This window comes from Spea bombifrons, chromosome 3 (genome assembly GCF_027358695.1).
Source record: "Spea bombifrons isolate aSpeBom1 chromosome 3, aSpeBom1.2.pri, whole genome shotgun sequence".
Classification (NCBI taxonomy): domain Eukaryota; kingdom Metazoa; phylum Chordata; class Amphibia; order Anura; family Pelobatidae; genus Spea; species Spea bombifrons.
In genome coordinates, this window is record NC_071089.1 from 78,243,604 (window position 1) to 78,315,692 (window position 72,089).

Genomic DNA, 72,089 nt, shown 5'->3' on the forward strand with positions numbered 1-72,089 from the left:
TAACACATCATGCATTGCCAGATCATGTGTGGGATTTGTTGCTGGGCAAGTGGACCATAGGAAGCCAAAATATTATTGAAGAAAAAAGACTTCCAGTACCTCTATTGTCAGCTACAACAGAGAAGCCACACTGCAGTTAGTGAGCATCACTTTGCTTTTTATTGAACCTCTTTAGATAATGATTGCATCAAATTTGTCAGAATATTGGCTAAAGCAAATTAAATAGAAAAGCAAATTACTATAAAATCTCAAACAGCTTCAGAATTTTCCCTAATTTGTAGCAATCTAAAAGTTAGTGTGCATTACTCAATAAACCAAACTTTTTGAGTGGTTAAAGAGTCCTGCAATAAGCCTGCATACCTCTTCATATACAGATAGAATGGGGATTTGAAAAAATCTACACCAACATAGTGTCGTATATGCTTTATGTACACTGTTCATCCATAACATTATGATCACTGACAGGTGAAGTGAATAACACTTATAATCTTGTTATAGTGGCACCTGTCAGTGGGTGGCATATATAAGGCAGCAAGCGAACATTTACTCAAAGCCGATGTGTTAGAAGCGGGAATAGTGGGCAAGCGTAAGGATCTGAGCGACTTTGACAAGTGACAAACTGTGATGGCTAGACAGTGCAACTCCAAAACTGCAGCTCTTGGGGGTCCCGGTCTGCGATCAGTACCTTTTTTAGAAAGTGCTCCAAGGAAGGAAAAGCCGCGAACTGGCGACAGGGTCATGGTCGGTCAAGGCTCATTGATGCACGTGTGGGGCGAAGGCTAACTGTCACAGCAGGAAATAGTGAAGGAACCAAAGCAGAAATAAACGGGAGCAGGCAGGAGAATAGTCAGTCGAGCAAATAAGTCGGTGCAGTCGGCAATCAGGCAAGGTGAGGATCAGGCACGAGTCAGGAACCAGGAAATATGGATAGGTAACGCAGGAATGCTAGTAAAGGCTTAGAGGCACTATTACAGGCAAAGTACAATGAGTACTGAGGGTTTAAATATCCCTCCAGTAATTGATGAGTCAATAGCAGCATAGGGAGGAGAAAGAAAGGTTTTAAGTATGTCTCTTTAAGATTCTATAAGAGCAAGAAGCCAGAAATGATACTATGCATGTGCAGTGAACCAGCTATGTGCGCTCCGTTCTGCTGGAGGAATGCGGAAAGGGATGCACGGCTAGCAAGCACACAGCGCGGCTGGAGCTGCGTGTGGGGCGGGGACTCCCACTGGAGTCCAGGAAGTCTGCCGACCCTGGATGGGTCCGGAGAGAGTAAGGTGAGGGGTCCTGGTTGTGAGGGATAGGTATGCGCGATGGCGCCAACGTGACACTGGCCCATGTGGTCAAATCCAACAGACGAGCTACTGCTGGAAAAGTTAGCCCTTTGCGGTCTTATGTTGGACTATATCCGACAAAATATTTAACTGTTTGTGGTCCAATGTCGGAATAAATTTTACTGTTTGAGGTCCAATGGTGTCGCTATTATAGAACAATATTTCACAGCTTGTGGCTCAATGTTGGATTTCCTAGTGACCACTAGATATCGCTATTATAAGGAAGAATTAGCCATATTAGTACAGAGTGATTCTGAATGTGATATTAGTGAAGATGATTATAAAAAAAAGTTCAATACAATGAAAAAATATAGAGACTTACATAATATTTGTTTTTAGAATAGTATTTATTAATTGCTTTGTAGTTATAAGAATTAAAATAATAAGTATAAAAATTAAAAAAACACAGTGCATCTGGCCCCTGTCCAGTGCTGACCCCTGTCCATGGTCGAAAGCACCCACAATGGTCAACTAAGCCTAAGGACTGGACCACGGAACACATGGCAAAAGGATGCATCGATGGAGGCCCCACCTCGTAACTTACAGGACTTAAAGGGTCTGCTGCCGACGTCTTGGTACCAGATACCACACCTTCAGAGGTCTAGTGGACCATGCCTTTTCAGGGCTGTTTTGGTGGCAAAAGGGGGACGTACGCAATATTAGGCAGGTGGTTATAATGTTATGACTGATCTTTATATATTCCAATGTTAGAACTGCCCCTTCGGTCTTGTTATGGTGTATGTTTCAAATCCTAAAATAAAATTGTGTCTGATGTTATTGAAAGTATGACTGGGTATGTCAGTATGTGTGAACATGCACTTTAGCGCAGGGCTTGACAAATTTGTTGTGAATCTAGGCGCCAGGTAAAAAAGTTAGGAGCCAGTATTTTTTTCAACTAACAGTTGGTCAGGAGTGATCTGATCATCATCAGCCCACTTACTAAACTCACAGCATTTGACCTGGAAGCACACTGGACTTTCAGGTCAGTGCTGTTTTTTTTTTTTAATTAACTCTTTCAATGCTGATGTTCCATTGGAGCACAGCATTGACTGATATTTAGTCCCCACAAGCTTGTGGACAAATGTTAACCCCTGCAATGCCACGAATGTGTCATACACAATTGTGGCATTGAAGGGGTTAACGCTGCACTGTCGCTCTCAGGGAGCGATCAGGCAGCAGGGGGGTGTTGGGGCTGGTCTCCACACTCATGTGGAGACCGAAGAAGCCTCTCACCTGTCCCTGAAGCTGCCTCTGGCAGCTGGGACTCAATTGCTGGTCTATAGACCAGCCATTGCAGGGGGGAGTCTTTGATGACTGCTGTAGGCTTCCATGCCTACAGGAATCATCAAAGGGCTTGTGGGGGCTCGTTTTTGCTGTTGCTGGTCTGCCTGGGCTTCCAGGCAGACCACCAGCAGCAGAGCCCCGTACAAAACGGGAATTAACATTGAAGGGGTTAACACTGCACTGTCGCTCTCATGGAGCGATTAGGCAGCTGGGGGGTGTTGGGTCAGGTCCCCACACTTGTGTGGGGACCCAATCAACACACAAACCCCCTCCCTGAAGCTGCCTGTGGCAGCTGAAAACACGATTGCTGGTTTTGCAGCAACCGCGTTTTCAGCCTACAGGCTCACTCCGTGGGAGTGATCTCAGGCTCTGGGGCGGGCTCTGAGTGGCTGTGCTGTCTGCCCAGACTCCTGGGCAGACAGCAGCAGCAGCGCCCCCGTGTGGTGACTCAGCCTCTTACATCCACAATTTTTTCTGGATGTAAGAGGCTGACAAAACCTAGGCGCCAGGAGAAAATTCTCTGTCGCCATGGTGACTTGGCGCCTGGGATTTGTCGAGCCCTGCTTTAGCGTGTGTCTGGGTATTTTATTGTGTGAACAATGGGTATGGTAGTGTGTGTCCAGTTATATTAGTGTGTGAACATGTGTTTTTGTGTGGGTAGGTTAGTCACTGGACCACACTGAGTGCCACTCCTGTCAGCTAAGAACAGGAAACTGAGGCTCACCAAAGTTGGACAATGGAAGACTGGAAGAACGTTGCCTGGTCTGATGAGTCTCAACTCCAGCTGTGACATTCAGATGGCAGCGTCAGACTTTGGCGTAAACAGCATGAAAGCATGGATCCATCCTGCCATGTATCAACAGTTCAGGCTGGTGGTGGTGTAATGGTGTGGGGGGGGGGGTTGGTTTCTCCATAGTACAAATTAAGTATCGTTTAAATGCGACAGCCTACCTGAGTATTGTTTTTGGCCGTCTACATCCCTTTATGACCACAGTATACGTATCTTCTGATGGCTACTTCCAGCAGGATAATGCATGGTGCATTATCCTGGAAGTAGCCATCAGAAGACAGTTGGACAGTTTTTTTCCCTCTATACATGAAATCATCATTTAAAAACTGCATTTTGTATTTACTCGGGTTATCTTTATCTAATATTAAAATGAGTTTGATGATCCAAAATATTTAAGTGCAACAAATATGCAAAACAGAAGAAAACAGCAGAGGGGGAATACTTTTTTCTGCGCACTGTATAAGTTCCAAGATTTATTGTTAGTTTGAAGAAATTCCACTTAACTCCAGTATTGCCCAGATGCTGGTTAGTTCTTATCACATTCAGGCAATTGTCTTTTCTAGGTGGCATCTATGCTGCCCCTCTTACCGCATGCTTAAATTTCTTTATAAGGTCCCAACATTATCAACAGCATGAAAATAAACTCCTTAAGAATGTATAACCATTTAACTTTACCCTTAAATGATGCCTATATTACCACATTTCCATGATCCCAATTACACCATACTGTTCATTGCTTGTCAGTAACTCGAGATCCCCTATGTTTTTTGTGAAGCATTTTACATGTCCAAGCAGGAACGTAAGGTTTTTTCATACCCCATTGCTGCATAATTGTATAAACTACAATCCATATTTTATTTCAAAGTTCATTAACTTTATAGTGACCTAATGTTTATCTTAAATACAAATGATTTCAAATAACATCAGAATCTTACTTTGAAATAAAATAACTGCAAATGTCCGCTCTGCTGTGGAACCTTGCCCTCCTCAAGTAGAAATTGTACACCGATCCAAATCGTTTAAGGTAAAGTCTGATTTAACTGTGCTGCCAATAGCTTAAACAAGGACACTTTACATGACGTGAATATCAGAACACTCAGTTGCTGTACAGTTTATTTTTTCCTTATGTATAAGAGAGGCCAAAAATGTATTTACATAGATTCCAAAGAAACCCAAAGCAAGTCTGCGTGAAAGCAGAAGGTAAACCTCCACCCAAGGCTTTGGTTTCAGCATGTTGCCCATGAAAGGTTTGAGGCCATCATATAATGGGGCAAAGAATGGAAGCTATTTGGTGGGAACCAAACCGCATGCACTGTTCCAACTACATGCATCAGGCAGACCATCCCTCATATAATAAACAGATCTGATGCAGGGAAACATTTGAATGACTTGTCCCTTAACTTAAAAAGTCGGGGCTTGTAGGTGCACTAATGTTCTATGCCGGTAAAATTAACTTATAAAAAAAGTATTCTAATATGTTGATGGAAGATTGCACCAGAAGAGCCACGCTGCACTGCTTGGACTTACACCTTGTGCCGTCTGACTAGACACTACTTTACTTACGCTCCAAGGGAATGTCAATATATACTGCGTTATCCAACCCACTTCGTGCATCCAACAGGTATACATAGAACTACATGCATGACCTGAATCACTCATTCTGCATTGCCAAGCATACAGTCTGCTGAATGACAACCACACAACCTGCATCGCCAGATCGACCCAGTCAAACTATTTAATAGCATTCAAAATGTCATCATGACATCTTAAACCAGATCCATGGCAAAGTAAATGACTCATTCATCAGCAGTCTGGCTTTCCTTTTCCAAATACACCATCCTCTCCTAACGTCATAACTACAATCTGTATGTGGAGCCAAGCCCTTACTGGCACATTTTATTTTACAGTAGCATAACAACTGCAGGGGGTAGTGCTGGTGCCAAGGTGGAGAGAGAAATCCATATGCTTTAGCCAGTGCCCTGGAAATTTGTATGGGAAGGGCTGCAATGGAAATATTGACGAGTCAACAGGGGGAGAGTGTAAACCTTAGAGTAAAACACTGCTGCATACATTGGTTTGTGTATTACCTACACTCTAGCATCAAACCACTGTGACGTCTCCAGCCATCTGTAACCCAGAATAAGCACCCACACCATGCAGGGTTTACCAGACGCAAGCTATACATTCCTAAAGTGTAATAATGGAGCATGTTTTGTATAGTATTTGCTAAACTGCACAATCTGACAAGATACAAGGATATAGTGAGTCAAGTTATTTTTTGTTGTCCGCGGATAGAGTTACTCTTAACAACTTAAAATATCACTGAGGTTGGTATAGTGATTGTGACAGAATGACCTGTCATACAGGGGCCCAAGGTACTCAGGGATGGCTCCAGCCTGACTGCCAAACAGGCAAGAACTCCATTGTGTAAAGTAATCCCATTAACAGGATGGCTACCAGGGGGATATTCAGTAGCTAAAGGGGATTAAAGGTTGGGTTGAATACATGTATCTGTTAATTTATGTTAATGAAGTTCTGTGGCTATATCAGTCTATGTTTTACAACAATAAACGGTTCATTCCTGCTGTACTCAATTTAAGGTAGTTGTGTCTACTTATTGGGTACACATAGCAGGGTTCCAAGGTGCGCATGCTGGCTGGTGCTGGAAGTGATTCCGGGGACAACAGGAGGATACATGTGGGTGATCTCTGGGAGTTACTACAGCTCTCTTGGTGAACCCGTTACATTGGTGGCAAGCGGCGGGATCCTCCTGGCAAACGTCCCAGCGGAGTACCAGCGAGTATACCAGCAGGAAGCCAAAGATGGTTCCAGCACTACAGGACGTGTTGGTGCACAGCAGAGTCGCAAGTTATATAAATGCCTGGATGGAGGCTCTCAGAGTGGACCAGGGTGTCCGGGAAATAGTCCTCCCATCCTCCAAGGAATGGTACGAGCTACAACTAGATTGGTGAATGCAGTACCTGGGAGAGCAGCCTCAAGAGAACTTGGTGGCTGAGTTGGAGAAGTTGCTTCCACTTGAAATGACTGTGGATTGTGGATACCGGGCCCTGTATTGGCAGGCCGTGCAGTGGTGTCCAGAGCTGAAGGATGATTACATGCCAGAGGGCGATGACTTTGGCGGCCCAGGATTGATAATGGAAAGCCTACAAGAGGACCAAGAATTTGGGAGCCCATCGAAATATCGGTGCGAGGAGATTCGGGAGTTCAGGGAAGGGATTCTCGCAGATGTTCCCTGTTACCTGCCCGACTTGTGGGCTGATTTCGATTATTTGGTTTACCAAGAATGGTTCCTGGAGCAGGCCTACCGAGAACTCTTTGACCGTGCTCAGCAGTGTGCTCCAGTGGATCCTGTGAGTATTGTGCCCCCACCAGAAGCACAAACATCCGAGCAGAGCGCAACTGGCCTCTGCCTACTCCCTTCCCTCACCCCAGACACTTTGCCCAATTCCCCGCAATATGGCACAGAAACTGACCAAGACCCCCCCTGCATGTCCCAGCCAGATCCCCCAGCTGAACTGCTGGCTTTGAGGCAGAGCGCTGCTGGCCTCTGCTCAACCCTTCCACTTGTTCCCAAGCCTGACCGCAGTAACCAAGGAGGGTCCAGTCAGGCAGCCACAGAGTTGGTGGTGCCCGTGGACTTTACAAATGCAGCTGAAGCGCTGCCTTCGGGGCAGAGTGCCGCTGGCCTCTGCCCGCTCCCCACTGTGACCCCAGCTCCGTTGGCTTTACCCCCCCAATGTTGCCCAGAGGCAGTGATTTTTATGGATCCTGTATCCCCAGCAGAAGTGTTGGCAATGGGAGAGAGGCAGATCAACATCTCTCCCCAGCAGATGGAGTATACAGGAGTTGATGCATGTGGCTTTCCTCCCCTCGCTGAGGATCATACAAACATTTGTACCATGCAGGTGGATTGGACTACGGTCGCCACCTGCAGTCCCCAGAGGTGCCGCGCAGTCAGCCCAGAACCCCATATGGAAGGGACCCCAGCCGCTCTGTTTTCTCCCCAGCGGCTGAGAGGACTCCAGGGAGAAGGCACATTTGGCCCTTCTCCCCAGCGGCAGTTACACTATTTGAGAGAAGCAGAGTGCGGCTGGGTGAGTACTGGTCCTTTGTTAAATTGTTTTGGGGAGTACCAATTTGTGGCTGGCAGTGTTGGTCCGGATATACAGACTGACTTTGGAGTCAAGCCGTGTGGGGTCTTATCAGACGTCACTCTCCCCCAGAAAAAGGAGATATGTGATGGAGTGTGTGACGGAACTGTCCATCACTGGGGCCCCTGGAGAGGACTGAAAGCAGGCCTGCTACCTACAGATTATGGACCCTGTCTCCCTGCCCTGACGAGTGGGACTGTTGTCCTCGTCTGGGACCCGAACTCCCCAGTCTCTGAGTGCACCCCGGGACTGGTTGGTGGGACAGGTGCCCTTTGCCAGCCCCCTGCATCCACGGCTCTAGGAGCGACGGAGCTGTGCTCCCCGACTGAACTGGATGCAGACCCGGTTGGGGTCTGGCCCCAGTTCAGTCTTCTTTTTAAAAGGGGAGATTTGTGACAGAATGACCTGTCATACAGGGGCCCAAGGTACTCAGGGATGGCTCCAGCCTGACTGCCAAACAGGCAAGAACTCCATTGTGTAAAGTAATCCCATTAACAGGATGGCTACCAGGGGGATATTCAGTAGCTAAAGGCTATATCAGTCTATGTTTTACAACAATAAACGGTTCATTCCTGCTGTACTCAATTTAAGGTAGTTGTGTCTACTTATTGGGTACACATAGCAGGGTTCCAAGGTGCGCATGCTGGCTGGTGCTGGAAGTGATTCCGGGGACAACAGGAGGATACATGTGGGTGATCTCTGGGAGTTACTACAGCTCTCTTGGTGAACCCGTTACAGTGATCAATGTCTGTTTCTGCATGAGTTGAGAGTGTGGTATACTCCGCACCACTTTATGAAGAAGCACTTTCAGATGAATATATGCTGTGTCCAGCCTCCCACCAATGCTATACGATTCTGCTCTTTTTCAAATCCATCATAAACACCTGCTAAAATAATAACAAGCACACACCATCAAATAAACCAAGAAAGCAGTTGAAAGGCATATATATAAGGAATATGCGCTTATCTTTACAGAAAACTCCTCCAATTCACACTTAAAAATACACATCAACCCCAGAATCTTCCACTGCTCTTCCTCCATGCGGGCCGCATTGCTCCTCTTTATTTCAGATAAAAGCACTGCACTGTTGCATTTTATTGATTGTTTCGGTTTGAAATCAAGGCATATTGTTGTCTTAAAACTACCAGCTATGCACGAATCAGGTTTTGTGCTCGATTTCTCTTACAAGTTCATGTGCAAATATGCTGATGGAAACCAGATTTTCATTTTTCTGCAAGCATGCAATGCCTTGCATAAAAAAAGGGGAAACAAGTACAAGTATGCCTTCTTATCCAAAACCCAGACTAATAACTATACACTCACTTGAGATACTACGATCTCTATTTTACTTCCCCCAAATACATTGATAATGAAAGTCTCAATCCCATGCCGATGCAACAAGGAGAAAAGATGGGGAAAATAATTACATCTGGTGTTATAAATGTGCAAGACAGGAAAACAAGTTAGAAAAGGTAGTTAACCCCTTAAGGACCGGGCTCATTTTTCGTTTTCTACCCTGTGGGACCGAGGCTGTTTTGACACTTTTGTGGTGCTTGTGTTCAGGTGTAATTTTCTCCTCACCCATTTAGTGTACCCACATAAGTTATATATTGTTTTTTTTCAGGACAAGATGGGCTTTCTTCAGATACCATTATTTTGATCGTATCATCTTATTTACTATAAAAAAAATAAAAAAAACATGGTGAAAAATTGAAAAAAAAGACATTTTATGACTTTTATTTGAAAAATCTTTTACTCTCCTATAAAAGCAAGTAAAAAAACTAGCTAAATAGATTCTACTACTTGTCCTGAGTTTAGAGATACCCAATGTTTTTATGTTTTTTTGCTGTTTTTTGTACGTTATAGGGCAATAAGTACAAGCAGCGTTTTATGATTTCCAAATCTTTTTTAACAAATCTGGTCATTCTGCCTCCATCTCCTCTTTGGAACATCTTTGAAGCCGGTTAACTCAAATTAACCCATTCAAACCATATATTTTTGAAAACTAGACACCCCAGGGTATTCCAAATGCTGTTATTTTAACCCTTTCCATGCACCAATTATACAACTACACTTTGTCAAACTTTGTAATAGTAATTTTTTTTATTTTTTTTCCACACAAATTGTACTTTAGTTATAGATATACAGGTTCTGGTATATGTCACTATCAAACAACACCCCAATGTGTGTTCAGGAACATCTCCTGAGTACGGCGATACCCCACATGCATGGGTTTGTCAGATTGTTTGGCTGGTAAAAGGCTACTTTTGGGGCATGCGTAATTCAGGTGGTCATTTGGTCATTCTGCCTCCATCTCCTCTTTGGAATATCTTTGAAGCCGGTTAACTCAATTTAACCCATTCAAACCATATATTTTGGAAAACTAGACACCCCAGGGTATTCCGAATGCTGTTATTTTAACCCTTTCCATGCACCAATTATAGAACTACACTTTGTCAAACTTTGTAATAGTAATTTTTTTCACACAAATTGTACTTTAGTTATAGATATACAGGTTCTGGTATATGTCACTGTCAAACAACCCCCCAATATGTGTTCAGGAACATCTCCTGAGTGCAGTGATACCCGACATGCATGGGTTTGTCGGGTTGTTTCAGATTTAAAATGCCACATTTGGGAAGTGCGCTTTTTTTCTCCATTTTGGTCAGTCTGTACCAATGCCCTATCTGTGAGCTAGGCCACTCCAATTTACCCCATCAGCCATTTTTTTTATATATTCGACACCCCTTGGGTATTTGAAGTGCTTTTATTTTAACTCTTTGAGATTTTTGAGAAATTTTAGCACTTGCTCAAAATAATAAACTTTATTTTTTTATTTTTTTTATTTTTTTAATACTTTTTTTATATTTTTTTTACACATTTTGCTGGTACTGGATGGTTCATCTAGTGACATCACTGCATAATTATTTTTAAATGTTAGCACATTTTTTTTTTTTTCCATTTTTTTATTTTTATTTTTTTTTGAATATTTTACTAATCACATAGTGATTAGAAAGCTGGGCTCCATTGACTTGCATGGTTGAATGCAGTACCTGTATTCAACCAGCAAGTGGAGCCAGTTCTCTAGAGGGTCTGGAGACCCTCTAGCAAACTTTTTCGTCTCTATTGTTTTATTTCCCGGGCCGCCGCCATCTTACTTGATGGCGAAGATCACCGGCAGCTGCGGCTGTGACCGCTCTCCGGAGCGGTCACAGCCCACCTAAAGGTAAGTGTTTGGTGTCGCTGGATGCCTCCTGATCGAGGCATTCCAGCGACACCATTTAAGTTTAGGAGGCGATCGTTGATCGCCTCCTAAACGCTTTTAAAACGGGCGTCCGCCGCCATACAATGTATGGCGGCTGTTGACGCCCCGGGGAGGGGCCAGACATGGCCCCTGATGCCGATCTCGGCCTTGCTGAATGCCTCGACATCGAGGCATTGCAGCAAGGCCGTTTAAGTGAAGAAAGTGATCATTGATCACTTTCTAAGCTTATTTAACTTTTTGACGGTTCAGGACCGTCAAAGGTCATTTAGTGACCTTCTTGTCATGACGGTCCTGAACCGGCAAAGGTTGCGAAGGGGTTAATGCACTCTATTAACCCCTGAGCTGCTGGAGGATAGTGCAGCACCTGGGTTCTTCCAGCAGGCAAGGGGTTACACTCTGATTAAAACCTCAAACACAAATGTAATTAAGGACAATAATGGGAAACCGTTCTGGTTGCAAGTGAGTGCGTTGCTCGCAAAGTCCATGGGATGGTGAATAGTCTCGCAGTAAGCGCTGGGTTTGGGTTTCCCCTCTGCTCCCCCATCCACCTCAGGCCTCTTGCTGTGCGGGTCTCTTCAGGTCCCGGATCTGTTTCACTAGGTAGGTTTTCTCATCGTTAAACTGCTCATCTTCAATGCGGTCATTCTGGAATTTGCTGAGAAATTCAATACGTTTGCTCTGGTTCTTCAGCAGGATGTCCAGGACAGGTTGGGTCTTATTGGGGTTGGCTACAAATACCTGGAAATAATGGAAGTTGGAGAAGAAACAAGGACTGGTTTTACTAATGAGGAAACCTGAAAACATGAATGAGAACTACTGGCACAAAAAGGAAAAAACACGGGTAGTTAAATTCTTTTTTAGGTGGGGGGTATTTTGTACCAAATTTTTTTTTTTGCATATTTACATTGTATTGTTAAACACACACACACACAAACAAACTACCACAACTCCCCCACCCCAGCACTTTCCATACTAACAAACTACCACAACCCTTCCAATCTCAACAGATATTCTCCTTTCTCCTGTGCCCTCTTGAATGCATGCTCTGTATGCAACAGACTCACTGCTGTTCACAACCTATTCATCTCTAACCACCTTTTCATCTCTTTGCACTCACTGAAACATGGTTAACATCCTCCAACACTACCTCCCCTGCTGCTCTCTCTCTTACAATGGCCTGCACTTTAGTCAAACAACTAGACCTGGAGACCGACAAGAGGGGTTGTTGGAATCCTCCTCTCCTACCTATGCACCTTTCAATGTCTTCCACCAATTCCCTCTCTCACCATGACGGTCATCAAATCGACCGAGTGTTCTCCCATCTTTGTTCAACATGGTATTTCTCCAACCCTCTCTTATGTCTGTCCACAGCCTGTTAACATTTAACCCTGACATGCCTCCCACACCTCCTCTACCCAAAAACCACCACAAACCTAATGAAACCTCAACATTCTACAGCTTACAGACAGCAAGGCCCATGAATGCTCCTGTAACTGTTCGCCGCCCCCCCCCATGCCATTCACCTCAGCCATGGCACTCTACATAGACCCGTCTCCTAAAAAAGGTATTCACGTACTGCTGAGCACCTGTAGAGGAAGACTTGTTCACCTGAGATTTTACTCATTACAAGCTCATGCTCCACTGGCCCTATATAAATACATTTAACGTAATATATCCATGACTGTCCTTTTTAATTTTGCATTCACCCATACAATATACCGTATTGGCTCGGATATAGGCCGCCCCGTATATAGGCCGCACCCTAAAAGTTTGGTGCTTTTTTAAAGAAAAAGTTTTTTTCTTTAAAAAAGCACCAAAAAAAACATGCTGCCACTCTGTCCCCCCCCCGAGATAGGCTACCACTGTCCTCCTCCCCCCCGAGATATGCTGCCACTGTCCTCCTCCTCCCCCCCCGAGATACGCTACCACTGTCCTCCTCCTCCCCCCCCGAGATACGCTACCACTGCCCCCCCCGAGATACGCTACCACTGTCCCCCCCCCCCCGAGATATGCTGCCACTATCCTCCTCTGCCCCCCCCTCCTCGACTTACCGGAGCAGACTCCCGGTGTCTTGCGGGGCCAGCGGGGGACATCCACGCAATACGCGTATGCAACTTCCGGTGCCGGTACCGAAAGTTGCATACGCGTATTGCGTAGATGTCCCCCGCCGGCCCCGCAAGACACCCGGGAGTCTGCTCCGGTAAGTCGGGGGTGGGCAGAGGTAAAACGCATCGTGCGGACGGTCCGCACGATGCGCTAAGACAACCTCCCGTGCTGGCACCCCCCCCTCCGTGGGAAGTGCTGGCAGGGGAGGCTGTCTGAGCGTATCGGGGAGTAGGATGCAGGTCCCCTGCACCGCTGCGGGGGATCTGTATCTTAACCCCGCTGCCTGCCCGGCGCCCGGGACTGCATGTCCCGGGCGTCGGGCGCTAGACCCCGAATAGTAATATTCTTTATTTCCTGTCAAACTTTACAGAAATCATAATCAATTATTTTTATGGTATCCAATACCGCTAGTGAATTAGCAGCCAACGCTTATTGTGATGTTTTACAGAATAACTCCTGTACACTCAACTACTAACTTTTTGTTCATCCCAATGGATATGCATTATCAACTTAAACTAAAGATGTCGTTGTTTTAGGAGATGAGATGAATGGATGCAAGTTCTAAAACAAGAAAATTATTCTAACACTTTTCTCTAGAGCATGTGGATTTCTTTACTGACTTCCTCGACTGCAGCTACTAGGTTTAGTAAGGCAATCCCACATCCTCTAAGGGGGCTCTTTACACCAATGTTAACCATAAGCAAGTAAGCAACTGCTTCATCATATATGAACACTCTTTTCCCTCTTCTGTGTGGGACCCAAGCCATTGCTGAAGATTCATGGCAATAATGGGTCCTATAAAACGACCTGTCTACCTAGTGCCACTCACTTCCTATGGTACAGTCATATAATATTTACTACGTTTTTCAACTGTGTGCACATTTAACACACAATGTTGTATCTCCACACAATGCATGCTAATTTCAATTAAAAATCACTATTTGTCAAATCAGAGCAATAATGTCTTCAAGTAGCAATACATTAGGAGATGATTAATAAATTAGTAAATAAACAAAAAGGTACAATTAAGGTACAACAACTAAACTGAAAAAATGTGTCTAGATCCCCTTGAAACGCATACAAGACAAAAACAACATTATGTGTATAATACTGTGTGTGTGTAATATATATAGTTGTACTGCAGTTATCGGGTGAGCCGCAGGAATTCTAGAAGGCTCCTGTGCAGGACAATTAGACCTGTGTGCCTCTAATTGCAGATTAGCTTTGCTCTTGGGAGCCATCTGCTCTAAACTAGTTGGAAGACACAAGAGACCTCTGTGCCTTTGTCACAGGATGACCTGTGAACATGTGACTATGGCAGGGCAGATACAAATTAGGAGACTGGCAGATAGCAGGAGACTATGACAGGAAGCACCAGGAGCACATCTTTGATCAGCAGGACAGGCACTAGAGCGAATAGCAGAGATGTAATCATGGTAAGGCTAACTAAGGTCATACATGGAGGGAACCAGGGCATGGTACAAGGATAAGACAAATACATATTCCAAGTCCTGGTCAAGGTCAAATACCAGGCAATCAAGGATCCAAAACAAGGTACTGAGAAAGTGAGCAAAACACAAAAGCATGGATATATAAGGGCCTTTAGCACATAGTCCAGGGGACGTGGGGATACTGAGATTGCGGTACCCACAGAGCTTCCTAGTGCAATGGTAAGTGCATCAACTCCTTAGCTTCAGGTTGCTGGTTTGAGCCCTGAGGTTCCTAGCATATACTCAGGCCCGGACTCGCCATCGGGCATTTTCCCGGTGGGCCGGGCGGCCCAGGGCCGGATTGACGTAAGGGCTGATGGAGCTGCAGCTTCAGGCCCCTACCTTAAAATAGGCTCAGTCAGGACCGGACTGACTGGGCCCAGGGCCGGCCTTTGGGGTGTGCGACCTGTGCGACCGCACAGGGCGCTACACTCCAGGGAGCGCCGCCGCGGGGTACGTTGCCGGGTGTAGCGTACCTAGCCGGGGGGGGGTTTGGTCCGCACCGGGTGCCGCTCATCAGGGGGGCACCCGGCACCCCTCCAGAGACGGACAGTAATGTCCGCCGCTGGAGGAGCAGGCTCGCAAGGGAGCGGTGTCGGAGGTCTTTAACAGACCTCTGGCTCCCTTGAGTGATTTTAAGCCGGTTCAAGGATCTCCCTTGAACCCGGCTTAAAATCACTCAAGGGAGCCGGAGGTCTGTTAAAGACCTCCGATACCGCTCCCTTGTGATCCGCGCGGCAACAGCTGCTGTGCGCCGGGGTTTGTTGTCAGATCCCAACGCACAACACTGAAGCCACGCCCACCGCTGTCCGTGCCCTCTGACCCGGAAGAAGACAGAAGAACTGAAGAAGAGGAGCGAAGAGAAGGAAGAGGAGCTGTAAGGAGAAAAGAGGAAAGGTAGGAAAACATTCAGTGAGAGTGGATTGGTATATATGTGTGTGGATTAGTATATATGTGTGTGGATTAGTATATATGTGTGGATTGGTATACATGTGTGGATTGGTGTATGTTTATGGATTAATTTATATGTGTGGATTGGTATATATGTGTGGATTAGTATATATGTGTGGATTAGTATATATGTGTGGATTGGTATATATGTGTGAATTGGTATATGTGTGGATTGGTATGTGTGTGGATTGGTGTGCGTGTGGATTGGTATATGTGTGGATTGGTAAATATGTGTGGATTGGTGTATGTGTGAATTGGTATATGTGTGGATTGGTATATATGTGGATTGGTATGTGTGTGGAATGGTATGTGTGTGGATTGGTAAATGTGGATTAGTGTATATGTGTGGATTAGTGTATATGTGTGGATTAGTATATATATGTGTGGATTGGTATAAATATGTGTGGATTGGTATATATGTGTGGATTGGTATATGTGTGGATTGGTATATGTGTGGATTGGTATATGTGTGGATTGGTATGTGTGTGGATTGGTATATATGTGTGGATTGGTGTATACGTGTGGATTGGTGTATATGTGTGGATTGGTGTATACGTGTGGATTGGTAAGTGTGTGAGAGTGATGGGTGTTATGCTGTACCATTTCCAATGTCTTTTTCATGCTCTAAAAGTACATCATAACTCCCATCACTCTATACTGTTCCATACAGTGGCAGAGCTGGGAGGCAGAGGCCTTGCACCCCCACCGCAAGACTCCTGAAAGGTAAGTGAACTTCAAAGAGGGAAAGGGTAGATAGTTAGGAGGGGGTAGATAGGGAGAAGGGAGTGTGACAGGGGAAAGGGGGTAGATAGGGAGAAGGGAGTGAGAAGGGGTAGATAGGGCAGAAGGGAGTGAGAAGGGGTAGATAGGGCAATCATACTCCTATCATGCCAAGTCTGTGAGTACATCCTGGAATCTGGGTATGCCTGGGCATGATAGGAATGTGATTGCTGTTAATCATATATATATATATATATATATATATATAATATTGTTATTTAATTGTTTTGTCCTATTTTGGTGTGTTACTTACTTTAAATAAAAGTTCGGTTTTGGCCAGGTAAATGCTGCACTTTTGGTTACAGTCCAGAATTCGTTTCGGTGCATCCCTACTACTAAGCCAGACAATGAAGTGGTAGGCCTACACCACATCAATGTTTGGCGTAGTATATAGTGATTGGGGTTTTGTTACAAGTTTTGTTACAAGTTTTTATTCCTTTCTTTTTTTGGGATGGGGGGGTGCCAGAGGAGTAGTCGGCACAGGGCGCCAGAACACCTAAGGCCGGCTCTGACTGGGCCTATGCGGCCGCATTAATGCAGGGCATAAGGGGCACCTGCCACTTAAGCCCGCAGCAACTGCGACCGGGTCCGCCACTCTAGGGGGCCGGGCAGCCCCAACCAGGGTTTTTTTTTTTGTTTACTTTATTTAACATCCTTCATGTTAAATAAAGTTTGTTTAACTTTATTTAACATTGAGGATGTAAAATAAAGTTAAAAAAAAACAACAAACCCCCCCCCGATGTTTTAATTTAAGCCCTGTGCGGCCGCGCACCCCTAAGGGGGCTGCCCTGTTGGGGGCTGTCCGGCCCCCTAGAGTGGCGGACCCGGTCGCAGTTGCTGCTTACTCCGGCAACAAGGTAAGTAGGGTAAGGGAGGGGGGTGCAGTGAGAAGGGGGGGAGAGGGGATAGATAGTGAGAGGGGGTACATATTGAGAAATGGGGAAGGGGTACATAGTGATAAGGGGGAACATAGTTAGAAGGGGCAGATAAGAAGGGGATGGGGAGAGGGAGTAGTGTGAATGCGTACAAGAATGAATGAGTAAACGTGTGGATGAAGTGTGTGAATGCGTATGAGAATTAATGAATTCATGTGTGGATGAATTGCTTGAATGATTTCTGAGACTGCATTAATGAGTATGTTTAATGATTTGTGTGAATGAGTGAATAAGTGTTTGTGTCTATCATGAATGTTTAAGTGATTTGGGGAAATGCAAAGATGGTACATGAAGGGTGGGCTTTAACAATAAATAAATAAATAAAAATGGGCTGCTCAGTCTTAAATGCCCGGGCCTATTTTTTATCCCAGTCCGGGCCTGCCTGACACTCCCCGAAGGGATGTGCCAGGGCCTTCCTTCCCTCCTCGGCCAAAATCATTGAATCTTCTATGAAATGCAGCTCTCAAGGCGATGTTGTTCCATTCTGTTTCACAGACCACAGTCCAGAATTCTATGGCATATTAAGATACAGATCTTTTTCCTTGTCGTTGTTAAAGGACAGATAGTTAGCACTTTCGGTTGATACTACTATAGCGATTAATATTGTTGGTATAAACATGTCAGATACATACAGCAATATCAGACGCATATGGTATTCTTTTTTTGGAGACAGGCTGAGCAATTTCTATAAGTTCCCAGATATAAAAATGGTATCATGCTTCCAGATTTAGGAAGCTCTACATTTAATTATTTTGGCTACATCTTTCTGTATATTTCACTGCGGTTTTTAAAATATTCATTTAACATATTATTAAAATAGCAAGGCACACTGCCACATGCAGTGCCTACAAGGATGTGGAGCTTGACTACCCCTATGGTTTTACTCCTACAACTTGATCTAATTTGGAGGTACTGTTAGGGAAGTGCGGCTATGTTGAACCTCATGAATCCCTCTGCAACTGAGTGCAGAGCTTCAGGGGAAAGTGGGGGTGGATGAGGGAGACACCTGCCTAGCCAATCAGATCAGCCTAATGAACTAGCGATCAATGAGATGACAGATGTCACAGCTATACCACCCTCACATCCGATAGTGGCATGTGGTTTACACAATATATATAGTTGGCAAATCTTACTTTTTTAATATTATGGTGACTTGATGTTCCAAGAAAATATCAAGTGATTTGAATCTACATATTAAAAAATGCAATTTCTGTTACTTTCAATTGATATTTGCTTCTTTATATGTATTGAAAAACAACAAAATTGATGCTAGTGTCAAGAATATGCAAATCTTTTTCATGGGCTGTCTTAACCCCACCCACTGTTTGTCTTGGTTTGTAAACATCTCCACCCACCACCATTTACACTTCACAGTAAAAACACTAGGTGGTGGTATAACTTAAATCTATTAACTTGAGCTGTTTTTGTTGCCCTCTAGTTATTGTCTTGTGGTTGTTGATTAAATATGTTTAATGCAAAAAATATCATGGAATGTTACATTATAATCTTTTTCTATGTCTCACATGAGGACTGTCTTACCCATGATCCTCTACTATATTTGAAGCTAGTTCTCATGACTTGGAACTTCTTGGAGAATGGAACATGGCACCCATTGCAACACATGTGAAGCAGTGTGCAACATGACCCCATAGGTACTTATGATTCAAATGGCATCAAACATCATCTCCTTAGTGTATAACTCAGAAAACACCAGGGGGGGGGTGTTAACAAATCAAGCAAGAAAACACAATTAGTGATATTTAGTGTACAAATTGAAAATAAAACTCCCTGTTAAAGATGCAGCAATCCCCAAAGTGATATCCCAACTCGCCAATCCAAAGCAAATAGTAAAAAATGGAGATGGACAAATAAAGCATATAAATCACTAAAAATCTTCTGCTTCAGCCATACTTCAGCATTTATATAGTGTTAATGTGAGTGTCTAGGTGTATGTGTGAGCGTTAGTGATTGGGTGTGTTTTAGTGTGAGTGTCTGTGTGAGTTGTTGTGAATGTGTGTTAGTGTGAGTGTCTAGATGTATGTGTTTAGTATCAGTGTCTGTGTGCAAGTTTGCCTCTCCTGTCTCTACTCTCAGTTTTCTCTATTATGTCTTTCTCTCTTTTTTTCTCTTTTCCATCTCTTCTCATTCCTGCTTTCTATCATCTTTCTCTTTTCTTGTGCCCCTCTTCTTTCTGTCTTCTCTCTTTCTCTTTTTATCTTTTCTTTTCTATTGTCCCCCCTTCTCCTCTCACTTAGCTTTCATTGTCTTGTTTTTTTTTTGTCTTCTCCCTAATAGACAAAATGTGAAATAAAGGCTCTAAATTATAAAGCCACAATAAAGATTGTCCAGGAAATGGCCCAGTACACGGTGGTAATCCTAGTTAGGTCTAGGGCAGCGCAGAAGGTAAATACGTCCTTGCTTTCCAAACAAAAGGCCTGCAGGAGGGCTGGATGTTCGTTGATCCTTTTTGAAGAGAACGACCACTGGAGTCTTCAAAGGGGAGGCAGAAGCCCAAAATGTTAACTCCTTCCCCCACAAAAAAGAAGGGATCTGGCCACTTCATATAAAAAATATATTTAAATTATTACACATGCACAATGCAAAATAAAAACAGTGCAACATGAAAGCAAAAAAAAGTGCAAATTAGGCCACAGCCCTAAGACTAACATAATACAAGTTCACGACACCACTGGCTAGTTTTACACTTTCACAATTAAATAAAGGGATCAAATAAGTAAGATTGTAATATTGGCAGGGGCACATTATCCTGGGGGTTCTTTAAACATGGCCACTCGTGGAGGATCACAGGCACATATCGCAGTGCTATGGGTGTGAATGTGTTAGTGTGAGTGCATATGTTTGTATTAGTGTGAATGTGTAAGTTTATGTTAGCATAAGTGTGTATGTGTTAATGTGAGTGTGAATGCGTGTTAGTGTCATAGTGCGTAAATGTGTGTGCTAGAACATCTAGGAGGAAGGTTCAAGGGGCTGGGAGGGCACTTGGCTTTCAGCTGCATTTTACTCGTTGTCTCCTTGACCCATCTTTTTTATTTTATTTTTATAGATGTTGCTGACCCTATGAAGTGCTTCCATTGATTATAGACAATGTATAAGCTTGGTTAAATAATTTATTTCTTTTAATGAGTTTATTAATCTCACATACTTTAGGGTAGCAGTTTAGGTACTAGTCAGCAACAAATTAGATATACCCAGAAGAATTGGCTGGGATGGCAACCCTATGCTTGTCAGATGTTTTTGAGGGGTATCTAACTCACTAGACACACAACATTACCATCATCATATTAATGCTGCTTATTAGACACACACCCATCAAGGTTATGTAAATCTGGCCCATATGATTGGTTTCGTTTAACCTCCCTCTGTTTGCTGCTGCTTTAAGTAGTTCTCTCCCTACTCAGTAAAACTCACTCTCTAAACCTTCTAAAGATACAACTTGTTTCTGGATCCTATTCCTTTTTTTGGTAAGATTTTTTCCCTTTTGTTTTGAATGTTAACATGTATATGCACATTTAATCATAAACTACCCTACATATTTATTTCATTTTGAGATACATTTTTGGACATTTAAAAACAAATTCCAGCTTTAGCTTTTCCTTTAATATGGGTAGGGTTACAATTTAATTATTAGATTATTACATACTGTTCATTGCTACATTGGACATTTTTTTCCACGACACTTATCTTTTTTACATGTTGCTAACAGAAGGACATCCATTACTCATTACACATACTGCATGCCAAAACTTACGTAAAATGTAAAATCTAATTGTGTCCTGTAAATATGTGGCTATGCTAGGTGCAGAGGTTCTCCAGGTCACAGGGCACCTCAAAAATTATTGGTGTACAACTGATTCATCAAAGTTGTTTTTATGACCTTTAATGCTAATGGTACAGTATATGTAATAATGAGCAGACATGCCCTGGGTGTTGGTGGCAATCATTTAAGAAACTTACATTCTTTGGAACAAATTGTGGAATCTCTGCTCTATAACAAAGTCTGCTTTGGTTCCTTAAGGATGGTTTAAAGGTCATGATACTAGGTCCTGGTGTCCTTCTGGCTTATAACAAAGATGTGTTTGGCCACAGGAGCTTGCACTGTGTGTTGCTATTTATTCCGCACAACGCAACATATCTTCAAGAGAAATATGTGGTTTCGTGTCAAATTGGTTGCATGCGGATTAACAGATATACTGGTATATGCTTTGCTGTTTTATAATCTACTGAGTTACAATGTAAAACACCCTAAGGGTATTCCACCTTTGTTTTCATCTGCTGTCAGTATCTCCAGAAACTCAGCTATAATCTAACAAGCTGGGTCTTGTGTTAGATGCTGCTGTTATGATAAATGTATCTAAGTTACTGTATATTTCAGTGGCAGACTCATCTATAGGTGCAGCTACAGTATATACTCTCATGCCCCTGTTTGTTTGCTTACAGGGGAGGGCAGGAAAGTTTTGGTATATGGAACAAGCCCAGCCAAGTGGTATATGTAGTAATGTAGTAGCTCCTAAAACACATTTAGAACACAGAAACCAGTTAGAGAATCTGATTACTAATCGTATTTCATTAACTGAGAAGTTCTTTGTAACAGCAATTAAAGTGTTCAGTGCTATTTTAAGAAATATACAGTGCACTTACCTCCACTATAGCACATCCAAGCACAACCACCAAGGAGTAGCTTAGGGATTTTGAATGAATGTCTCAAGTTTGGTTTCATAACCGTTATTATAGAACAAGACCACACTGCCGCAGCTCCCTCAAACATCTCCGCTGATGCAGTGCACCAGATGGTGCCATGGTACTGTGGCGGTTCTTATGAACTGGAGATGGGCCAACATTTTGAATACCATTGTTTAATACCCCAATTACTTTATGGTGACTATATCTCTTTAAAGTAGGGTAGGCTCAATTTGCAATGCATCTCAGTATAATTGCACGCTGGGACCAAAACTGGTTGCGTAGGTTTCTTGCTTAACTTCTACATCATGATACCACACCAAATAAAAACAATGATCTTGCTAAAGCAACACGGATCAGTCAAGGCAAAATCCACATGAAGGCTGCATATTATTATCAATGATGAAAGTGCACATACTGTACATATCACTTTCCCAGTCAGTTAATTTCATCATATTTCCGTAATGTTTTTTCCAGGCTAAAATAACCATAAGTAATCACAGCTAACTTTCTCAAGCTATGTAAGCTTTTGTCTAAATTGTGTCTTTGATGGAAACACCTTGCAGCTTTAGGACGAGGTGTGAAAAGTTTTTATCACATATACTGATATAAAAATCATTAAATCACTGAACCAGGTTATACCAATTATATTTATTATTGTATAACTAAACATGAATTATAAGTGGTTTATATTAATAGCGGTACATTGATGATTTAGATAAAAAATGTAAACAAATAAAATTGAATATGCCACTTTTTTTATGCAAGTTTTATGCAGATCATATCATGCATATTGTTCTGTGTACCATTTCTCCTCTGCATATATTTCCTTCTGTTTCCTTTTCTGCTCATAGTTTTCACGTCTTTTTTTATAACACTTTCAAAAACCAGTGATCATCTATACCAGCATCACAATTTAGCTGATTGAAATGATAGCGTATACTATCACTGGTACTTTTTGCTTTTAAATTGTGCATTTTTCAGAGCTTTACCACATGCAGGATCACCATAGTTTACAATTAATAATTATTGGACATACGGCCAAATAGGTGTATTAGTTAGTTCATTTATATAGACACACTGCTTATATAATTGTTTAGTATCTGTAAACAATTCTGCCTGTTTCTATTATTAACTCAACTATGGGTTTTCTTTTGTGTTTAATTATGTATGATTTCATGCTGGATATCATAAAATGTTTGATAATTGATCTAAATATAGTAGAGATCTCATTGTAGACAAGACTATTTGAAAAAGATCTTCCAAGAGGCAGAGTTACTTCACTGGTTTCCAGATTGTGCTGATGATATAGCCAGGGCATACTGCTTTGCCCTGCCACACATGATTGGTAGATTCTGGTCATTTGATGATGTCATGTCTCTGTTCTCAGCATCACTTAATGGCCACACAAGGTCAATTTTCCACGTTTGTGCAGATTAATTTCCTGCATTTCGTTTATGCAAATGAATAAAATATTGTTACATATTTGTGAATAATGCCACTAGTAATTTCTTAATGTCAGAGTAATACTTACCAAAATGATTTGTGTTTCTTCTCCCTCTAAAGAAAAATCATGAGTACAAAACCCAAACTTTACTACCTCAATGGAAGGGGCAGAATGGAGTCCATCAGATGGCTACTGGCTGCAGCTGATGTAGAGGTTGGTATGAAGAATAGATTCTTCAATGGTTACCATGCGATGCCAATACATACCTGGACTGACCTGGCCTCCTGTCCTTGTACTTATATACAAAACAATATTTAGGGCCTGGGCCACACCATGTCACTGCTCATCATCTTAATCCCACAAGGTTAAAAATGCCATCCCTTCTTCCACCAGGGCCCAGAAAATGCATCAATATTGGAGGTAAAGATGTGGGGTTTTGCCTCAATGTTGGAAAGCTATGTCATAGCTTTACAGAGACCAAATAAGGAGTCATTGTGTTTACCGAGTCTGAGATTATCTTTCATTGAGTCAGTTCATTAAAATTAGAATTATTTAAATTTCAAATCTTTTAGAAAAGATCAGGCTAATCTATAATTATAACGTCTATAATAAGACAGACTTGGGTAACTACCTAAGTAAAGCAGTATTTCATCGAATTGTTTCAAACGGAAGAGCTCAGTAACGGCTTTAACGGCTTTTTAAAGCTAAATTTCCGGCAAAGCGCCCACTTATTTTAAAAGTAAAATACACAGAATATAACTTGTGGCCAGCAAAACTGTTGTTTACTTTAGCATGGATACCATGTCGATTTGGTACCATCAGATTTTGCACACCTGTTGTTAACATGCTGATTGTTGTTGATTGGTTGAAGCGACCTTTGGATGGGTAGTTAAGGAGATGAGAGAAAACTGATTAGATAACGCTGGCTGTGCCACAGGCTGCTTCCGATCTGAGCTCGCATAAGGAATTTTTAAACTGAATATCTCCAAACAATTATACTGACAAAACCCCAAGCTATCTTTTAATAAAGTACGTTACTTATACCAAAGGCCATTGGTGATGGCAGCGTGAAGTGATGGCAGCATGACCTTTATTTGTAGTGGTTTTTAAATAACATAATGCCAGACATTGATAGATCAACTTTAACCCTCGCTTTGCTTGGGGTGATATGAACAACCTTTGCAAATGTAAAACATTAATTTTTAGGACACAATCACAATCAATCATATTTTGCCATATGTCATCATTTGTTTTTATTTGTCAGTTTGAAGAAGAATTCTTGGAGACAAGAGAACAATATGAACAACTGCTTCGTGGTACTGTCTTCATTTAATTATTTTCTAACAATATATATATATAAACAACATATATGCACAAGCATGTTAAAATATTCTATTCGTTTTCTGGAAATTTCAGTCCATTGATCTGAATGTGCTTTCTCGAGTGGATATTACCGCTGTATCAAGGATCTGTTAAAAATCACAATTGTATCCAGTATGTGATAAGTTTTTGTGTGTGTGAACAAAGTACTAATTTCTTACTAATATATATAATTCCAGTAAAATTGGCTACAATGGTTAGGTGTAAGTGTCATCAACAAGGTAAAAAAAGGCAGGTGACATGACATCAATCCACTGAGAATAATATCCCTATAATACTTTTTGAGATTTTTATATATTGCCAGCAGATTCCATAGAGCTGTTACAACAGATTCAGTAAAATAATTTAAAATCACACACAAAAACAAACTGGTACAAAAGCACAAGAGGGCCCCGACTCGAGCTTACAGTCTAGTCGGTGGTTGAGAGGGAAGTGAAACAGTAGGAGAGGACTGTTTGGATGGGGATGAGTTGATAGTGTCAGGATGATCTGTAGAGGTTGTTCATCGGTTCAGATGGCTTGATTAGGATGCTGGCTGAGAGTGCTACGAAGAAAGGTTGTACGCTTCTCAAAAAAAGGTGGGTTTTCAGAGAGGTTTTGAAATTTGTAGGTAGGGATCTCCAGAGAAGGGGTACAGCACATGTGAAATACTTGAATACGGGAATGGGAAGAGGTAATGACGGTAGAAGAGAGTAGCAGGTCATGAGAAGAATGAAGAGGGTGGTTAGGGGTTTATTTGGATAAGAGGGTAGAGATATAAGGGGGGTGCAGAGTTGTCAAGGGATCTCAAGATTGTAAGATTGCAAGCAGGGCTCTCTCCACCTAATGTATCGGTTTGTCTTACTCTATCAATTCTCGTCTTGTCATACCCCTTGAATATATGTATTGTATTAAGTGCTGCGTAAATTGTTGGCGCTATATAAATAAAAGATAATAATAATAGGTCAGGAGTTTGAATTTGATTTAGCAGGGTATGGGAGCCAATGTAGTGATTGGCACAGTGGAGCAGCAGATGAGGAAAGGTTTGAGATTTGCATAGTTTATGAATTAAGAACAATTGTTTCCTCAGGCAGTTTGGCGGAGAACATAAGCAGCAACATAGGAGAACCCTTTTCACTAATATAAAACCAGATTACATGTTTTGGAACCCACCCACAGTCTCACCCATCTCACAGTTTAACATGTAATTTAAATGTAAAGTACCAGACATACACAGTATTTTTCTATATAATCGAGAAAGTAAAAAAATAAGAAAATAAAATAGAAAATATATATTTGTATATACTTTGTATAATGCTGTACAATGCTGAAGTAACAAGAGTAGGAAGGGTAGGATTTACTTATTCCACTGCAAAACAGCTCTTGACCAATATAGAATATGACATCTAAAGACAGATTTGTCTTAAAATCTGAGGGTTATATACAAGAAATTTTTCTGAACATTTTAATATATGATTTAATATATTATTCCTACTAAATGGTAGACTATACATATAAAACATAGCATCAATAGAAAGACAAATCTATGATTTGTGTGTATACGCTAACCACCAAAAAGGGAAATTATGTTTCAGCAGACATGGTTACTGTGAGGGAGACCCGTACTCGGACTGAGTAGCTCCGCCATAAAGATCTTCCTTGCCGCTGAAAGCTTAATTGCTCAAGTGATTAACTCTTCATATTCCCCCAAGCGCTAGCCGAGACTTAGTGTGAAACAGAACTCTCTTTATTAAGGACAGCACAGATATATATACAGCAAACATGATAGGATTAAAGGTATAATCCCATCAACCACCAGACAGCCCGCAGCCTCCATACAGTTCTATGGCCAGCAATGCCCACCTGACAAAGAGTCTTTATTTTGGGATGATTCCGAGGGAGCGGCATCAATCCCAGGATACCAATGGAGAGCTCAGGGTCCGAAGATGTTATGATCCAAAAAGTGACGTGATCCGACGTTGGGACCTGAGCAACAGCTTCCCCGGGAACAGTCCGCGCGTAAATATCGAGGCCCCTTTTGAAGGCATCTAGTGTATTTCATAACACCACCTCCCTTGGCAGTGAATGCCACACCTTTATTGTCCTCACTGTAAAGAATCCCTTCCTTTGTCGTCTATGAAACCTGCGCTCTTCCAGTCTCAGAGGGTGACCTCTTGTTCTTTGTATATTTCTGTTAATAAACAGGTCACTGAAGAGCTCTTTATATTGGCCCTGCGTATATTTATATAATGTTATCATATCCCCTCTGAGACGCCGTTTTTCTAGCGTATATAATTTTAACTTTTTTAGTCTCTCTTCATAACTAGTATCTCCCAATCCCCTTATTAATTTTGTAGCCCTCCTTTGCACTTTTTCTAATTCCATAATGTCCTTTGTGAGGACCGGTGCCCAGAATTGTACCGCATATTCAAGGTGAGGTCTTTCCAATGATCTGTAAAGAGGCAAGATAATATCCTCCTCCCTTGAATCAATACCTCTTTTTATGCATGCCAAAACCTTATTGGCCCTCGCAGTTGCTTGCTGGCATTGCGCACTGTTGTCAAGTCTGTTGTCAACTGTTATTCCTAAATCCTTCTCACTGGTAGTTTCCCCCAAGGATATTCCATTTAAAGAATAGGTCGCATTTTTATTATTTTTACCATAATGCATAACTTTGCATTTCTCTATATTGAACCTCATCTGTCATTTGCACGCCCAGTCCCCAACTCTGTCTAAATCTTCCTGCAAAGAAGAAACATCAAGATTAGTCTGAATTACCCGGCCTAATTTTGTGTCATCAGCAAAAACTGTAACATGGCTCTGAATGCAGCTTGGGAGATCATTTATAAATAAATTAAAAAGAAGAGAACTGAGGACAGACCCTTGAGGCACTCCACTTAATACCTGCGTACAGGCTTTGAAATATTCCCGACCATGAAGGGGTTAGGAAGTGGTTTAACATACCATAGCACCGATGGAATAGTTTCAGTTGAACCATACATTTGATTACAGATAATGATTAATTTCTTATCCCACAGATGGATTTTTGCTGTTTGAGCAACTCCCATTGGTAGAAATTGATGGGATGAGGTTAGTACAGACTAAAGCCATTCTGCACTACATTGCTGGAAAATACAACCTGTACGGAAAGGACCTAAAGGAGAGAGCGTAGTAAGTGCATTTATTATTATTATTATTATTATTATTATTATGAAAACAGTAGCAATGAAAATATTAGCCCACATAATTATACTGTATATTTACTAACAAAATGTACAATAAGCTTATGCAAAACTTTGTAATCTAACAAGCACAAGAGACAGGGGCATCTTCTCAGCCTTTAACTTGTGCATTAAAAGTGCATATAGCTTCTGTGGGGTTTTTGGCACTCGATATTGTTGTTTAGGAGGAAGAATTAGCATATCATTTAGTTTCCTTTCCTGGTGTCCTCTCCATTCACCCCTGAACCACCAAAGAGTGTCAGTAACTTAACAAAGGGGAATTAATTGGTTAATAATCGTACAAACCCTGAAAATGGGAAATTAAAATGGTTGCTCACAGTTCCTTAGGTGTATTGCCAACTTCAGAATGTTGTATTTTGGGAAAAAAGTATAATAACTGTCCCTTTGCATGGTTAATGGTAAAGCAACCCGTCTTTTATTTTAAAATAATTCTAATACATTGCAATATTTTTTCACAATTTTAAAGTCCTTTTGATCCCTGCTGCTGGCAGTTCAATATTGAGCATAGCATTGCCCAAGACATTTTGGGCTATGCTTCCAACTTTGTGGGAACAGTTTGGGAAAGGCCCTTTTTTATTCCAGCATGACTGTGTCTTATTGCACAAAGCAAGGTCCATAAAGACATCGTGGATGAGTTTGGTGTAGAAGAACTTGAGTGGACCACACAGAGCCCTGACCTCAACCCCATCGAACACCTTTGAGATGAACTGGAACGGTCATTATGAGCCATGCCTTCTCGATCAACATGAGTGCCTGACCTCACAAATGCTATACTGGATGAATAGGAAACAATTCCCACAGAAATACCCCAAAATCTAGTGGAACACCTCCCCAGAAGAGTGAAAGCTGTTATAGCTGCAAAGGGGGGATCAACTGCATATTAATGTCTATGTAGTTAGAATGCAATGTCATAAATGCTTTTGTCCATATATTATACATACTGTATGCGTTAATAGTTGAACCTTATGTGATATGACTAACAAACTGTTTTTCTTCCCATGGTTTGCATTTAGCATTGACATGTATGTAGAGGGGACTTCAGAGCTTATGGCACTGATCCTTTCTTCCATCTTCTTGCCAGAACCGGACAAAGCAAAGCAGCTAGAGCTTGCTAAACAGAGAGCAATGAAACGATATTTCCCTGTCTTTGAAAACGTATGTATTTTCTTTAGAGTGCCAAAATTATAAATATTGCCCATATCTCTGTGCACATTCCTGGGCGGTGCATTTAAAACATTGTTATGGGGACTCCCATGATAAGTTCATGCACGCATAGCTTCATGCTTGAGCCTGTAACACTTGTAGATGCAGACATGACATAGTTTCTTTCAAGTAGAGCTTCAAATTAAAATTATTTTAAATTATTAGATTTGTCACTGGGCAAGAAGGCTGGTGATATTGGTGATCACTGTGTAAAAATGTACTAAAACTTTGCACTCTAGTGCTGTATTGAGCTTTTTCAGTACAGTACATTTAAAACTCCTAAAAGACTTCATGTGCATTGTGAACAGTCAACCCTAGTGAACTTTTCATGCAAGAAGGCCTGAGATGGCACGGTTGTAAAAGTAAATCAGTATGTTGACTTTCAAGAAATCTTGCCAAGTTAAGAAATGGACCCTTTCTATACATAAACTTCATTGCTTTACTTTTCTGACAGAGCCATTTTTAGACGAAAGTGAATTGTCTGAGTGGGGGAATGTGGTCCTCATGTGGGCCACCAAGACCTTGGCCGGGTCCTCCAACAGCACTGACTCCTCCTTCTCAGGTTGTTTCTGCAGCTTAGTGCAAGGATATTAGAACCCAGTGCTTAGCAGGCCAATGGTGCTGTTGTAGTTCTCAGTTTCTTGAGTACACCATGGCAGATAATAAGCAATATCATGCCATTCTGCATAGACAACGATGTGGGGCTTCAAGTGTTTTGTTTTTTTTTTAATTTGTTTTTGGGGTCAGAACAAATTGGGAATACGTTAAGTGACCAAGAAAGGAACTGATGGGGTGGAAAGGGTCAAAAGTGCGACTATGGAAAAGGATTGCACAAACAGAGGAAAACAAGACGAGGGAGCAACAAAGGTGTTGGGAAAGATTAACATTCAAGTCCCTGGGACAGAATTCCAATAGCACTGCTGGCTTTATTCATAATCAAAACATAATCCCTGAATTTAACTTTGTACTTGGAGAACAGATGCCTTGGTTAATCTATTTATCTGAATTATTTATGACACAGCAAAGTTACGATCTTGGTAATTGATTTTAATATTTTGCATTACTAGATGCCTGGAATCCATTCCTTTATGCATTTTCCATTTAATTTTATGGCCAGTCCTAAAATGACTAATGAGGAATACATCTGCAGAACATCTAGTATAACAAACGTTTTGGTATGAAATAATTCTTTGCAGGTTTTAGAAGACCAGGATTACTTGGTTGGGAACCAGTTAAGCTGGGCAGACATACAGCTGCTGGAGGCTATACTAATGGTTGAGGAGGTTCATGATGATGTCTTACCTCACTTTCCTTTGCTTCAGGTGAGTGTGGCAATATACGGTAATAAAGTATATATAGCACCTAGGCTCACCCCTGATATGTTAATAATATACATTGGTACACACTCATGCTAACACCAAATAGTGACACACTGTCAGGCCCCATTCAGGCTGCGGAGCTTCTTATCTCTAGTTTCCCCTGTCTCTCCACAGTTCCCCTGTCTCGCTGTAATCCATTGCTGGATTTCCTTATGCTCTCTCCTGCACTTCTGATTTTTTACTCCAGTTCTGCTCTTAGCTTCAGCTTTTGTTTTCTTTATAAGGTGTGCCCCACCCTTTTGTTATGTTTGTCTCAGTCTGCAGTCTCTAGGTATTTTTTATCTCTGTTCTGTGTTTAGATTCAATGCTTAGTTTCAGTTTATTAGTAATTCAGAAGGCAGGGTTTAGCATGCGTCATGTGTCAGTCTTTCATGTGCCTTTGCCCTCTTTTTCCTGAATCATCTGAGGATCTCGGCTCCTACTCCATCGCGTGTTCCTTGCCTTGTTCCCTGCCCTATGTTGTGTCCTGTACCATGTATGTTTTCGCTAGCTCGGTTTCTCGGCCTGTCCCCCCTGCTCGCTATGAGTATGCAGCATCCCACACATTTCTCTGTTGAGCTAGGTCTCTGTATTTCATATTTTGCGCCAGGCAGCACAATGTCTTTGGGCCGGCGCTGACACTAGCACGCACTTATAGACAACTGATTAGTTCCAAAACTGAATACATGGACTGAAAGGGCCTAAGCAATGATCATAGTTGTAATCTAACACTCACATGACTATATTAGGTGGTGACCACTTTGTAACTGTATGTTCCATTTTACTCACAACACATCACTATGCAAAATCTTTTCTGCCGTTTCTAGACTTTTAAAGAAAGAACAAGCAAGATCCCATCTATTAAAAAATTCCTGGAACCTGGAAGTCAGAAGAAGCCTGTGGCTACTGACAAATACATATCAACTGTACGGGAGGTGTTCCAGTTTTAATTCAGCATTTATAGACTGATCTGGATCTATACCCATTGTACAGCGCTATGGCGCTACATAAAACAATAAATAATAATAATGCAGGACCTGTAGAAATGTATATAATTTACTTCATCCCAATCTTTATTTCTAATGAAAAATGCAAACTGTAAACACCTGAGGTGGTGGGACCATAACACAACAAATTTAGCTTTGCCAGTATTTCCTTGTAATACTGTAAAACCTTGGGTATAGCACCCTTTTTTTTCAAGAATCTGTAAAAGGGGCACATATTATAGTGGAGTACTTAAAGCTGAAATAAATAAATAAATACATCTTACCTTTGAGACATGTTTGCAACACTGTCTACATCTGAGAGCCGGGAAATGATGTCATATCCCAGCACTCAGACTCTGGCAGCATGCTTGGACTAAGCGAATGCTGATGGAGAGGGCTTTGCAGGTTTTTTTCATGTGTTTATTTATTTATTTAATAAGATAACTGTTGTTTTCATATAAACTTCGAAATATGCTGATGTATCTGCCAAAACCTCTATATTACTTGCCTCAAAAAGATGCATGCATGCCATAATATGAGAAACCATACATATTATCTACTTAATACAGACATTGTACACTGACCACTGAAATACTAGTACCGGTATTTTAAATTAATAACTGGATATATGTGTATAAAATATACATTGCACATGGGAAACCAGTTTGACAAACCATATTAACATGAATTACTGAGTGTTAGGCAGTCAGTCTGTGTCCTCAAATGAATGTTTGCCAGAAGCAAGTAATAATTATCAGATAAAGTGGATGTTGGCAAGTGGTTACCTGTAACAGGGCAGGGTGAAACTGTCTGCTGCCAAGCCTTTGTACAGAACATAAAAATGATCATCTGCTAATGCCATGTATAAAAAGTGTGAAACACACTTAAAACTTAGTGACCATAAACATACATAATAGTTATCTTCAGGAGTCCAAAAGGTATTAAGGGATAAAGCCTTATTTGGTGCTAAAAATCACATATTAAAAACAAGAATTCTATGTTTTGTTGAGACCCTTTAAAAAGACCCAGATATTTTTTGTGGGTACATTTCCTTTTGTGAATATCCAACACTTACACTACATGACAAAGTCAATGACTAACCCCCCTGTGTTATCTTTGTAATTTCGCATAGATTTTTCACAAACATTTTTTACACAGTGATTTCTCGGGTCTCTACGAAGAGTGGCAGCTATAGAATACAGGTTTCCCGACTGTTGTATACGCCCTTGATTTAGTTGTGGCCATCACTCTTTTGTTTTAAAGTGTACTATAATGTACTAAGTTAAGGAAACTAATCACGTTATTTAATGCCCTGTTAAGTACTGGTTTACATCACAATAATCTACAGTGAAATTATTTTAGGTCTGTGAGCTTCCCAAGTCTAGATGAAAACACTGAGAATTCTTCCTCTTCCTCACGTACATCAATATATCCACTGTGATGATAAACTATCATTCAACACACTTTTATCCCCAGGTAATATAGATTAAATTCATTAAACGCATACAGATGACATTGCATTTAGTTTTACAAGCTAGCGATTTATTAATGTAAATATGTAAACTCTTGTAGAAATGCATCAGGAAAGTTTGTATAAAAATGTAAAAAAATGCTAATTGTAAGAAGTAGCTTTAAAATGTTTCAGTTTCTTAATGATATATCCTAAAAATAAATCATTAACCAGTGCTTTTAGATAAATGAATACACATCAATACAGCACCACACAGGATGCGGCATTGTATGGTGAACTCAAACATCCCCATCCTCCACCTCACCAACAGGAACGCTATCAGAAGATCACCTACAAGCGCAGGTACAGTAGACCTCTGATATTATTAAATTGCTGAAAACCCCCCAGATGAAACCCTACGAAGAGATCCACAAGTTATGTTTTAGGATCCACATACATACCGAGGTTAAATAAGGATACTGGCCAAACCATTACAGCCCATGTGATTAGGCAGATAACTGTACCAAATAATCTTTACATGGATTTAATACATAAAATAATTAACAGGAATTAGTATGCAATCTATTCAGAACAAATATCAGTGCAGATTCAATGTTAAATTATATTGCATAAGCAGGAGGTCCAGAGGGACAACTGATCATTGGCAAGCTTCCCAGCCGATGCAGTATCCTAGAAAAGGCCAAGTCCTAGTCTCATGATGATAAAGATGCTGCAAAAAAAAATGCATGTTTAGTACTTCTCTACTTCAAATTTTACTAAACTGAAAGGTTTACAAAAAATTAGGTTTTCTATATATCAGCACTAAGCAACATAATGATCAGCTGCAACATATTGTCCTTGCAATTAAGGCTACCCATTCTACTTTACACCTTTGGTACTGTACTACTTTATGCTGTATCACCTCATCTTAGTAAAAAAAAAAAGACATGCATACTATATTGTATTGCCAAGCAGATCACCCGGACAATAAGCTTTTCAACATCATGCAGTCTACTGATTGCCTTGTCTCCTCTCTGTCAGCAGGGGGCAGCACTCGTGTCTGCAAACCAATTCAGTTTGTGAAGTTGTACTTCTGATTGGGCTTGGTACCCAAACAGAAGGATTTGTCAACATAATAGAGGCCGGTCACGGTCATTGGGTGATCAGCAAAGCTGAGTGAAATACTAGAAATTCTTTTGATTTACTTTTTATCTAAATCCAAGGTAATTGCTGCTGAACCATGGAAAAGTTACAGGAACTAGGATTTTCCTGGGGCAGAAGCACTAGAGATGGGCGATTTATTTCTCATCCAGCTCTATTGACTAAGAAAGAAGATCAAAGTGAAGAGGAAGAAACAAAAATGATCCCTCTTTAAAATAAAGTATTTAAAAGGACCCCAGTGATGTATACAAAGACCCCAGGGGGTTCTCTGTCCATGTTTCACTGTTCTTTATAAAAAAAAATCTTAATATTGTAAGATTGTATAATACAGTCTTTCCCAAGCACCCTGTATCACCCCCGCCCCTCAAGAAAATGCAATGCCTCTCTGATGTCTAAGGAAAAATCTGGACATTACTATCCCATTAAGAAATATAGTGCTCTCACCTGATTGCGGCAATGACTCCAGCCGGCATTATTTTCCTAGATCGGTAGAACCTTGCACTCATTACCGTAGCCAAAATAATTGCTGCAACTGTGCAAAAGTAAATGAAATACATTTTTTGTTTGCACAAATGAGGAAAATAAAAAAAATCCATTTGAGAAAAAAACACAGTTAATTTATAAGCACACATATTGCTTAAAAGACAATAATCTTAAATTATTAGCAAACACTGTTTGGTTTATGCTACCATGTCAGTTTGTAGATGGCAAGGATTGTATGCCTTGCAGTGTGCCGTCAACGGAATATGGAAGGGACGAGGGAAATGCATCACCAATCTTCTTAGACACATATTTAGACAATATATATATATCTATATTATATTATATATTATATACAGTATGTATCAGTAGACTATATAATGTGATGCTGGTTTGGTTCTTTGTTTTTATACTGTGTTTTAGTTTAGCAGAGCATATGTTTGTCCTCATCGCTGCAAGACACAGGTATGAATCAAGGGAGCCCTTGGGACGCAGGAAATGTTTTGCTATTGCACGAAGGTTTAAAAACTCCCTCTTTATTATAATAAGCAGGATATCATAAAAAAAGGTATAAATAAAATTGTGTTAGGGACCTCCAGCACTCCAGTATATTTCAAACTACATCATTTTTTGTTTATTGATTTAGAAAGTGTAGTTTAATTTTACTCTTTTCCATGCCAATACTTACTACAGGATTAAACCTATTCTCAAAAGTTTCATGATAATGTGGATCTGGTGATTCAAGCTCCCATTAATGTCAATTGGAACTAAACACATGTAAGTTTTAAAACCATACCAGGGGAGGGCTGGCACCTTCTGGCCCATGGGAGGCAAGTAAAGCCATTGGCCCCTTACCTCCCCCCCAACATATGGACTGGCACACATATGTATACACATTTACACAAACTCACACACTAACACACATACACATAGTTACAATACCAACTAACTACTCAGTCACTGATACACACTCCCTCTTATACCACCTACTCATACACATTCATGCTCACACGCTTATACATCCATGCTAGCACACAAACACTTACAGATACACATCCATGCTAGCACACAAACATCCATGCTAACACACAAACACATCCCTGCTAGCACACAAATACTTATACATGTTAACACATTCTTATACATAGATTCTCATTCTAACATACACACCTACCCCCTCCATTATCTTCTCGCTCGTTTGCTCCCTCCCTCTCGCACCCCTATTAGCTCATTGGCAGCTTTCTCTCTGGCTACTTGCACAGTATGCAAGGAGCCTCATTTTCACCACATGGTCACGTAACCTTGCATTACATGACCCCACTGTGTTCTTGCCTCCCCTTGATGGTCCGAAATTGTTCACAAAGGGCCAGTCCAACCTGGGCTGCTATACACCTGCCAAGCCAGCCCAGCCCTAGGCCACATACTTTACATGTCTCACTCTAAGTGAGTACACTGAGAATCATGACACACAATCGCAGGTGGGATGCTATTATATAACCTTAAATGTTTCATTTTTTTATCAGTAACTCATGGTATTTTTCCATGCAACCCCAGTATTCTTTTATATTGAAATAATGATTAACTTGGGAGTTTTTTTTTTTACTCACACAGTGATATCTTGACATCTCTGGCATTGAGTGAAACACAATATGCTCCATAACCAGCTATTATGCCAAAGGTTAGTCCTGTAATCAAGGACACAATACTCCCTGCAAAAAACAAACAAACAAAAACAACAGAATAAAAACAATGCACATTCAAAGTCAACTGTACAAAAAGTGATCCTGATGTTCCATTTTGAATTAGGCACTTAATATCTTTAAAGTCACAAGCAAGGAAAGAAAAAAATGGTAGATTAGATTAATAAAAAAGATAATAATCAGTTGAATTTAAACCATAAACACAAGTCTTTATTAGCGCCCCCTGCTGCAAATTTGTAAAACCTGTCAAACCTATCATACTGGCTCCACTGGCGTAACTACAGTGGGTTGCAAAGGGGTACAGGCCTCTATGGGGCCTGGTGCGACCCCTTGTTCCTCACTCCTCATACCAATTCAAAATAATTTAGAAAGGACCATTCCGACCTGGACTGCACCACGAAAGGGCCATTTCTACACTATTTTGAACCGGCACGGGGAGACAGGACCGTATCGGGGTCATGTTACGTTGTGTGGTGAAACCGAGGCTGCCCGCCTCGTGTTTCACAGAGTGTGTGTTAGTGAGTGTGTGTAAGTGTGTTTACATATGTGTGCCAGACTGTTTGTTAGAAGGAGGGGGCAAGGAGCAAAGAAGGCACAGACAAGTTGTTTGGGGGCAATACTGGCACAGACCAGCTGTTGGGGGGCCCCCAGGGAAGTTTTCACACCAGGACCCTGTGGTTTCTAGTTACGCCCCTGACGGCTCCATCTAGGCATCAGCCTTAGAGGAACGGTATGGCTATAAACTGTCAGTATTCCATGGCCTTGGAAAAATTAAATTCTAGGCAAGTTAGGAAAGAATCAGAATTGTTAAGATCACAACCATCACAGTTACTCACCTTTACGGGCATATCCAAGGTAACCACCAAAAGCCAGAAGGGCAGCATAGCCAAAACCAATCCAGTCTACAGCCATTATTCTGACAGAGAGAAAGGAAAACAAGAGAATTCAGATTTATGTAAGAACATAGGAGACCAAAAGAATCATTACTAGCAAAAGGGCTAGACTAGGAGTCTGCTGGAGCTTCATGTTTTTGGAGGTTCTATAAGGGCACCGCACACAAATCCTCCACAATCCTTAAACTCATGAGGAATACAGATGCCTCTACCAAGAGTCTAGATATATATATATATCCTGCCCTTGGATGTATGCTGTAACGTATGTAATTATTCTTAATTAAACTTGTATGTAAAACGTAATGCTTAACAAAAGAGCACAGTCGGTGCTATGTAAGTAAAGTGTTAACACAACCTTAAATGCCGCAAGCGGTCTTTTGTATGACATATATGTAAAAGAAAACATATGTTTGAAAGTCTTAGCCCTTCCCAGAAACACAAACATGGCTGCTTGCTGGGTGTGAGCACCCACAATAATTTCTGAGTAGCATTCTGTGACAAGCGGGAAAAATGGGCATGTGTGCTTAACATGGCTCCTAGATTTGCTGTTGAGGTGTCGGTTCCTAAATCATTCAATTACCGTATTTGCTCGATTATAAGACAAGGATTTTTCCAGAGCAAATGCTCAGAAAAATACCCCTCGTCCTACAATCAAGAGGTCTGACTATGAGACTAAGATCCAGATCCCCGCAGCGCTGCAGGGGACCTGGATCCTCCTGTCTGGTAACCTCAGCAGTGAAGGTTGTCTATGGGCATCGCGCATACCTTCCCCGGCTGCCACAGAGGCATATAGGGGGTTAAAGGCATATCAGGGAGACAGAGTGGCATATAGGGGGGGGTATAAGGCATATCAGGGAGGCAGAGTGGCAAGCCTGGGGGCAGATGTGCATAACTGCCGGGCAGGTTGGCAAATAAAAGAAAATAAAAACATTTTTTTTTCTCAATCATAGCTTTTATTAAATATGAAAAAATATTTTACATTAATTAATATTTACTAATAAAACTTTTTTCCTATAGGGTCATCTTATATTCAGGCTTTTTCTTTTTTTCCTAAATTAATATTTAGATTTTGGGGGGTCGTCTTATAATCGGGCAAATACGGTAATTACAATATATATTGAAGACTGTCCCTTTTTTTTATAAATACAAGTTTGTATATTATTATTTAAAAATTGTATATATGTGAAACTGTACCCAAGGCTGGTGGAAAAGATAGTGGGGTCTTTTCACTAAAGAAAAAGCTTGCGAGAGCTGTGTTTCAGGTTTTTGATTTCAGACATTATTTTGAGGTCCAACCATAGCGAGCTTCTGTTGCAGGTAGAGCTTGCCTGGCACTGTATGATATATATAGTTAAAGAAATGCGATTTATCTCCTTGTCCTTATACAGGGCCAGCCCAGGCCTTCTTTCTGGATAAACCTGACAGTGTTGGCCCTTCATAATCAACGGTGAAGTTACAACTCTGTTTAGTGAATAAACCCCAAGGTTTTCCTTTACTATAACATGCTATGTAAGGCTAGTCTGCTACTGCCGCTTCCAGGACATATTGCAGTATTACAAACTGACAGATCCCCTATGCTAGGGGTCTCCAAACTGCAGCCCTGCAGCTGAAACAGTACTACATCTCCTATAATGCTCTTTCAGCTCAAAGGCTGGCAGATGAGCATGGGAGATGTAGTCTTGCAACAACTGGAAGGCCACAGTTTGGAGACATCTGCCCTATACAATAATATCATAATGGATCTGTGCATGAGCATTACACCAGAAATTACACTTTATATAAGTATATATATCTCAATATTTTGCAGGAGATAGCAAAGTTCCAAGTTCCTAAAAAAACTTTTCTTAGAGCATGCAGGCAACCTGTATAAACACATAACACTTGGGGTTCATTCAATAAACAGTATACATTTAGTACCGTCAACTCTGCCTTTCCTGTAGGAAAAACTTGCAGAGTCAAAGGATGGTATTTGTCTGTATTAAGCATTTTTACTCTCCTTTTGTTTCAGTTACTCCTACTACTCCTTTAGATTGTAAGCTCACGAGCAGCTCAAAAGCCCACCGTTGCTGGAACGTTGTATAAAAGTACCATAAGGCTAGATGGCAAGCTTATGGGCAGGGTTGCCAATTCCTGATGTATCTGTATGCATTAATGTAGATTTGTTATGGATGTGTTATCTGCCCCACTTAAATTGTACAGCACTGAGTAATTTATTGGAGCTTGATAAATTAATTGTATTAATAATAATAATTTGTAACAGCACTACAGAATCTATTGGTGCCATATAAATAAGTGTTTTAACGGTCCATTAAGATCCACAGGTCATAGGAGCAGCAGTATTTTAAAACATAATTTACTTTTAATCACCAATATTTCTTAAAATCAACACACTTTGTAACCCATATTAAAATGAAACTGCCAACATTTGTATCAAAACAACTATAGCCTTAAGAAAATATTATGTTGCTTTCTGTTTTGAAACACTTCTTGTTTTCACATATCACTTGCCAATCGTCTTCTTTGGGTAAAATCAATGACTTTACTTCCTCATAGTTTAAATGCACTTCAGCGCTATTACGCAATAGGCTTAACCCTTTCAACGCCAGGTGATCGTGCAAACACACACTGCTAATAAATAGCCTGATCCTGTGTACGATTAATGTCCTTTTATGAAGTTAATGAGATAGATAAATGTTTTATATTTATTTATTTTTTTTTAAAAAAATCCTTCCTGTACAATGTAATGGATGTCTGCACTACACGTCTTAGCCCTTTGACGTATGCAAGAACACACACCCCAGTGTAACATGGCGATCTGGTCTCTTTAGAAAACAAACCTAATCCTAAAATGTACCAAATCTCGTTTGCCCTATGCTTCCCAGAATCCACCTTCTCTTAAGGTTCCCCCATCTCTTCTGGGAGGCTGCTCAATGTATGCACGATTCCACTTCCTCTGATGAAAGTCATGCCAGGAAGGATCAGGGCTATATCTTTCCCACAAGCAGCACCCTTCTCACTGCCAACAGTTTGTGTACACAATACCACTGATCCCAAACCGGTAAAGTATCCCATTTAGTAGGGGTAATTTCATTAATCTAACTTCAATTAACACATGAAAGATCCAGAGTCCAAACATACCTCTACGTTGTCCCGCCTTAAGATCCTAACCTTTCAACTGTGACACTTGCAAAGTAAATAGTTTCAAAACACCCCTTTGGCTAATTGTAATAAATATGCATGTCACAAAAACTTTATTCATGATTTTAAGGCGTCTAATTGGTTTTAATGATTTTTTTGTACAGAAATGACAATTTTATTTTTCATGTGCCCCTCCTCCTAACAGGACCACAATGCCTCTTATATTTGCAAAAAAAAATTTCTTACTAAGTTTCCATAAATTCGTACTTCCACCTACAGGCGGCTCGAGGTACTGCAAGACAATATACACGCTAAAAGCATAGACTTCGGTGAAATGCAATTGCTTAAGGTGAACTACATCATTGTATCTTATCCGACTTAATATGAATACAGAATTAGTTTATAAAATTTTAAACTCCTTTTTTAATGTATCAGTGATTCTGCTTGCCGAGTCATCTATTATAAGAGCTGTTTCCCCCCTCTGTAAAAAGGTGGTAGATAAAAGAGTAGTAGATAAGTACAACATCCTTCCAGCCAAAGTGGTGATTACTGATTAATACATTAGGAACATTTCAGCATGCATGTGATAAATCCAGGACAAAGATTATACTTTCATCATCATAACCTTAAATTAAATTCCAGCTGCTGTCACAGTTAAAATTCATTTCACTGAAAGAGATCCATACCCTGTTGAGCCATCAGGCAACTTGCAGTACATGGATAAATCTATTTACTGTCCATTTAAAGCAAGCAGACAGATAGATCAAGCACACATATATGTCATCAACTAAAATACCGGTATATGTCAAAAATGGATATGATTAACCCTCTTTTTATCATATGTGATGACAATATATGAATAAAATCAATATTGGTTTCAGAAGTTGCACCTGTTTGTAAGGAATTTGAGGAATTTATTTTTGACCTATTTATTGTTCTTAGCCAAGAATTCTTGGTTGACCTAGTCCTCATGGCTAAACAATGACTTAGAACTTATTACTCTCATTAACCAAGACACATGACTACCCATTTTGGTGGACGATTTTAGATTCAGTGGATCAAAAAACAACTAGCCACACAGGAGAGAGGAAGCTTCAGCTTTGGAGCTGCAGCCTCTTTTTAAGGTAAGTGACTTGTTTGTCTGTTTTTTTTAAGGTTAGAGAAGTGTTCCTTTAAGCATTTTTAAATGTTTGCCTGCTGTCTCTGGCTAACATTTTTCAATTTTCTAATTTAGCCATATTATACTTATTGTGATGTAAATTGTGAATATCAGTTTGGAGATGTTTTATTAGTCGGCTGACTTTCCTTTTGAATAACAGTCCATCCTAGTTAATAAACTGTAATTGTACCCTGAGCATGTTGTACAAATTAAGTATGCTGGCTGGCTTGTAAAGGAAGCATTCATGTACCACCACTTTAACACTGACCATTAATATACCCTTTCTTTCCATCCTACTCACTGCTTGTTTGTGGTAACCATGTTGAAAGAAAGCATAGTAATGGCATATACATTAATAAGATGATATATGAAGCAGGAATCACAGTTTTAAATGCTCGTCAGAGGGAGATAAGATCTATTACAGGACAGTCCTTAGCCTGCCTTTTCATTAGTCTGGTGTCCTTTTGCTCCAAGTTATGGCTCTGACTGCCATTAGTTTAAATCTGCCTTATTGACAGTGAGATGGGTTATGATGTTTTATTTTACTAGCCACAATTACTTTTTAAGTGGTAAAGCCCATTAATACAATATCAAAAACACAGCAGGGGTCCTTTTTTGAGTAGCTTAAGGGCTATCATGTAACAGATCATTTACAAACAATGTGGAACACATAACATGGGCAGGTCAAGTCTATTCTTAACCTGTACCCTTACACCAAGACCTTAAAAAGGCAGACGGCAAAACATGCCATGGCACGCGAAAGGTCAGGGCATTGATCAGTTTGAATTAGCAGATGAATACAGACGAAGATAAAACAATGTCATTGCAAAAACGGTTAAGTCATCAGTTCTGTTTAGATTCCTAAAGCACCTACAGGACATAATTTACATCTGTGTACGCCAACACCACTGTTTGCCTCCTTGTTCTCAGATAAAGCAAAGGCTTCTATCAACTCGCATAATCTAATGTGTACCCCTAGACTCTCAGCCGTTCAGTCCTTGAGGATCACAAATTACATGATCGTTAAACCCGTTGAAATTATATGTTTTATGGTATCAAAATAAGAATTTTCATGTCTTCTGTAGCCATCTGTATTGGAGTTTTTTTTTGTGCAATATTCGAACGTCACTATACTCTCCCTATACTCTTTAGACTTTATTATAGCTCTATTCAAAGTAAATCCATCATTCATTTCCCACCTTTGGTAGTGCTATCAGGGAAGAAGCTGGAAACAAGTCAGAACCCTTCCAAATCACCCTGGATTTAATGGAAACAAGTTAAAATCTTTATTTTATTTATCCATGAATATTATTACTTCACATCAAAGAGTGGATGTTGTTTCAGACAATGCTTTTACTAAAAACAAAATATCATTTATTTTCACAATGTAGAAAATGAATGTGCTTAACGTTAATCTTGGAAATATAGCAAAACAAAACATTTCTTTTGGTAGACCATAGTTGTGATCTACTTTTCAAAGGACTTTGACTTTAAATCCCAAGATACATATATCAAAGACCAATTCAAAAACAGAGTTTTATTCAATAATGTATGCTATATGACCATAGACTATATGATCTATATTTCCACAGACAAACATTGGCAGTAGAATGAAGAGCTCAGTGACCTTAAACATGGCCGTGTCATAGGATGCCATCTTTGCCACAAGTTAGTTTTTTGAATTTTCTGTCCTGGAGTAGTGTAAGGCTCACTGTGAATCTGAGTTTGTAGAAATGTGTTCTCTGGAGTGATGAGTCACACTTCACTGGAGGTCTGATAGATGAATCTGAGTTTGGCAGATGCCAGGATAACGCTACCTACTAAAATGTATAGTACCTACTTTATAGTTTGGTGGAGGATGGATAATGGTCTTGGTCTTGGGCTGCTTTTGAGGGTTTGGGCTAGTTTCAGGGAAGGTTAATGTTGATGCTACAAGATACAAAGACATTATAGACAATTGCATATTGGCACCAGTTTGTGGAAGGCCAGTTCCAGCATGAATATGTTATGTCAGTCTGCACAAAACAAGGCCCTTAAAGACATGGCTTGATCAGTTTGGTGTGAAGGAACCCATGTGGCCTACACAGAGCTCGACCTGAACCTCATTAAACAACTTTGGTATGAATTGGAACACTGATTGCGAGCCAGGCCTTTGCATCCGACTTCTGTGCCTGATCTCACAAATGCTCTTTTGGCTGAATAGGCATGAATTTCCTTAGAAACACACTCCAAAATCTTGGGGAAAAGCCTTTCCAGAAGAGTGGATGCTGTTACAGTCGCAAAGAGGGACCAATTTTTTTTAATGCCCATAGTTTTTGAATGGGATGTCCAACAAGCTCATATAGGTATGATGGAAATGTAACATTCTTACATAGAAGTTATGCCACAACAGATTCTCTTGGGAGTGAACTTTAGTTCCTGACCACTTTGCTGTGCTAAGAAAAATCCAGGGGCTGTATTTTTACCCTGATAGATTTTAAGTCTTCTATGTTTCATCTTCTGGTAACTGTAAGGAAATGCCCTGCATAAAGTGAGCCCCAGAGAATTATATAGGCTTTCTCTGTTGGATATCTTAGTTTAATCGAACAGAGAAATAGCAACTAAAAGCAAACCTGGATTGACTTGTAGAGCAACAATTCTTTTTTTAGATCCTCAGAGAGTTCTTTGCCATGAGGTGCCATGTTGAACTTCCAGTCATCAGTATGAGAGAGTGCGATAGCGATAACACCAAATTTAACATACCTGCTCCCCATTCACTCCTGGAACCTTGTAACAGTAACGAGTCACATGACACCGGGGAGGGGAAATGGCTAATTGGGCCCAATTTGGACATTTCCACTTAGGGGTATATTCATTTTCGTTGCCAAGGTTTAGACATTAATGTATTTTGAGGGAACAGCAAATTTACACTGTTATACAGGCTGTACACTCATTGCTTTACATTGTAGCAGAGTGTTATTTCTTCAGTGTTGTCACATGAAACAATATAGTAAAATATTAACAAAAATGTGAGGGGTGTACTCACTTTTGTGAGATACTGTATGCAAGAGTGAGTGTTTATGTAGAATTGTATATGTGTTAGAATCAGTATGTATGTGTAAGTGTGTTAACATGAGCATGTATGTGTGTGTTGTGTGTGTTAACATGAGTGTGTACAGTATGTGTAAATGTGTGTTAGTATGAGATGAGTGTGTGTTAGTATGAGTGTGTATGTGTGTGTCACTAGATGATTGCTTATGCGTTAGTGTAAGTATTTGTAGTATGTGTGTGTTAGTGTGTGTATGTTAATTCCTGGTGAGAAGGGGGAAAGGGGCAGATGGGGCCATTTGGCTTTACCGGCCCCCTAGGCCAGAAGGTGCCATCCTTTCCCTTCCTCCTGAAGCCCCTCTGGGTATTCTACCCTGGGAGTTCCCAGGTATGGTCGAAAGTGACAAAAGCCTTCCACAGTACAGGAAACAGCAAATTAAAATACACTTAAGCAACCATGAACATTTCTAAGACTAAGACACACTCAAATACATCATGTATGTACTGTATATGTGTAGTTTTTGAATTAATTAATGTATCATACTATGCTACAAGCTGTGTTGGCAACAGCTCCTCTTTAATGTCAGACAAACTGTGGTCAAATCCTTGGAGTTCATTATTATTCCTAGTATTTATTAGGTGAGGATTTGCACTGGATGCATAGCATATGGTAACATGAGTTTTAACATATATTTTGTGTAATTTCCCCAGAAAAGCTCCTTGCAATTTATGTCTAGCAGAATAATTTGGATCTTAAATATGCATTAATAGATGTCAGGTTTTAATACTCTTTGTGATAAATGAATTCTAACAAGACTGTTTTAAACATCCTCACTTAGCTGTAAACTGGGCATTAAGTTGTCAATGTAAAATAAAACAATTCAGTGTTTCGGATGACTTGCAAACCTGACACGATGAACAGTTAATCCTGACTTTTGGTTTTCGTCCAGGTTTCTGTTAAATTACAGCAGCTTTCAGTTTACCCACATTAAACATTACATTTGGTTAGTAATTACTTTTTTAATTTATGCCCATGTTGCTTCTGTAAAAGAAGTTTGCCAAGAGCACTAAATTGACTTTTTTGCTAAGAGATAATTTATCTGAAATTCAACTAATCATTTCCTCTAATTGGACTACTGGATTTAATGAAACAGGAGGAAGTAAAACATTACTAGCTGAGAAGTCATTTGAATAACAGCTTAAAGTGGAACTTGTGTTTTACTGCTCATTATATATATATATATATATATATATATATACACACAAGGATTTATTTTCTGGGTCATTGCCCTAGCCCCTCAGGGGCCACCCTACCTACCGCGCGGAAGAAGTCCTTCTTCTACACTGAGCTTCTTCATCAGGTGTCACAGCTTTGGGTAGAACGGTAAATATACTAAGGAGGTCTAAGGATTCTAACCCCCTCAGCTGCCACCCTACCTACCATGCTTAAAGAGTCCTACTCCACTGGTTCAAATGATTAGTTGAAGTTCAAATGATTAGTTGACGTTCAGATAAATCATCTCTGGGTTTCTTCCTCACGTGTTACGGCTTTGGGTAGAACAGTAAAAGATAACAAGGATGTCTAAGGATTCTAAGAAGGTCTACACAGACCTGTCCAGTGTAAATGACCACGTTTTAAGGGAGATCTCACATCTCCCAAACCAGCCCAATGAGAGCTGTAGCACACTTGGGAGGCCAGTCACCCACTAGATTTGCCCCAGGCCTAGTCAGCTAGGATAAGTCATGTTAATGTTTTCTCAACATTTGGATAACAATGCTTCCCTATTGCAACTCCCGCAGGACCTGCAGACAGTAAGCTCCCCAAACTCCCAGTGTTCTTGTCCTATCACATAATCCTCTCTTGGCAGGACATAGATTTTCCAAGCACGTCTAAGATGTCCAGACATCTTGAAACATGCACTGTCCAATGGTTTAATCCACTAGTATGATAACAAAGAGAGAGCAGGGGAAGATAGTAAGAAAAAGGGATGTCTATCAGAGCTCAGCCGATGAGGATCAGGGCGCTGGGTCAAAGAGCACATATTTTTATAAAGGTTTAAGAGGTTTCTTTATACTAAATCAGGACAGCAAATGTTGCCAACAATGGCTTTACTCCTAAATTGTGGGTTATGTTACTTGTTACAGGAAGTTTATAAGATAATACAAATAAAACAAAAATACAGCATCTACAAAGTACCTACTGCTGAACTAACCCATCCTGTTGATTTTCTTTCTACCTATCTCTAAATGTGTAGAGCCCCCGAAAGCTTGTCCTTGAAATAAAATGTTAATCTAGTAAAAAGTTAATATTGTATATTGCAGTACAATTTTTTTTCAATCTGCACTAATTCTAAATTTGATGCTGATAAAGCCTGATTTTGTTAAGAGTATGCTAGGTCAAAGGGAGTGCATTATACTTGTCATAAGGAGGACAAGGAGAAATTAGAGGGTTAGAGTGTGCTAGGGTCAGATGAAGGATCTGAGGCAGACTGGAGGCTAAAGAAGGAATGTGGATTGGGAGGTTATATTATGGATGAAAGTGAAAGACTGTCAGGGAGGGTGATGTCTGAAAATTTACAGTTGAATGCGACATTTCTAAAAATGGCTCATAATTATGTTACGCATACCATAAATTGGCGTCAAAGGTGTATTTCCAGTTTTGGCCAAAGCAAAGCAGTTCTGGAGAAAAAGTTAGAGATATCAATAATGATTAATACTAATATGTCAAATTGTCTCTATTTTGCTTATAAGAGTTAACTCCCAATATAGTGATATTTATGAACAATAACCCATAAATCCCAGTATCCAAATCCTTCTCTGATGGATTTCTTCTTTTCTAGGAGCTCAAAATTTGGTGGGTATGAGTATTCTACAACCGTGTGTACAGAAACTGCTGGAAATTGGCATATAAATCAAATTGTGTCAATAATATAATTGTTCTTAGTGCTTTATTTAAATGCAAAAATAACTATTATTAGGTTCTTAAGTGAAATAGTCTTGATAGAGCCTTGTACCTAGCTATGCTATCGCTATTGTTTTAGGTGGTCTGCAATACTGTCTTTATATATCTCAGGATTTAATGTAATTTGGCTCATAGAACTTGGCTAAACTGGATTTATTTTATGAAGTACTTCTGGCTCTTCAGTTGTTAAATCTTTAAATAACATTACACAATATTTTTAGTTTGTTCCCAGGCACAGCAAAAACTTAAATCCACACTGTTTCCCTACAACTAATAACCCCACACCTTTAGAATGTAGTTATTCCCACAGATGTTTGTATGATTTGACAAGGGGATAGCGTGTTCTCAGGACACTTTTATTTCTTTAAGTCCCAACAGACCTATAAGAGAGCACAAGGGTATATGAGAAATGCCAAAGATTAACAGAATCCAGAAATGCCATGTCCTTTGTCCCTTTAATGACGTAGCCTTCAATTAGAAAATAGCTGTCAATCAACATTTTTATTATTGACTGTGTCCAAAACACTCCGTTTTGAGCTCTAGTTTGGCAAATGCCCCAGGTTCCAAGGGTAGCACAATATTTAATAAGTACCAGTAAGTCTGCTACATACATTGCCAGAGCATCATATTCATTAATTAGAAAAAAAATGAATCTGCACTTATTGTATAATGGTAATATCTGTTCCAGGAATATTGTGGAGTATATATATATATATATATATATACGGTATATATATATATATATATATATATATATATATATATATATATATATGTAATGCAAATTAGTTCAGAATGGGGAAAACAAGTAAATCTGTTTTGATCTTTTTTTTTTTGCAAGGTAGGCTCAAGCATCCATTTTTTCACTTTGCGAAATCACTGTTGCCGCTGCTTGCGAGCAGTTTCATGCTTAATTTTTCAATATTTTTATTAAGATCGTAGACATGGTATATGAAGCATGCTGATAAAGTACATTGGCAGATAATGTAACAATTTGTCAGAAAGGAAAATGTTTCATCAGCGGCAGTACACAATCTTCCACAGCCTTTTTCTTTTTTTAAAAAACAAAAGTATATATATAGATATATATAAAAATAAAGGTCAAATGTGAATAAATAAAATGAAAAGGTATAGCAAGATGGCAGTTCTCATTCAAAACATAATTGCAGTAACAATGGTATTTTCTGTATTAAAAAGAGCTGATGCTTAACAAAAAGAATCATACAAATGTACTCTTTGTGCCCTGGACTGGCCATCAGGCAAACACACTTCACTGCGGCTACTGGGAAGACAAACATGCACACTGCAAAAGTGTAAGTGCAAAAGTGTAAGAGCATAGTGGGAATCTATGTTCTATGGACCTTCACAAACCTTGCCACGGACACTGGTGTCCTCGTATAGACACTTTGCCTATTCCTAGGTGCATCCCTGGTGCCAAATGTGCTTCACTTTGCTGTAATCTTAACCCAACCCCGGCTGTTTAGACACACCAACACGTTTTCGGGGTTGGTTGTTTGTAGTTCATACACCCTAATGAACACATAAGTACCAGTTTTAGTATAATCGAGTATCATTGCCTCCTATAAATGTCTGACTTTAGCTAATGTTTTACCAGCAGCCTACATTAATGCTGTCAGCAGCCTCCTTGATGCTTGTAAGATATATTTATGCCTTGTACTTAATTGTCTCCAGAATCCTGACTTCAATCACTAATATATGTAGTGATAGAGATAGCAGTGTCTGATCGGGCCATCATACTACACCCATCCAAAAAAGCAAACCTATGGCAACAGAACATCAATACAATGGCTTTCCATTTTCACTATCCATACTGGTCTCTAAATTAGGAATAATCAAATTACACCACCATATAGCAGGAAGAGTTTGGTGCATGTATAGATTGTTTTAATTTTTTCTTTTTTACAAGATTCAGTATTTTCATGAAAATGTGGGGGAAAACAGAAAGGATAATTATTAGCTCACAATCACACCTGATCTCACATGATCTCAGTCAGCGCGGACCTAACACATATAAGTGGATGTTACCCACGGGAATACTTTCTTTTTACATGTGACACATGAAACGAGTCACTGAAAGGAAGAGGCTATAATGAACAGGGAAGGATATATATCAATGTCGGATCAATAGTAAACAGGTGATTCATCAAAGTCAGTGACAGTGGACATTCCATTCAGAAAATAAACTCTATTCTCAACAAAAGGTTTGGCTTCGGGAAGCAGTCTTCAAATTTTGCCAGCAGCTATAGTAGGGAATGCATGCAAAACCCCAGGGACTATGTCGTGGTATCTTTGACGGTGAATTTCTATGGGGATGCTTTTGTAATATCACTGAGCTGCTTAGATGCCCGTTTGGATATCTTTGCACAAAACACAACAAAACAAAAATGAAAAAGAAATACATTCTTTGCTCCATTTAAGTTTTTTTTTCTTCTCTGTGAAATAATTGAGCAGCAAAATAAAAATGAATATCCACAAAGTTAAAAAGTATAAAGTAAAGATTATATGATTACCTTAATATTTTGTAAAGGAGGTTAGTTTCAAATTAACACTTATATAATCTCAAGAGTACAAAAACTCAATTTTGTTACATAAATGGTGATCAATGATAATTACAAAGACATAAGGAACTGACATAATTATGTGTTTTCTATCCAATTATACAGTGTTAAAAATGATGGATTATAGAGTTTCTTCAGCCCAAAGTGAAAATAACATATTTCAAAACAGATCGACAACTAACTAGAGAGTCATATCTTTCAACTATAGTAGGAATATTATGAATATTTCTTAATTATTGTCTTACGTAATACACAATCCCTCCATTTGTTTTATAGTTTTTGCAAAATAATACAAACTCGTACATTAATTCATGCTACAAATTCCTGTAGTACGAAGGGAACTCGTGGTCTGACTTGACCAAGATGAAGATCTCACCAGAAGAACAGTGTTGGGGCTCATATGTTGTGTCATGCTGGTTTGCCACAAGAGCTTCAAGAGATGGTTCTTGGGTTCTTCACCAGCACCCGCCATAAGATTTGTGTGGTCACCAGTTTTTAGGTTTTATGGAGTATAATAAATGTATAATGCCCATGCTGCTACATGATATTCTTGTTAGCTCCTTCCTCTTATTGTTTTGTGATAGCACATTAGGTTGTGGTAGGGTTGGCAGCCTCTCTGTAATACTGGTGACCAGATGTCACTCCACCACTGGTTTGTTCTCACATTCAGGGTCCAGTATCAAAAAAGATATATTTTTAAAATGCCAACAGGAAAAAACACAGTTTCCTTTTTTCATTGTTAATTATCTAACTGCCACATGAGAAAAATAAATGGGGATTATGTACCGTATATTAGAAAACATTCTGGTGCTAAGCTTAAAAATGGTCATATCACTAAAACTACCAGCAGGATTTGTGATAAGACCACTTTTAAAACCAGAATTACTTTTTATACACAACCCCCATTGTGTTGTACTTCTGCCAAGATGTTCTCCAAGGATTACTTTTCAGAATAAAAAACATATTACTTCTGAATAATGAAAGCTCTTGTTTAAATCTGCCTAGAAGAAAAATGCTATAGTCTATCTGAAAATGTTTTTAAAAGAATTACAGCACTGTATTAATTTCAAATAAAAATATATGTTATCAGCATCTTAAGCGATGTGCAGTAAGCTATTTGCCGTACAAATCAGTTTTTTTTTCTTGTTACTGTTGAAATATAGAGTATAGGAATAACCTATCATATAGCTTAATGGTTTTGTGCAAGAAAATGAGTACATTGTAAGCATCCAGAGATCTGTGGACATATCCAGAATGTATGCCAAGAATATAATTGGTCTCGTATTTATTTTCATAAAATTTAATGGAATATTACACCGCCGAGCGCGGATATTGCTGTGATTACAGTTAAATATGTGCGTAGAAAAATGGTGTAAACTTTCAGAATGACCGTAAGGCGCAATTGATGTATAGACTTGAGCAATTTACCTTTGGTTCGGAAAGGACTGTGAAAAAATACAGTGCGGTGCTAGGATTGCCCGTTGGTGCCCAGAAGCCAAATAGTAATGATCTCATGAATACTTTCATTAAAAAGTAATTCTGCCATACGCGTTTTTATTAGCTCATTAGGGACTAGTTAAATATTTAAATAAGGATATAATTACAATATGCCGATATGTCATCATTTTGCCATTGTTCATTTAATCGAAAATGAATTCCTATTAACTCAGATGCTGTTCCAGAAATGTGTTTCTGGCTCCTTCAGTTTTTTGGTTGGATTACAACAACATTGTGACACCTATTAATGGTCATCAGGCAGCGTGCTTTTGCTCTAGGGGGTCCTAGCCTTCTACTTAAACGAAACTGTCAACCCCTCATCAGACTAGTTGTGCTCTTAATCAAGTTGGTTCTACAGGCACTTCCACGGGCAAGCCCCTGTGAGACACTTAGTGTATTTAATAAAAGCACAATTAGTAAAAACAACAAAGCACACTTATTAATTATATTTAGCAATTACTATCCCATGAGTAACTGAATTCTTCCACACAACTTGTAGTTCCAACACGCTAGTGCGTCAGTGCTTCAAGCATGAAGGCCTCCCCGCAATCCAAAAAATTGGCAAAGATACACCCTAAAGCAGACCAGACACTCCAGCCAAATGCCCGATGGGCCAATGCCAATAACCCTTTCTACCCTCTGTCAAGGCCTTTCAGGAAGCCGATAAACTTCCAGCTCCCTATATTTATATATATATATATATATATATATATATATATATATATACACACACATGCATACATCAGGAGGGGACTGTCAAGGGAAGCAGAAGCCAATGGCCTCAGGTTACTTCTATTTGAGGATTTGGAACCACTGCCAGGAGCTCTTACTATTTATTTACGGAGTTTTACTATTGATTGAGTCCACATATAGCCATAAAAAGTGTCTAGAACAAATAAGAATTTACAGGCAGCATGTACACCCTGACTGGATCTGTTATGAGCTTCATATGTGCAGTCTCTTTTTTTGAATGTAATTTTAGCTGGACTGCACACGTTGAAGGACTGTCTGATTTGGGCAGTGACATTAATGGGCCATTTAGGCAACTTTGCCTCAAGCCTGAAAGTGGCTAGCCCATTCCTGTAACCCTGTATATACATTAAATTTAATTATATAGCGCCAGCAGATCATCATTGTTTTCAGTCCCTAGAGTTTTTCATTCACTAAGTTGAAAGAAAAAAATCAGAAAAAAGAAACTACATATACTTTACATCAAGACTAGACCTTCTGAAGTGTGCAGCCGCCGGCTGAATGTGCCTGGCCGCACGCTGTGTGATCATAAAAACATAACTTGCTGCCTCTCATATGTCATTTGGTGGTCGCCAGCCTTAAACTACTTCATCATCCCCAGTTTAACACATTCTTCAACTATATTGTAGATTGCCTTTCACAACAGTTCACGCCTGCTCTGCATTTAATATCCAGTAGATGTCAGTATAGGCTCTGTATTCCTGCAAGGAAGCTCTGCAAAAACTTCCAACAATCATACCTCTAATAAATGTCTTCACCTTCCCTGGTTTGCTGTATTGATCAATGCAAATTAGTATTTTTTACATTCTTTATGTGATTCTTTCAAAAAAACAGGCTGCTATCTTATTATAAAAGCACAACTGGCCACGGAAATATAACTGAAGGAAAAGTAGTACATGATGTGTGAAATCCTTACAGACTGCAACTGTTAAGTTTTTATAACAAGATTATTTAATTTTATAGAACTGTGAACTGAAACATTGCTTACGGCCTTCCTCCTGCACAGACACCTCCGCTCGGTTAAGTCTCGGATGGGAAGTTTTATGGCTTGGAGATCTATCTGTGGATCATTCTTTATGTCCCTTATCACTGCCGTCATCAGTAATGCTTTCAAGATCTGCAGTCTTTACATGAGCCTGTCAGTCTACTTCTAAAAAACTTCATTAGCAACATATCTGCTCAAATATCAGCACATCAGGGTCTATTCAGCAATATATCCAACAATGAAACCCAAGTAGGAATGTTCAGACATAACGGAAGATTTTCTAGTATGGGAAAAAGTAAACAAGTCTGCCCAGAGCATATTTCAAAATTAAGGTTGTAAAATCTATGAGTGGCTGGTAAGGAAGTCAATCAGATAAAGCCATCATTGAAAATACCAAGAAAACAATTTGGGACAGAACTTAATGAAAAAGATTGCCAATAAAACCCCAAACTTAAGCTAAACAAAATAGCTAAAACAAGAGGAATCTCCACAGAATATCTAGTCTTGCTTATCCAAACTGGATCAAAGATTAGTTATTTAACTATGGCCTTTCATGAATCACATTTAGGGTTTAAAATACTAATAATAATAATTCTGAGCATTTACTAATCCCTATTAAAAAATATTTCTCCTTCAGCATAAAATACAGTGCTGTATACAGTAATGTAGGTAAGCATTTACAGAAAAAATGGTTTTATCTCATTTTGCTCCAATATAACTTCCTTTATCTCCAGACCTGGAGGCTACTATTGGTGTCACTCATGCAATATTTTGAATGACTGTCCCTGCACTGAGGTGATTCTTTATGGCAATGCTATTGAAGTCCGTCGCTCATTTTGTTTTCATTTTGTTTGGTGAATAAGGTTGACCATTCTATTGTTTACCACAGGTAGTATGATAAGGAGTCAGAGTGCTTGTCTAGTAGATTGGGCTACAGTACAAATGACCAATATGCAGCTGCTCAAAACATTATACAAAAACTATAACTGTTTTAAACAAGAAAACAGCACCGTATTTGAAAATGTATTTTAAGTCTGATACTAAAATTGTGGTAGCGGCAATTTAAATGCTCTGAAGCTTGTCGTCAGTCTTGACTGCCTAGGCCCTTAAGCTTATAACCCTGTTCCAATCATGCCCAGTCCCATCAAATAAAGTCACAACACTCCATTGTAGGTAAGGGTGCTGGATTGTTTTATTAACTCAACATAAACCACCACATAACAACTATGAACGACCTGCCAGCTGCCAGGTTTACCGACAGGTGAAGGCACCAAAAATTACCAAGGAATCTCATTCTGTGTATGGTCAGCCTTCTCCCAGGCACCGTATATTCCAATAAGAAGGTGCCGGCAATGACTTCCTGCTGTGACTAAAAAAGACAAAAAAAACCACCCACAGCAAGCAGCATAACACCACTTAAACTCAACATTGTCAAGATAGAAAAGTGGCTGAGAAGTTTGTCTTCTAAGATGCGCAATGCAAGCTCCTTCTTCAACCCCAGTTCCCTTCTTGTTGAAACATTGTTGCCCCTGTCAGACTAAGGATTGAACTATTAACTATTAAATCTAAAGCAAAGCTGCAAAAGTATCGAAATGTTTCCCAAGAAATAATCCACATGTGTCTATCACCATGGGCATGTCTAAACACAATCCTGCTCTGAATTCAAAAGCGTTCAATGGTTCCAATGAAAACAGAATTCTAGGCAGAAAATTACAGATAAGAATAGATGTATAGATAAGGAAACATGGTATGCATGTTCCATGGGCTCATTAGTTTGCATACCCCTTCTAGGGATTTTTTGGGAGTGATATTTCAGAATGATGGTTCTCCTACCTGTAAGAGAGCCATCTAAGTAAATTATTTATAGTTATAATGCAGAGGAATAGTGTTATGGTTGTTATAACTGGAAGGCCAGTTTCATTGTTGACCAAAATGTTGATTTAATTAAGTGTTTTTCAAAAGTGGGCCAGGTGTTAGAAATGCCAGAAGACCGTTTCAATGACACTTGATCTTTAAGCTTGTTGCTCACATAAATAAGAATCCAGCAAAGATCTGCACTGTTGAGACTGGGAAGTGTGTCTTCCTCTACTCCACTTTAGCTTCACATTTATTTCAAGATTATTGATAGAATGAACTAATTGAAATATTAGTTTGAATTATTGCATTACCTGTCTACTTAGCTTTTGGCAGTTTATAGGTTGGCATTGACTCCTCACTATACTTGGGTCTTTATTTTCTTTCGCTTGGGAGCCCCACAACAAAACTAAATGGATCAATTGAATATTTTCAACAGACTGGTTGTCCTGCCATCGTGTCCATGTCAGGACAACCAGTGGTGGAGGTCGAGATGCAGACTCTAGGGGTATATATGTAGAAAGTCTAAGATCCAAAGAGGCAGAATAGTCAGGAAGTTCCATTAGGTTGGGGAAGGCAGCAATAAACAAACGCAATCCAGTAAATTGGACAACTTTCAGAGTGTTAAGCAGCATAATCAGAAGACAAGCAGTGGTCAAACACAGAAGTCAAGCGGAAATGAGAAACGGGGAAGACAGCACAGGGGCCAGAACAATCAAGCACAGAATGCCAGGTAATTTTATATTGTCTAACCAGACACCAAGTTAGGATGTGCTACTAACACAAGCAGGCAGAAGCGATGTTGCCAAAGGATACACATACATAAACATGGCAAAGCTGGGTCACACAGCGGGAAAGACACTGCTGTGGCATAAAAATGCATTACATCGCCAATGTAACCTTTATTTTTGGTAAAGGAGATGAGTATTAAAATGCAAATCCTCCGCAGACTTCCACTTTCGTGAATTAACCCATTACACACATCTTTTGATTATTTTTGTTTACTTTCATGGTTCTGTTGTAAAAAGTGCACTTAACAAATGGCCTTACTAGCAACAGAATATTGTACTTATGAAGGACCTATTCAAAAAATCTAAGTTCTAAAAAGGACCAATCCCAATGCAGCTTGCTTTATATTTCTCATATTTGTTCTTTAAATATTTCATGTACAGCTAGTCAGCGTGAAGTTTTAATATTAATACTTCATATTTTAGATATTTTGCTTTGTAGCACATTATTCTACATTATTACAAAGTTCCAAACCAGAAAGTGATTTCAGTATCAAACAACAAATAATCTGTTTCCATGACTGCCAGCATCATATATTCAGGTTGCAGAGGCAAATGCATTATCAGTTTCCTTCGGCACATAGCAGAGAAATTCCAATTTCTACCTCGCACAATCAGATTTATTAGAATTTCTTGTGTTATAAAGTACCAATCCCTAAAGATGCATTTGAGCCATAAAAAATCTCTTCTACCTAACAAATAACTTGTAGAATACTCAATTCAAGATACAACATGTTTATTTTAATCTAGTGAGATGTTCAGAGCCTAGCCAAAGTCATTACTTATGATACCTCTAGTGACATGAGAATAAATGGGAATGTCAAGGAAGTTTACCGATGATCATAAATAAATACCGTGTTTCCTATTTTAAAGGAAATTATATAGCACTGGCCCATACTACTGGACTGGAGGTGGTTACAGAAAATACCGTAAACTGCAGACCTAGATATCTACCATGGAAAACATATTTGGGCATTTTCTGTATTAACTGCCCTTGTTATTTGTCCTTGGTAATGAAGTCAGAGCATGGTTGGGCAATTAACCGAGGGCAGCCATACTCACCACAATCCACTGTCCTGTTTCAGTTGTCCAACCTGTTGTCAACACTAAATTCTTAATACCTCTGGGGCAAACTTAAATGTGAAAGGGCACCTGGGTAACCCCTCAGACAACTTCTCACACACTAAGTCACCTTCACAACCCTCCAAGCATACCAGCAGCCCCTCCTTCCATCATCACACTTGCAAACACAATTTTACCACCTCACTATCCCCCAGAAAAGCTGTTGTCAGGACTGCTCGCCTTCTACCTTATTTTCTTATGGTTAAGTTTGACTGTGGTTTGTAGTATAGAGGAAGTCTGCATTGATGACATTGATTAGTTGTCAAGCAATAAGACCAGGTGGGCATTCTATTAAAAAAGTAGACCTGAAGAACAATGTCCCGTCCTATAGACTACATTCCAAGGTGGACACACATGACTTGACTGCACCAACAAGTCCTGTAGTTGTGCCTTTTGGTGTGCATGAGAACATCACAACTGGATTACTAAGAGATTGAAGGATTACCATGCTTTATTTCACAGAAGAAACCTACTCCAAGCAGCATCATGTGGAAACATTTCAGATATTTTCTCTTGAGGATAGCAGCAGTTTTCAAGTATATGGGAAACCCCGTTATCTGTCCTATATGTTTTCGTCCTATATGGGAAACCCCATTATAGTCTTGTACTGTAGTTTGACGACCTATTCGCTTATCCAAAAAACTAGATTTTGATGAAGGTAATCTCGTACACGGTAATACTGGAATCGAAGCTTCCAGACTGATATCTTTGGTACGCTTCAAAAATGGTTCTGCTGCAAAGCTCGAAAAAGTGTTCTTGCCACTATAGCAACCGATACAATGTACCTTGTGATAGTGTGGTTCACTGGTTTCTATGGGAAAAAGATCATATTTCAGACTTTGAGCCAGAATCACATTTTATTCATAACTCTTTGCTGCTGTTATTTGTTAACAATATTCTTTTGCAGATGCTCTGCTAACGTTAGTCTGAGCATTGTCATAGAGTAAGCTGAAAAGTATGTTGCACTTGCTAGACTACTGCTTTCTTTGGCTGGAGAAGATAGATGGGAGTTGCAATCCAATCTTAACTTTAGGGAAGCAGTTTGCAAGCCAAGCAATGAATAACTGCGCTGGTGTCTCATTTTATAGGCATAAAGAATTAACAACATAGATTGTCCCTACTGAAGATAATATCCTTTCTCCTGTGTTGTGCTTTCTTAACGGCTCCCAGACGTCTATTCACCAGCCCTAATTTCAAATTCAATTAATGGCTGCTAGATTATGCCAAATTAGTTTAAGTATCTTACTGCAGTTTTTCTGCTTTGATGGTAATTGTGAGTTAGCAGAAAATGTAACAGAGTCTATTTTTAAGATATTCTGCTGCCATTAACATGATTTTTAATGGGTGCAGTCTGTCATATAGTGGAGAAAGATGCGTATCACAGCTATTGGGAACCCTGTCCGTACACAAGGGAAATTTGCCTTAATATATACAAAAAAGTACAAGTACACTTATGTCTGCTGATGAAAGCCTTAGACACTGGCTAAAAACATCAAGTTTCTGTTGCCATACCTGTTAAAAGTGAATAAACTCGAGTCAGATCTATGGAGAATGTGCCGACTTGGCACAGTCCTGGTTGAGGAGATCAGTGATCTCCTTTTTAACTGGCAAGTTGAACACTGGTGCTACAGGGAGCCTGACCATGACTGGCTCCCTGTTTTGCGGCAGAGGCGCTGCCACCCACGTGGATCCTGGTGCCCTAGGCCTAGTTAGCCCAGTTCAAAATACACCACTGGGTGTAAATATGAACAGAAGACAAAGCAGAATAAACATGTCTCTCTTTATTACATCAGACATGTTTTAGGGAGGCTAACACGACTGAGGCATTGGATGGCCACTGTTTGCTTGTGGACATTAAAAGAACTCACAACCTGAAGTGCTGAGCCTTTGTCTGTTTGTTTAATGTACAGATGTAGCCATACTTACGGTACTTACTGTCACTTATCTATTTTTCCGGGAAACATTTCTGTGTTCAGTAAATAAAACCACATTCTAGTCGATGGATGTTATTATCTTATTGTGATAACTGAAAGCACAGTCTGCTGCTCCGAACAGCCTCACCGTACATGAAAGCTCATAAAAGTCCTTAGTAAATACTTTAATATGCATTTATGACTTTGTAAAAATGAAAACACTTGCCTGCTGAAAATACTGCAGCTTCAGGGCTGAAGAGTAAAACCTCCATATGTATTTGCCCCTTTCCCCACTATATGCTGTGTAGAGGATGTGTTTGGTTGACCCCATATCTTTGCATATGATATACTTAATTGCCCCAGCACTGGTATGGCAAGTGCTGCTGGCTGGGGGGTCTAACCAGACCCCATGCGCAGAGGGCAAATCCGTTTATCTTAATAGGAGTCCTTTCATGCCACGGATTTGAACAGCCAATCAGTGGCAAGAATTATTGTGCCACTGAGAAGATGGGCAGATGCAGGGCTGCATCCTTTTATTTATTTTCATTTTGAAGAATGATTATTAAAGTACTCAATAAAAAAATACTTGCATTTCACCAGCAGCGATAATGCTATGTTGTAATATGGTTACTCAGACTAGATGAATTCTTATGACCACACACAAACATGATAATCACCCCAGTGGAATTGATTGGGCTACAAGGGAGCTCTAGCTAGTACAATGCTTAAAAAATCTAAGTAATTGATAATCTTTATGTAAGTTCCCTTTTTCTTTTAAAGTAAAAGGTATTTTTGTCCCCTAGATGTCACTGTTAAGCTGTGCAACAATTGTACAGTGATTGGGGTGAAAAAAGACATGGAATTCTGTAAAATATGAGTATTAAATATATCATATTATATATACCATACCATATTTAATATACCAAATTATGTACCATAGCTACTAAATCTAAAGCCACTAAATCTATTACTAAAATATAAAGAAAAGACTACTAAAACATGTATCAAGCACATATATCAGCAAAATTAAGTGAGAACATGAAAATTGTGATTTTCTTGCACCTATTACTGCTCTTGTTTGGTGCTGAGGATAAAAAAAACTGTTAAAACAAGATATGTTTGTTCTATTGATGCTTTAAAAAGGTAGGTGGGGGAGCTGGATAGTTTCTACTACACAGTCTTGCCTAAAGTTGACCCCTCTGGACCATGCCACCTTTTAGAGTGTAAGGGTACACCAGTAATCTTCGTGCCTAGGGGGACATGTAATGTAAACCTGTTCCTGACTCTTGTATGCCATGATCCACAGTAACCCCATATTTATTTTTACTAATGATTAACATAACATATGTAGTTAATCTGTGAGTAGTAATAGAGGATTGCAAAAAAAAAACAACTCTGAAAATGGGCAGAAAGTAATGAACTGGAAAAACCTTCTGTCCACATTTGAGTTTCAGCTAATGAAGAGCCTATTATAAGCAGTGGCGAAACTACCACAGTCATAGGGGGTCACAATTGTGACAGTGACCATCACTCCATAGGGCCTGACAGCCATGTCGACCCATACTGAGACATCCTGATTCCTGTTATGATACCAGTGTCGGCGCACCACGTGCATGAAAGAAAGCTTCCTAGTACTAAGTGATGTTTACTGAGGCACGGGCGACAGCAGCAGGCAGTGTGCAGTGAGAGAGGGAGACACAGTCCCCTTTTACCACCTCACGGTAAGAAAATTTGGGATTTCATGGCACAGGCAGGCTGTTTGGGTAAAACCAAACTGTTTGGGGCACTGACAAGCTGCTTGATGGAAAAGATAGCACAGACAAGCTGTTTGGGGGTAGAGACATGCTGTTTTGCAGAAAAGATGGCACAGACAAACCGTTGGGATAAAGATGGCACAGACAAGCTGTTTTAGGGGCTAAAAAGGCACAGACATGCCTTTAAAGGGCACTGTGGGACATGTCTCTTGTGAAGTCGGGGGGAGGGGGCCCGGGGAAATTTTCACACCAGAGCCCTGTGGTTTCTAGCCATGCCCCTGATTCTAAGGGACCATTTGTGATGTCACAATGCACTCAACATTTCAGAAAGCATCACATGTGGTGTGACATCAGTCAGTAGAAACTACCCAATTTCAATAAAAAAGGCAAATCTTTGTAGTGATTAGACATTTTTCAATATTTCATTCAGCCCTAGTAGGGAGGCAACCACAAGGCAACTCGCACTCTGGCATAAGCTACAGTGGAATCAGGTAAAAGGAAGAGTGCGTGTTAGTGTATGTTGGATAGTGTGTGCTGTATTTATGATGTTAACTTATAACAAGAGAGTATGGTATTGTGTGTGTATGGCATGTGTGTGAGCCAGCATATGTATGTGTAACAGCATGTGTATATGTGTATGGTGTTAGCATGCATGTGCATGAGCATGTGGTGTTAGTGTTTGTAAGCAGTGACTTATCCAGGCCTAGAGTGACGTCATATCTCCTTTTAATGCATTCAGGATGCCGACTGCATTAGGACAGAGCCACAAGGTAAATACGCCACTGCTTGTAAGCATATGATGTTAGCATGTGTGTGTGTCTTTTGGTATATGGTGTACAGATGTTAGTGTATGGTGTCAGCATGAATGTGTGTGTCTTTAAGCCACTAGTGCATGGTGTTATCATGTGTGTGTGTCAGCGTATTGTCATATTGTCATTATCAGGGGTGAGCTTAGTGGTGCCTAAGTGTGTATCTAAGTGTGTGTTGATAGAGTGAGTGGATGTTATAGGGGTGGGCTAAAGAAATACCACTCCTAGGCACCAATAACACTAGGATCCCCCTTTCTCTCATGAGGTGGGGCAATGGGTAGGGCAACAGGCAGGGCAATGAGATGGCATGGTTGATGGAAAGGGCATAGGGACTCAAGCTTTAAGCCTGTACTGTGTCCCAAGATTTCTGATAGTGGTCCTGAGACTGTCCCTTTAAGAGGGCCAGTATGCTTGGCTAGAAATGAAAAAAACATACATTCACAGCCTTTGAATAACTAGCCTGAGGTACTTGGAGACTTCTATAACAGTTTTCTTTGATAAAAGTTCATGTAATGACTGACACAATATTTTGATCATGTCAACCCTCTTTGTCATCTTGTATCTTGACCCAATCTGAATTTGAAAGCATAGGACAGAAAATGGGTCAAGACCTTAAGGAGCTTTTTCATAAATCCCACCTCATACTTTGTGGTTTATCTCAAGCAAGTTTGCCAATATAGCTCAAGACAAAGTAGCATAGTAAGACAAAATAGAAGTGTTAGTAGGAAGCGACAGACTGTTCTTGAAGAAGGAGGTATCGACCATCATCTTGTAAAGTAGACCAAATGTTTATGACGGGTAAAAGGGCTAAGAGAAAAAATAGAGATGAGTTTAATAAGAACTTACTTAAGATGACCACTATAGACAGAAATGCTCACAAGTTACAGGTGTATTATAATTGCAAAGCTTATCTAAATTCTATCTTTTGGGGGGAATATTGGTACATTGTATAACCTTAAGTGTGGAACATTCTGTTTTGCTGTCCTTGCTTAAAACCAAGGAGATAAATATTCCTAAATAAATTGGAACGCTGCTGTGAAACAGATGCTCAAAGCTGTTTAGCAGTTTCTATATCAGGATTTAGCAGCTAAAGGAAACTTTCCATGGTTTAAGTGAGCCTTAGCCAGCAGTAATATTCATTGATTTTAAACGGCTGTTCAAACTAATCGCACAGAGACATTCCCTGGTCAATTGAACAATGTAATTGGCTGTCTTAGACAAGTGTAATCATCCTTAACAAATGTGTTCCGAAATGCTAAAGAACCTATCTTTCAAGTAAGAGATTTGCATAGAAACAAAAATACATTTTATCAAGGTAGGTTAGGGGTAGAAAATTGTTACCTGGTAGCTGATACCACCATGACATATCATAAACTAATTAAATTGATTAAAATATTTTTAATATTTTTTCAAATCATATCAATCAATCTGTTATTTAGTAGTAACTATTTTACCTAAAGCCCAAACCAACGTATTGTAATTGAGAGATGGTCTATCAGCATATATTTGACCACAATACCCCTTAAATACCTCTGACAAAGAAAGACAACAAATAACTGGTATGGGTTTTTTAAAGCTGCATTATTTGTGTAGTATTGTAGGTTTATAGTAGCAAGTATAACTAGCGGGCCATATCTGGTTGCCCTGGTCTAATTAATTTAGTGCTAAAGTTATGCTAAAAGAAGATACTTAGGAAACTCATAAACATTAGGGGAAAATACCAGGAATGTAAAAAATCCTATACTTGGTGTCCTAATTGTGGTCTAGTTCAATAAAATAAATAACAATAAAAGTTCAATAAAATAAATAACAATAAAATAATAAACACAGACCCTGATTTTCTTTTTCTTGTGAAGCCTGAGTGACTTGTGATTCTCAATGCCACTATGTAGAAAACAGTGGTTGGTGCTCCATAGTGGTAACCATGTCCCCGGTCTCCTTCTTCTGGGGTCAAACTCCTCACAGGGGATATGTGGCCCTTTTCTTCCCTGCCAGGCCAAAGCCTAAGGATGGACGGACCTCTAAGGTCCTCCCCAAACAGTCTTCAGGGACTCAGCTCCACTGAAAATTCCATTCCAGATGCATTACAAAAAATCCACATGTGCTCAAAAAATAACTAAAATAGTGCCCTTGAACAGTGTGGTTGTGCCATTCCTGGCCCCAGCTCATGGCTGGTTGATTAAAAAAAATACCCCTCCACCAGCAGCCATAGGTGGACCAAACCATCACATCCCTTGGGCTTCAAAATGTCCATTTTACCTTAAAGCAACAGGACCAAACTTTCTCTCTCTCACCAGGTAGTTCGCCAAAAGGTCAAGAAGTACAATTTGTGATGAAGCAGATGTGATCTGCATAACATAACATGATCTGAATAGTAAGCCCACATTGTGTCAACTTGACTTGAGATTCCTCAAACAGCTCCCAAACAACCTGGCAAATCCATGTCCCAAATTGAATATGAGTCAGGATTACAAGGTTAAAAAAAAGAATTTTTTTTACAGAAAATTAGGTGATATAATCAAAATAATGCTATCTGAAGAAAGCCCTTCTTGTTCTGAAAAAACAATATATAACTTGTGTGGGTTCACTAAATGAGAGAGAAGAAAATTACAGCTAAACATGAGCACCGCAAAAATGTTAAAACAGCATTAGTCACAAAGAGTACAAAAAGAAAAAAAGAGCTTGGTCCTTAAGGGGTTAAGATATAATTTATTGATGCAGCTATATTATAATCACCTAAGCCTGGCAAACATCCTGCTCCGAAATACAAAATAACAGAAATCATATCTAAATTTAAGACATGAATGGTGTTTAAAAAGTGCACAATGACCAAGTGACATGTGGTACATAAAAAGGAAAAGGCATAAACATTGTAAACACTGCTACAGTGTAGTTATACATAGGCCAGCAGGTGAAGGGGTAGTTGCCCCTCTGACACGAAGCCTGGGGCAGAACACTGTTGCTCAATTGACCAGTTACTCTGATCTACATCAGCAGATTTACACAATAAGGGATTGTGTTTAGCCACCACAGCCTCCATGGCACGCCAGATCCAGAGCGAAGTGTCTTTAAGAGGCATCATATCATTGCGCACAGCATTAAGGTGGAGTCGTACTGATGGCCAAGGAAACTACATAATTGGTTATAAGTAAATATACTTTGAAAATGTGAGCCAGCCAAGAAAATGCATATGTAGGGAAGTATGAAGGTATATGAAGATTTTATCTGCTTGGCGATAATGACAGCATGCATTAGTCAATTTGTGGTGGACTTGAAATAAGCCAATAAATAACCTGAGAAGTCCTTGGGAGAGTTCAGCTCAGTAGAGAAAGGCTGACAAGGACATCATCGTCTGTAACATGATTAGAGATTAGTCTATGCTTATCATAAATGCATCATACTTTCCTGCATACGAGACATCAGTGAGTAACCAGGGAGCATAAGGGGTTATGTATGAAGGGGCCGCATGCTGCAAAAGTGCTTGCAGCTGATATAAAAATGTAGTGTTTGACCACATATAGCTAGTAAATGACCCTGCGTATGTGGTGTATCAACCAAGTGCCAGGGTCGATCTCAACTGCCAGTTCGAACCTGTTTTGCATTGTTAAGTGATGGCTAAGAGGGATAACATGGTATCATTTGTTTATCTTCAAGGAATATGATATAAAATGATTGGAAATACCATGGTATATTTACCGCATTTTTGGCCTTGCACCTTATTAACCAGTTGTATATGGAAGTATGTATATATTACGTAAATATTGCATTAGAGATATAGACACGCATTCGGTAATCACACCAGTGCATCTTAAAATAAGAAATTAATAACAACTTTGTAGAGTTATTTCAATGAAAATCTAGAGGAATATGTGATTAAATCTGCATGATAAATGAACTCCTTTTAGTCTATTTCTCCAGTCCATAATTTTGACCTGCGATATCATTTTTAGCAACATACAGTTTATTTTCACAAATGAGACCCTCTTTGGGACAGATGATTTATGGCTGGATTAATTTGCTAGATAAAATAAATTAATCATGGTGATTTGAGCTGGCATTGGAAATGGTATGAACTTTCTGGTTAAGGATACTCTAATTGACCTTAACGCTAAAAAAAAAAATATCCCATTACATTGTTTCATTTCATGACTACGCATACAGATTTTCCCACAGGACCTTTGATGTAACCCTATGCATGAATGTTCTCGGTTCCTTTATTGAAATACTAGAATTTACACGTTTCTGAAGTAAATTTGATCCAAAGTACTACACAGCAGGGTGATCTCAGATGTCTTCACACCTCGTGGATTAATATGGAGGCTTCTGGATCACAGCTGGTGGGTAAAGTGTATTTGTATCTACAGCTGGAGAAGTTTAAGCATTTCCACACCCTGATGTCAAACATAACCGTTCTATGCCGTGGGCAATGCTTTTATGTGCTAAATGTTCAAACAATTTCCTTGTGATTCATCCTCCTATGAATCCTATTATTTTAAATATTTTCTGGTATTCTAATAATGTATATTGTTACATGTCATTAAGAGTATAATTTCTTATTTTGAAAAAGATAATTTGAACAAAAACTTATTTGCAAGAGTATGATGTGAAACTTCAGTAAAATGTGCGTTTCTTTATATTACATGAAACTATTGCTAACGACTGACAAATCCCAGCTTTTGTGGGTCTTGCGTAAAGAAGAACGGTTGCTGTGAGCTTTTACATTAATTTAATAAACCTATCTATAGTTTGCGACTTTTTGTCAATAGATATAATTAGTTTAAAAGTTCACCTAATGGAAGTTTAGTTTAATGGCGGTGAGGCTGGGCAATCATCATTAATTTCTTGTCCTGATCTTTGTCCATCCTTGTAAAGGCTTTGTGAACTAATCAATTGACAAATTAACAATAGAGCCGAGATAACAAAAGGAACAAGTGAAAGGAATAGAGGTGTGTTTACCTTGGGCCCTGCTCTAGGCCTGACCCAGGGCAGCTTCCTAGCCTTTCCCTCCACAGCCACCATCCTCACTGTGGACTTCATATCTCATTGCTATGTGACAGTCTATCGAAAATCTCCCTCTTAACCAGCTCATTGAGCAGCAACACACCCAGGACCAAGAGGGCAACCAGCCCCTGGTTTTGTGGTGGGAGAACTGCTGCCCCCTGCAGCAGTGTTTGTTTTCACCCACTTCCACCTACTTCTGCCCACTTTCTTCCCCTTTAAAATCTAACTGAGGCTATCTCCACCCTGTGTATTGTGTAGGGCCTTCCCTCTGATGCACATAAAGTAGTTTTTACCTGCAGCCTTCCACAATGATAGTCAACTGCTACGCTAAAAGAGTTAAAAAAAACCCTATGTGTTCATAAGCATTGATGACTTATACTAACATACAAAGCCCTTAACAACTCTGCTTCCTCTTTCTCCATAACATGAGTGAGGTTGTCAACAAGACTTTTCAGTATCTGCTCCGTACCACCAGTAATATTCTGGCCTAGGTCAACAAGGGAGCTCTCTGATCCTATCTCTGTGAGGTCGGCAGTTGTGAATGAGGGGCTCTGTCCTGGGTCAGGCCTTGGGCAGCACCCGAGCTAAACAGGTCACTACATACAACTGAAATTTAGCACTATATAAAGACCAGCTAACCCTTCCATAAAAATCAAGAGTCACTCCTCTAGCCCAAATCATCATACTTTCTCAATACCAGATTCTTAATATTTACAATATGTACTAAAAGGGTCTGACTCAAAATCTTGCTTGAGCGTTAGCATTTGTGATGGGAAAAGGACTTTAACAGCCTCAGTAGATGAATATGAAGAAATATTTAGTTGAATATAGGGAAATGAATGGAGACATGTCCATTGTTACCACTTGGCCTGTCTTGTTTTTTTTTTCTTGCTTTAAATATTTTCAAGCCTTATTCGCCCTTTTGGTGTTATCTTATATTCAGGATAGCTTTTATGCTGGGGCAGACCGGAATTTAATGGGACAGGACCCAAAAAATCTGATTGTCCTAGGAATTTCGGGACTGTTGGCAGGCATGCACTTACAGTAATTTCAGTAATGTAAAACTTACACATGAGCCTCTAACGCTCTTGTATTAGACTGTGACCCCTTGTCATAACAATTCTCCTTTGAAATGTTTCAACCCACCCCTTCTCTTCTGCAAATTACAAAAATGCAATCCTACAAAAATATGAAGTCCCTGTTCGTCTCCCTATATTGTAGTTGCAGCTATTATTTTGGTGTGATGTTTATACACATATACAGCGCCGGATCTGTCGATGCCGATCTATACAGTAATGTGTGTAGTACCATTATGCCTTTATTATCCATACTAATATGCTGGTGTGTTATATTTTAAAATGGTACAACAATCTTAAAATTATTTTGAAATGAAACTACCTTCCTACTGATGCCAGCAACTGTCATTATATAAAATTTGCTTGCATTTGAGGCGACTTCCGGACTGCAATGGTATATTTTTGTTGTTGAGGGGGTATTAGCTCTATAACATTTGTGTGTGTGTAATACAGTAAGGTATAATTTAGGCTATTGTGTGTAAATGTATATTAATAGTAAGTATATTGTATTATAATACACTTTTTTGTCTGCTGAACCTATATATTTTTTTCATATTATTCGTGGAGCGTGCCAAAGTAATGCCTTGCACTTCGGCTATAATTCAGTGGACACCATGGCCGGATCAGAAGTGATTATAAATAATGGTAGTCTCCCTGGGTCATGTGAATTCATTGCTCCTAGGGAAAAAAAAGAATTATAATCATACACAAAAGCAATCTGGCTCCTAAATCTCACTGTATTTCCCATGCTTACAGCTCCACTGCCAGTTCTTTATTGCTTATGATTATAAAACTATAGAGTAATCTAGATATTGCTTCCTTTAGGGATCATAATGCGGGGCTATAAATTGTGTCTGTCGAGGGGCCCAATATATTGGTAAATTATTTTTGCACCAAAAGTAGGAAACTACCTAACATAAAATATGTTTTCTTGGTCATTGAATATGATCTTTTGGCATGTTAGGTTTTTTTTGTGCTAATCACACTTTATTTTTAATATTTCCATATGATATTTTGATATCTTCGTGTCAATAGAACAAACAAAAAGTATCAAAATTCCACATACATGTTAAATGATTTTGACATGAAGTTGGAGACATCTTGGACTCTAGGCAATTATTGAGGATAATAATTGGAATAATAATACAAAGAAAAACATGAAAAATTGTGACCTGAAAAGAACCGTTGCATAGTATTTAGGGAAATTATGCATTATAAAAAAAGCATAGGCAGCAGGAAAAATGGGGAAACATGTTGACCAAAGATACTGTCAATATATCTAATAAAATGATGTTGTCCTGTAAATCTTCACCTTTTCAGGTGCCCAAAGTGAAGGGGAAGACTGGCAAGGGAGTAATTTTTGCCCACTGGGCTTTTCTAAATTGATGATTTTGGGCCACTGTCTGAATTATCTTTGAGTGTTTTACTTGTAATTCCACACAAACCCACTAGGCTTTCTAGTATAACAAATATGTTGGGCAGAGTGTGTACTCTGTGCTTAAGTAGAATGTATGTTGGACAGACCTGCAGAATGCATAGTGTGTGTATTGTCTCTCAAATGTGTTTTGGGCTCTTTTAGTAACTGGCCACTTAGTGGGGACTGCCCCTCTGGACTGAATGTTGCCAGCCCTCCTCTGCCAAAGTGGGACATCTTGGTTTTCACAGATCTTCTGATCTCTTAAACTGTTAAAGCAGGACAATGGGGCAGCTGAAAATTGGACACTTGGGATGTCGTTGTTTGCAGGCTTTTGGTTGACCATGATGTGGCAGTCTATATTTATTGAGAACCATAGCCAACACAAATGAGCATGCAACAAATATGATAGCGCGGATCATGGCAGAACATATAGTTTATATATGTATGAAAAGCAAGACAGAAAAGGCCACTGAGATATTAAAAGCAATGCTTACTGAAAATATATATTATTATTATCTTTTATTTATATAGCGCCAACAATTTACACAGCGCTTATATAATATAAATATGGGAGAGTACTTGAAAAGGCCATATAGAGAAATGCATGAAAAAAGATACAATTCGAGAGCACATTTATTCATTTCATCATTTAATTGTGGCAAAGGTGTATGCCTACCCATATTAAATTCTTCTTCATACCACAGCTCCCTCCCAGTTGACTGATGGTAGAATTCCATGTGAATAATCACCCAATCTGCTAATAGTATTATTATTATCTTATTAGTTTGTTAAGTTTGATCAAATATTTAGTTTCAGGTGCATTTTATGGATTCCATGGAGCACCAGCACCATTCAGCATTTCCTATTTTTACATGTATCTATCGATTACCGGTATATCATTTTGCTTATCTGCTTTGTAAATTGTTTTATAGCTATGATTTAGCAGCAGATTCTTTATTGCCTTTTATGAGGACGTTAAGATGATCTCAAATCAGAACAGTGCAATTCATTAAGATATGACTACTGTCAATATTCCTGACATTTCGTTGACTTAACAGGGAACAGAGGTTTATCCCTCTAGACACATTTGCCTGTGAAAGACCTTAAATTCTAACATGCTTATCTGTACTAGTGATAAACTGGAACTGCAAGCTAATTCCTATGTATAAACACTTAGTAAATGATCAGTGCAGATGTGAACTACAGGAAATGCCACTGAAATTTATAGCACAGGGTTATTGTAAGGCCACGTCTGAACACCCCAAATGCACAATTTACCATCTGCGTAGAGCCAGCTTGCTGTAAGGAAACAGTAAGGTGACTGAAGAAGGCACACAGTATACAAAAAAGGAGTAAGATATATAATACATATCAAGGGTTTTTCTCAACCTGCCTTCTCAGACATCTGGTTGCAGCCAATGATGGCTTCCTTTTTCTGCCTTGTGCAGGTCGTCTATCCAATGTTCCTTTAACTTTGAACTTGTGAAGAATGCTTCCAACAGTGTCTCTTCTGTTAACTTTTTGAACCATTCTTTTCTAACATGCAGTCCAATGTGACACTCAACAAACCCCTAGGCAGTTCAGGTAATTTCATGTGTCCCAGCTCAAGCACAACGAATGAAGCCCTTGATCAGTTGCATCAGGTGTGCTTGAGACAACATCTGTTTTGCATATTTGTGCAGTTGTGAGGGATTCTATTCAGTTGGTTCAATCATTTTGAGACTGGAGAAGTCATTATAAGTTGCATTTTCAATGGAATTTGGGGAAACCACTTGAAGCATGTGTTGTGTTGAGCTATTTCAATTGCTTTTGTTTGATTTGTTTACATTTTGACAACAAACCTGATTTGCAATGGGTGTTGAATAATTTTTTATTGCAACTGTATAAATATATGAACTCATTGAGCAGTGGTGCACACAACGCTAATCACCCAGTAGGAGAATCTGCCCCTGGTTTTATGACAGAGGGGCTGCCGTCCCAAGAGATCTGCAGTATTACAACAAACTATTGTGGCCTGTTAAGTCAAGATTTAATCAATATGTGTTTTGTAAAATACATATAAGCAAATTTTTAAACACAAATAAAATATTAGAAAGCCCCCTGCTATTTATTGGGCCAACTTGGAATGTTATCAGCCACACTGCAGTTCTTCTAAGTACCAGGGTGGATTCCTCTCCCTGGGAGCCTAATTCCATTACTAGGGAAACATGTATTGTTCATAATAGAATACTACTTTTTACAGATGACAATTAAATACAGAACTAGGTTTTAGGGCAACTGATTCTCATAGAATCTATGAGAGCCTGAATAAGAAGATATGGTAGGTAGCACTTAATATAACCATTACGCAAAAATGTGTTAACTCATAGATCTAGAAATAGTTATTTTATGTACAGATTTAACATTTAAAAATAAACACAATATGCTCAAAATTTATTAAAATCTTGACCTGTCCCTTTTCTGATAATTAGCTAAATCGAACAAATATTGATGAGCAGTTTACAAAAATACTTATGTTGTACTAAGTAATTATTTAAATATAGAATAACGAGAATCATTCATGTCTCATTCTATAGTATCCAACCTTTTCAGTTGCGTTGCCAGAAAAAACATCTAATGTGTAAATATGTTTCATATTATCTGTGTGCTGTCAGAGTTAATGGTTGTATTTGACAGGCAATATAGGACATTTCTCCAGATGCCTTATGGAAATGAAAAATGCACATATGCTCTTCACGGGCATATCTTATTATTATAATGACTTCAAAATCCCTTGGAATAACACTGCCCGCTATAAGTTCCTTTAAGGATTCTAAGGTTCTAAATAATTAAAGTCCAGGGGACACGTTGTAATCTGCTCAGTATATTAATGTTTCAAAGTAAAATAAACAGTGACAAAATACTTTAACAGCATAAGTGGGCTATTTCTAGGCAGTATTATATAGAACTTTTTTTGCATATACGATGCACTTAGGCTTGTATATGTATATGTTAGATAATGTTAAGGAGGAAAACAAAATCTGTTCCATGTGGGCATATGGTAACATCATACAAGGGAATAGGGTTGGAATGTATGGGGCTGTGGAAACCAGATAAGTCATGGAGCACACCAATAATCTTGGTGCCCAATAACTGCGCCCATCCACCATCAAGGCTGCTCACGGGGTCTTTGT

The 72,089-nt window shown here is 39.5% G+C and overlaps 2 protein-coding genes across 2 annotated transcripts; one reads left to right on the top strand and one right to left on the bottom strand.

Annotated features, from left to right (window-relative positions):
- The first annotated feature begins 20,530 nt into the window (after positions 1–20,530).
- Positions 20,531–31,461, top strand: LOC128483478 (glutathione S-transferase 3-like). Its single transcript, XM_053459691.1, has 7 exons — positions 20,531–20,590; positions 23,373–23,466; positions 24,518–24,569; positions 27,651–27,783; positions 28,868–29,009; positions 30,254–30,379; positions 31,243–31,461. Exons 2-7 carry the CDS (start codon positions 23,380–23,382, stop codon positions 31,363–31,365), a joined length of 663 nt encoding a protein of 220 aa, XP_053315666.1. The 5' UTR covers positions 20,531–20,590; positions 23,373–23,379; the 3' UTR covers positions 31,366–31,461.
- A 1,918-nt stretch (positions 31,462–33,379) lies between these two features.
- On the bottom strand, positions 33,380–37,104 carry TMEM14A (transmembrane protein 14A). Its single transcript, XM_053458904.1, has 4 exons — positions 37,029–37,104; positions 36,100–36,201; positions 34,457–34,544; positions 33,380–33,581 (listed from the first exon to the last, which is right to left on the bottom strand). The coding sequence occupies exons 1-4, from the start codon at positions 37,102–37,104 to the stop codon at positions 33,542–33,544; spliced, it is 306 nt and encodes a 101-aa protein (XP_053314879.1). The 3' UTR covers positions 33,380–33,541.
- Positions 37,105–72,089: the final 34,985 nt, after the last annotated feature.

What these genes read in the sequence shown, in the direction of transcription:
- LOC128483478 (XM_053459691.1), top strand. Translation starts at nt 23,380, where the DNA reads ATGAGTACAAAACCCAAACTTTACTACCTCAATGGAAGGGGCAGAATG. An exon ending in ATATGAACAACTGCTTCGTG is followed by an intron (nt 24,570 to 27,650) that starts GTACTGTCTTCA and finishes CTTATCCCACAG; the next exon opens with ATGGATTTTTGCTGTTTGAG. An exon ending in GACCTAAAGGAGAGAGCGTA is followed by an intron (nt 27,784 to 28,867) that starts GTAAGTGCATTT and finishes GTTTGCATTTAG; the next exon opens with CATTGACATGTATGTAGAGG.
- TMEM14A (XM_053458904.1), bottom strand. Translation starts at nt 37,104, where the DNA reads ATGGCTGTAGACTGGATTGGTTTTGGCTATGCTGCCCTTCTGGCTTTT. An exon ending in CCTTGGATATGCCCGTAAAG is followed by an intron (nt 36,202 to 37,028) that starts GTGAGTAACTGT and finishes TGTTTTTTGCAG; the next exon opens with GGAGTATTGTGTCCTTGATT. An exon ending in GGAGTCATTGCCGCAATCAG is followed by an intron (nt 33,582 to 34,456) that starts GTGAGAGCACTA and finishes TTTTTTTTGCAG; the next exon opens with CATCTTTATCATCATGAGAC.